The sequence below is a fragment of the Gouania willdenowi genome, chromosome 1, assembly GCF_900634775.1.
Source record: "Gouania willdenowi chromosome 1, fGouWil2.1, whole genome shotgun sequence".
In the NCBI taxonomy this organism is placed as follows: Eukaryota; Metazoa; Chordata; class Actinopteri; order Blenniiformes; family Gobiesocidae; genus Gouania; species Gouania willdenowi.
This window is the reverse complement of record NC_041044.1, coordinates 41,618,547-41,681,378: the sequence shown is the minus strand read 5'-3', so window position 1 is coordinate 41,681,378 and position 62,832 is coordinate 41,618,547. Positions and strand designations below refer to the sequence as shown.

Below are 62,832 nucleotides of genomic sequence, written 5' to 3'. Positions count from 1 at the left end.
AGGACAACCTTCTTTCACCTCCGTAATATCTCTAAAATCAGAAATATCTTGCCCCAGAGTGATGCTGAAAAACAAATCCATGTCTTTGTTACATCTAGATTAGATTGTTCTAACTCTCTACTGTCAGGATGTCCCAGTAAAAAAGAGTCTCCATTTAATTCAGTATTCTGCAGCTAGCATACTAACAGGTCCTAGCAGGAGAGAGCATATTTCTCCAGTGTTGGCTTCCTGTAAAATCTAGAATACAGTTTAAAATCCTCCTGTTAGCCTACAAATCTCTACATGATCAAGCTCCTGTTTATCTTGGAGACCTGTTAGTACCCTATCGTCCAGGCAGAACACTCTGCTCTCAATTTGCTGGTCTTCTGGAAGTTCTTAAAGTGTCTAGAAGTAGAACAGGAGGCAGAGCTTTCAGCTACCAGGCTCCTCGCCTTTGGAACCTGCTCCCAGTCTTAGTACGGGAGGCTGCAACTCTCTCCACCTTTAAGGCTAAACTCAATACCTACCCCTTTGCTGAAGCATATAATAGCATTAACCCTACCGCTAGAGTGGACCAATAAATTTGAATAGATTTGAATTTTGATGTAGCTGGTTTGATGATTTACAGTCGCATAAACAGGACTGAATCATAACATAACCTAACCACTACAGCGGATATGGGATCATCTGTAAACGGTTGTATTTACAGACCTTGGAGTCGCCGTTAATTAAACGGGAAGAGATTTGTTGTCTTTATATTAAGTGCTGACTAGGCCACTGGGAGTGAGGCTCAAGGCCAAGGCAGGCTGACTTGATAATAATGTATCATGTTTTTCTGCAGTCAGTGCCTTCTCCTCGTCCTTCTCTCTCTGCACTGTTGTCATGAAGCTGGAGTTGACAGTTTCTGATCTATGGTTCACGGCTCAACTAGTCTGTAACACTCTGATGTTCTATCTCTCTATCCTGTTCTGTTCTTCCTTCTGTCCACTAACCCCAACCAGTCGACGCAGATGGCTGCCACCTCTGAACCTGGGTCTGCTGGAGACTTCTGCCTGTTAAAAGGACGCTTTGTCTTCCCACTGTCGCTAAATGCTTGTTCATGTGGATTTTGTTGTTTTTTTCACCCTTATTATTGTGGGGTTTTTTTTATTTTGATAGTGCTATGAGATGACCTTTGTTGTAATTTGCACTATATAAATAAAGATTGAGTGTTTGACTTATTTTGTTCAGGGGCATGGGTTGCTGGTAAATAGCTAGGCCTAACTAGGATTAGTTATTTACTCTGGAGAAAATTGAAAGTAAGCACAAAATGGAAAAGGCATTTCAAACCTAGGCTGTGCTTGAAATACCACACTCTGTACTATACTCTACAAACTCAATGAGTATATACTGTCTACTATATACCATAGGTATGATTAGGATGATGAGCGTTCCCACTGAAGTATACTTCCAAGTTTCCCAAGATGCATTTGGAACCTACAACGACAAAAGCCTTGTTCACACTGAGGCTAAATCTCTCTGTTGATTCTCCACCTTTGAAATTTCTGAAAACATTTTAAGTGAGAAAGTGACCAAGTAGAATATTAACATGTGGTCATTTGATCTATAAAACTTACAAAAAACACATTTCATGCCAACATTTCAGAGATTTTCTGAGACTTGTCATTGTGCTACTGATGAAAATACCGGTTAACTTCAAAACAAGAGTTCTATTTACAAAAGTGTTAAAAACTAATGGAAGACAAGAAGAGATGCTTTTATTTTGAAAAGGATGTTGGATTTTTAGCAGGATGATTTTACATTCTGCTCTCAACGCATCATGGGACGGTTGAGTATTACGTACAAATGTTGATGTTAGACTTAGTATATGTATGACATTTACAACACAGCCTTACTGTTGAAAAATGGGCTGCAAAGCATTTAATATTTTTTTAAAAGGAAAAAAAACCGATAAGCTTATATGAAAGTCTTCAGGATCCATTTCTTTACTCTCTTTTAGCATCATACGGAGGCAGGACAACAACACAGCTTGCGAAGCCATTTAATTGTAACTTAAAGGTCAAACACCAAACGTCTTGTTATTTTCCCTTTTTAAGCCTGTCTGGGGCCACGTGCAGTTACACGGATTATTTCCTGCCCCCAAAACCACAAAAGGGACCCTAAAAGTAGCACTCTAAGGCCTATTACCAACTCTATAAAGCCAGAATGTTTTTAAAGGAATCTATGAAAACAAAGGTCTTCAACACTCAAGATTTATCAAATAACAGCAAGGAACTGTCTGACAGGTGTAGCTTTAATTCTTAAAGGATCATTCTATGTCATTTCAACAAAGTTTCAGGACTTCAGTCTTAAAGATTTTTGAAATTTTTACCAATTATTCTGTGATTATTCAATAGGCACACTCTTATTTTTTAGTTTGAACGAATGAACAAATTAATGAGGGGGGTATGTGTTGATTTTTGCACGTCCTTATTTTTCTTCCATTTTCAGCTTCTATTATCTCAAAAATTACACCACATAGGAAACTGAAATTTGGCATAGTAAACTAGCACCACCTACTCTCTCAGAATATGCAGAAACATCTGCTATACATCCTGTCTGGTGGACATGTCAACCCCTCAAAATTGGAAATTTTTTTGTCTGGGTTTGGGTCTGGAACATGTTTGGGCCTTCAGTAAACAACTTAGCAAATGCCTCAGCTCCCTGTAATTTGATCAGCTTTGAGCTATGAACATAGACTGTTCACATCACTAATGATTAGTCACATATATGCTTTTCATTGGCCCATAACTACATGTGGGAATGTTATTAATTTATAGTATAAGGATTATTCTTTCTTGGCATTTTACAAATTTTTGTTATTTTGAAAATATCATTCAGAGTTTTTCTGAGACCAAAGTGCGTGGCTCATTTGTTTGAAGAATGGATTTCAAAGCAAACCCCAGAGTCAGTGTTGATGCACCTGTGTGCAAGCGTGTCTGACTGCGTTTATGTAATGTTTGCATGCATTCATTGACTTGTGTGTGTGTGTGTCTGCACACCCTTGCTCCAAGGCTCTGGTCAGACAGTGCATAACTGTGGTGGGACACAGGCAAAGTGCTTCTAGACTGCAGTGAGTCAACAGCGTCTGCTCTCACTGAGAGGGGACGTGATAGGTCTTGTCTCATTTGGCCCCTGACTTGTGTGGCGGTACGAGTGTGCTTGATTTTTACCAAATTGTACCATGTGGGACAAAAACATCCTTTAGACCACAGGTGTCAAACTTTAAAACATCCATATCGGCCAGAAAGGGGAATGTAAAAATGGCTGAGAAAACAGTGTAAATGTCCAAATAATTTAGTTGTGAATATCTCAGTAGGGTTACAAATATCTGGCAAATTATCACGGAATTTTGGCAGTAATCCAAAAACTTTAACTTTTCATGGGAATTATTTATTGAAATTAAGCAGAAATTGGGAGAAAAGTGAAATCCCTGTATCATATCCAAACATAAATATTGGCACCCATGCAAAAATAATAAACGACATATAACATTACCAGTTATTAACAGTTTTATTTGGAATTAGAACTTTACAATTATTAAAAGGAGATTCATTGAATTTATCACAATTTACATCTATAATATTTGCAGACGTTGGGAGTTTTCCCAGGCTTGCATAAGATGATGGAAGTTATTTTTACTCTTAAATTATTGAATTGTTGAAAAAAAATCCTGCTCAATCATCAAATTATTGGACAAAATCTCCCCATATTAAATAAATATAGTCACTACCTGACACCTGCCTTATATACTACATTAATACATAGAAATGCAAAGTAGCACTAATTTTTACTTGAGATCATACTTATCCATATTTGGCCCCTAAACCAAAATGAGTTAGACACCCCTACTTTACACACTCATTCAAACAAATAGCTGTAATAGCACTCAGTTCAGGTTTAGTGAGACCCTAGATAAACACTGTGAAAGTCAATTTTTCTTACATCTACCTGCAGAATATAGGCAAATAAAAACTTATTTTCATCTTTCCAATCCACTGATCTGGGTTTGGATCCATCATCACCTTTTAAATAAGTCGTCGATGCAACAAAACAAAGAAAAATATTCAAATTAAAGCACAGTTTAAATATGATGTGATTAATGTTTTACATTATTTTGTTTCAAAGTCAGAAAGGCCATCTTTTTAACACAGATGCACACAAATAACACAAAAACTGCAAATAAAAACCATACTAATGCTTAACTCATAAATTATAGATAATACAACATTTTAATAGAATATTAATAAGTGATGCAATTATTTTTAGTTCAATAAGAATAATAATAATGAGTTCCCTATATAAAAGTTCTCTCCAAATCTCTGTGAGGTAACACCTACACTTGTTTTAAATCGTTGGTATTCTTTAGTGGAGACAAACAATTAGTCATCCTAAACTAGGTTAAAGTTATGTAACTTTGTTTTTAGGCCTCCTTTTTAATGGTTTGGTGCTATCCTTCTGGAAAAGGCTTGACATCCCATAAAATAACACCAAAAACGGTTTGTCTAAACCTTAAATTACAGCAAGTCTCCATCAAACTCACCATATAATTTTAAAAAGAATTACAAATAAGGAGATTTCTCTAATATACTCACATTTTTAAACTTTAAAATCCGATGTTATTGTGCAGCCCAGCTAGTGTTCTGGTTAAATCACACTAAATTGTCTGTTTTTGTGGACACTGGAGTGTATTTAGCCTTGTCTGGCACAAGTTAAATAGCCCTTGTCTGTCTGGCTGTGTTCCTCCTCTGATAGGCTTTCACTCCAAATAAAACTCACTGTTTACATCTGTCCTTGATTGCTGGGAAAATTGAAACGCATGCATGCTCAGGCAATCCTCACCAGAAAATTCTGAATGAAGCCTTAACTGTTGTTTACGATGAGTCATTTGCCGCTCAATAAAAACAGTTGAATGGAAGCAGCAAACCCAGACCATGCAACAAGCTGGAACAAAACCAGTAAATTTATCTAAAGAATACATGCTGCTCAGTGTAGGAAATTGACAATTATGATCTGATGTTAAAGTGGTTACAAAATGTTGTAAATTAGAAAGAAACAAAAAGACAAAAGATATTTAAAAGGTTGTCATTAAGGCTGCATATCCAGTTAGCCACAGGATGTGAGTCAGTGCGCTGTGTGATATTGTTTTCCAGAAGTCTCTTGGGTTTGTGCTTATGTGTAAACTATGGATTACCAGCACATGAGAACAATTCTGGAACAAATGGTTCTGTGATAGAAAGCTGAGTAAAGAGAGCTGCTGATTATGCCACTGGTGCTTGAACAAGTTCTGATGAACCACGGCCGGGTCCGCGGAACGTCTCCGCGCCGAATAGCATGTACCGCGTTTCTGAGAATTTAGTGAAATGACTCGGTTCCACCGAGTAAAACAAATGAAATTGTGCAATGTAAAATTATAATCTACATTGAATTGTCTTTGAAACAATATATCACACAACTATGTTCCGATAAATTTAGAAATTACCGGAAAAGGGGGTGGGGCCCCGTCCCCCCACTTTCAAAACTGTCTCAGAGAGGCTCTTGACATCCGCTCATAGAATATCCATGTCAAATTACATCTTGATTCAACCACACACAGACACACAAGTTAACATAAGGACAATGGCACATGGCTGGGTACAGAGGATCTAGGTAAGGAGACATCACAAGGAGCCATGTGCACCAGGACACAGACCGCTGAGACAGAGCCCTCAGTTCAGCAAAATAGCAAAAGCTATTCACCAACACTGAGGGTCACGATGCAGACAGCACCAGTGCAGCCACAGCCCATCATAGCCCCAGTGCAGAGGAAACACTGGGATAGTAAGCCTAAAATATAACAAAACTATAAAAACAACATAAAAGATAACAATCCTAAAATTATAAAAACAACAAAAGATAATACAAATATATATTTGTATTATTATAATTTTTTAATTATTATTATTATTATTATTATTTATCCTACTTTATTTTCTACTACTGTAATGTGTGTGTGTATCTGATCCCTATTTTTAACAGTCTTTTACTTAAGTATACACTTATTTATTGTTTATTCTTTCTTTCGTCTTTGTTAACATTTTTATTCTTTTATTTGTGATTTTTTTTTTTTCTGTGGATGTAACAAAAGCAATTTTCCCCTGGGATTAACAATCTGATTCTGATTCTGACAAAACTATAACTAAAACTATAAAAACAATATAAAAAAATAATAAAAACATGAAAGATAACAATCCTAAAACCATAAAAACAACAAAAGATAACAATGAGCCATGTAGCCGGTTTTGTTATCCCTGGTTTACATGTACATGGATGTTCTGGAGTGAAGAACTGGTTTATCGTAGGGCCAACACACAGTGGGCAGAAACAATCCTGATAGAAACAGCGTCCTCACTCAAAGCAGCAACTGAAAAAATATATAAATAAATGACATACAAATGAGATTACAATCTGTGGCTGAAATCTTTGTAAATTCTGTGTAAATATAATAAAATAACAGGTTGTGGTCAAAATTCCTGCTGGTCATCACTTTGTTATTATTCCACAATAAACTTATTCAATTGTATTCCCATCCACAAAAGTCTGTGTTTTTACAGCACACAGGGAGTGGATGATTCCCTATTAAATGTACAAACGCAGGCCTCCCCCTCAGTCCTCTGCTGTATTTTTAGAAAGCTGTCCACAACACTGGAGTGAGAAGCCCAGGGATTGTTTTTGTTGATGCTCATCTCACCACTTCAGTGCAGTGAGTGGTGATGAGCTGGTGCCACCGTACGTCACAATGAACCAGAGTGAGTGGGAGACAGGCTACGTGCTCTTTACCGAGGAAACCAGTCACCTTGGTTATTGGGCAACTGGTGACGAGGAACAGTCCTGTGGATGTTCATCTGATGTTATTTTAGGAAGGCAAAGGTCTGTTTCTAATTTAGAAAAAATTAAAAAATGGAGAGAAATGGAGTTGGGTTGGCTGGAGGAGGATTAAAGTTAGCCAGTGGAATCTCTGAAGATACTGATGGATGGATAAATGGATGGATGAATACATGGATAAATAGATGGGTGGATGTTTGGATGGATGTATAAATCGATGGATAAATGGATGAGTGAATAGATGGATAAAAAGATGGAGGGATTGATGGATGAATGGATGGATGGATGGGTAAATAAATTATGGATGAATAGATGGATAAATAGACAGATGGATGGATTAATAGATGGATGGATAGATGAGTAGATTAATTAATTGATGGCTGGATGAATAGATTGATGGATAGCTGGAAGGATGGATGAATAATGGATGAATGGATGAATGGATGAATGGATGGATGGATGGATGGATGGATGGATGGATGGATGGATGGATGGATGGATGGATGGATGGATGGATGGATGGATGGATAGATTGATAGATTGATGGACGGCTGGGTGGATAGAAGGATGAATAATTGGATGGATGGATGGATGGATAGCTGGATGGATGAATGAATAGATGAATGGATGGATGGATGGATGGATGGATGGATGGATGGATGGATGGATGGATGGATGGATGGATGGATAGATGAATAGATGTATGTATAGATGGATGAATAGATGGACAAATAGATGGATAGCTGGATGGATTGATAGGTGGATGGATGGATGGATGGATGGATGGATAGCTGGATGGATGAATGAATAGATGAATGGATGGATGGATGAATGGATGGATGGATAGATGAATAGATGTATGTATAGATGGATGAATAGATGGACAAATAGATGGATAGCTGGATGGATTGATGGGTGGATGAATGGATGGATGGATAAATAGATAAATAGCTGGATGGATGGATGGATAATTCAATAGATGGATGAATAAATAGATGGTTGCTGGATAGATGGATGGATAAATAGATGGATAGCTGGATGAATGGATAGATAGATGGATGGATGTTGGATGAATAGATGGATGATGGATGAATAAGTAGATGTATTGATGGATGATAAATAGATGGATGGATGGAGTAGTTGCTAATAAATCTCCTCAGGTTGACTTCATGCTAAATGCTGAGCGATGTTTAAGAGGCAGGAGGACCATGTACAGTAACGTTTACTGTAATAATGATGTTTGGCTGCAGCAGCAGCATCAGGACTTTCAATCAGTCTGTGCTCACTGAGACTCTCTAAGGTCTGAAACCATTCGGACTGTGGCTGACTCAGCTAATTCAGGCCCAGCTAAGCTCACCACTGCTTCAACATAAAGCAAAGTATTGTCCCTGTGGCTCTGGTTGAGCTCCCTGAAAAAAGGGCCTGCCAATTATTCTAAAAGTGTGCACGTTTTAGCCCCATTCATGAAATGAATGATGATGACTTGATGATTACTGCTTTTCTTTTAGACTTTTAAGAATCCCTATGGGGTTAATGTGATGGTTTCATGACATATGTCTCTTTCTATTCCAGACTGAATGCACACATTCATGCTCTCTGTTTTATAAGATGAAATACTGGCATGTCGTTCAAATCTATATTAATTTTTTCTTCGAATTTGAACTATTCTGGTTATCTCAAGGCACAAAGCACAGTACTACAAACTAGACGAATGGCATCTAGCTTGACAAGGTCGCACAAAGAAAACAAAACTGTAACATTGCATTAATAACAATAAAGGTCTGTTGGTCAGCAAAAGGAGGAATAAACACTGTATTTTTGGTTGACCGTACTACGTGCCAGTGGTTTTTATGTACTGCTGCTGTTTTTTGTCATTGCTTTTACTAATTTACTGTATGTATGTCCTACATTTTGCACTATTATCACTATTAGTATTCATTTTTGTTCCTACTCTGCTCTTATACTGTGTTGTTGCAAATGTGAAATTCCCCTCAGGGATCAATAAAGGTGTATTCTATCCTAGATTTGTAGCTCTAAAGTTAAAGCGCATCATAAACCAGCAACTTTCAAAAGTTCAATATGACGGACAAACCGAACCAAACCAAAGTTCTCATTTATCACATTTTCGTGACTCATTTGAGTCCCAGACTATCCTGTTCAGAAAGCTTACACCTCCATCATTCCACTGGTTTGCCTTTAACATGGTTGAGGAGAAGATGGTAACACAGCTTCCGTCTAAGTGGAGAGAAAAAAGACTTTCAGTGTCTGCGGCTGCAAAATCTCAGAACAACATCGGAGTCACAATTACCATCGTAGCTGTAAATTGGTGAGCCAACCAAAGTGTCCTAAAGTCACGACAGACAAAAAAGTTTGAGATTAAAACGAAGGATCAACCACTTTCTGGTCTACCTCTCCCAGACAACCAGTGGTTTGGTCAAAAATGTCTGAAAAACAAGAGTCGGCATCAACCATCAGCTCCAACCACTTAAGTAAGCAAGTGAGCGGAACATCGTATGAGTGAGTGAAAAACATCCCCACCCCACTTTTACAAGGCTAAATATCACTGTGTGTGTGATCACGTAAAGTCACATAATACAAGCCAGCATGTGCTTTTTTTTATGCTTGGATTGGTCAAAAAGTTATCTGCATTCTAACTTTATTTATATGAAGATTATTCCAACTCTCAACCTGAGGAGATGTGATCCTATGACATGAGTAATTCCCACTACATACTGTATAATCTCCTTCTCTCTATTTAAAAATTTGTTTTAAAGATTCCACAAGAAAAATATTTATTTCCACGATTAAATTAATGATACAAGCAAATGGTTTCTATAGAAACCAGTGCACGAAGCTTCTTACTTCTAAATTTCTAGCAAAGAATCTTAGCTGAAAAGTGATTCAGGAACTTTCTGAGAGCAACGAGGGACAGAAACTTTGATCTTATCATCTCACTGAGGAGGTGTGGTTGACCCCGTTGTTACGTATGATGCAGTCAGCTAAAAGCTGTGATTGGTTGTTACAAGAATGGAGAGTAAATTTAACAGATGATACTTGGACTGCATTAAGGAATGTGTAAACATGAAATACATTTATTTCGGCAAAATTAATTGTACACAGTGATTATTATATTGATTTACTTATTATGTATAAATGTATCGCTTTATGTATTTGATGTTAATGATATTAATGATCTTTATATGCTCATTTATTGAACTGTTCAGGGGGCGCAACACTACAAGGCTGTGAAAGCGCTTCAATGGACTGACTGAGCGCTCTGTGTTACGTTACACTGTGTGAGAAAAGTACACGTATCCCTGATAAAGTCAACCACAAACATCTCTGCACAATCAATCCCGTAGTGTGTTAATAAATCACTGTTGTTTAATATACTGAGAATATATGCCCTTAGGACACTTTTAGGATTCCTAAGATGCTTTGTGAATTACTTTTATCTTAGTAAGGGAAAATCTTAAAATTCAAGGAATTCTAAGATTTTTCTAAGAGTGAAGTCACTAAGAGCTACTTTTAGCCTTAGAATGCTGTGTAGATACGGGCACTGGAGTTTGCATGTTCTCCCAGTGCTTGTGTTGGTGTCTTCTGGGTTGTAATATCTCTGTGAAAAATGTGAATTGAACCTCAGTCTATTAACTGTGAGGTGATATTACTAATCTCTGCAACAGTAGCATAAACCCATCAACACTCACTCACTCATAAAAGCCTGTACAGTTAGAAACACGGTGTGGGTTCATGTCTAAACTCTGAGGGAAGCAGTGAAGACAGACTAACATGGCATTGTGGGTAAAAATGGGGATGGAGCTTAACGGAAGCCGGAGCCCAATTCTAATTGCTTGCGTAGGCTGACAGATGTGAATTTACGGGCTGCCCTGGAGCAGAGCCACGCATTTAAAAGTGCTTTAAAAGCTGAAAGAGAGAGAGAGAAAAAAAAAACACGTATAAGAGGTATTTTGTTCACTTGTTTCTTAATCTGTTATAAACCCCTCCCTTTGTGCTGCTGTTGCTAAATTTGACTTCATTGCTCAAACATAAGAGGCCAAAATGACAGCATTATTTGGACTAGACTGTTTTTCCTCCTGGGAGGAGAGGCCAGAGGAAGTGTAGGTGACCTAGACTGGTTAACCACCGCTCAACCGCGGGCTGGCCAAGGCACAGCCACCCTCGGACTCCACCGCCTGCCAGCCCCACATTACAACTACTACACGCCACGACCACAAGTGGACCGGCTCCAGTGCCAATCTCCCTTCAGCTTTCGCTCTCCTCACAATGGTGTAAACAGTCTGGCCGTCGTGGCTCATTTGGGTCGTATTTACAGACCAGACGTGTGCGACTTTGTGTTTGGGCCGTGACCAACAGCATGCACACACTTTGCTCTTCATCACTATGTATGCAGAGGTGAAAGTAACAGATTGAGTTGCTTTTATAAGTACTTTAGTTTTTCTGGCTATATTTCTAAATCAGTTTTTTTACTTGTATTTAAAGCTGATATCTGAAGTTTCTGAGAAATATGTGTTTATGTATCATTCTTTTGAAATGCAATAAAATACCTAACTAGTCTTTTACTATGGTCTACAGTCGCTGGTCATTCATATACATTAATGTAGATAAGTCCCTCCTTCATCCCATAGACCCCTATACAAATCTAAACGATCGCCGATTGTGCCCAGCCAATAGGCTTTGACTTCCTGTTTTTGAGTCTGTCAATCAAAGTGAATGTAGAACTGTGCACAGAAAGAAGGCCGCGCGTCACAACAGCAAACAGGTAAATATGATTTTGGCTCTTACCTGACCCACAGACCTATATCAATGCGACTCGATGCAACATTATGTTCCGCGATGCACGAGCAGAAAAGTAGAGGCGTGGCTTCTGGTAGATTGGGAGAGGCAGTGGGAGGAAGTGAGGCCGTTTAGGGTGGGACATCAAGCTTTAAGTACATTTTAAAAGAATTAAAGCTATTTGTTACAAATCTATTGCCAATCGTTACTGAGTAAATTATTATTTTTTGTGATTACCATCCTTTTTTAATTTCCTTTTTATGGTCAGCAGTTGATGAAGGCACATTGAACATTATCCATATGTTCTAATTGTGCCATTTCGATCAATGCCTAGCTACTTTCTTCGGCTCAGGTTGAGAGTTTTACCTAATATGTTGTTCAATTCAATTCAAAACAGCTTTATTGGCAAGAAAAACACGTTTGTATTGTGCTTTTTAACCTTTACATGGACGATCTTTCCCAAAGATTGAAAAACTGTAATACCAGTTGTATGATAGGGGAAAGACTGTTAAACCATCTACTTTACACTGATGACCTGGTCATCATGTCACCCTACTCTGCAGGCCTACAGCAACTGCTCAAAGTGTGTACTGAATATGTTGAACAATATGACATCAAGTTTAACCCTAAAAAGAGTGTTGTGATGATCGTGAGGACTAAGGAGCAGCGTAAGGCTGTATTTCCCATGTTCTACTTGTCAGAAGGGGAGCTGGCGGTTGTGGAAAAAGTCAAATACCTCGGTCACATCATCAAGACTGACCTTTCTGATAATGATCACATTCAGAGGCAGTACTGTAAATTGTATGCACAAGCTAACATGCTGGCGTGAAAATTTTGTATGTGTACAGTAAATGTAAAAATAGCTTTGTTTAAAGCCTACTGCACACCACTCTACACTGCCCACTTGTGATGCTGCTACACAAAGGCTAAATTCCATTAGCTACAAGTAGCATACAACAATGCTTTCAGGATTCTTTTGAAAGTTCCTCGCTGGGAAAGTGCCAGTCTGCTGTTTGTGCAGAAAAGGTGGCCTAGTGGTTAAGGACGCTGGGCTTGTAATTGGAGGGTTGCCGGTTCAAGCCTCACCTGGGCCGTCACTGTGGGATGTTGAGCAAGTCCCTTTACCCCGAACTGCTCCCCAGGCGTTGCAAAATGGCTGCCCACTGCTCCTCAGGATGGGTTAAATGCAGAGGACAAATTCCATTAATGTAATAACATTACATGGCCAATTAAAGGCGAAAGCCCCGATTTAATCTTTTTAAATCTTTAATAATGTGACCACATTAAATGCTGTAATAAGAAATGTTGTTTATAAATGTATGATATGCAGTGAAGTGCCATCAGGGTAGGCAAGGAAGGTAGGCAGTGCCTACCCAACCCTAGTGGTCACGGCACATCACTGATGATAAAGCTCATGGACTCACATAATAAAATCATAGTTGCTCTTATACAGATGGACCAGAACAGTATCAGGTACAGCTCTGCGCTCTGGAGGCACTGGAGAAAGTGCTTATATGGACTATAATAGTGATATTCTCTGTTACCTTTGTCTGTCTGTCTTTTAAAAATGCTTTTTATGGACCTTTGTGAGTCTGAAATAAAGATTGATTGATTGACATAGAGCAATGTACACACAAAAAGAATAAATATTAAAAAATACCAACATTTGTGTTGTGCAAAACAATGAAACGGAATAAAATAGAATAAACATTGGGTTTCACTATATATATATATATACAGTATATATATATATGGAGAATTATGTTATAAGTGCAGTATGTGCAGGGTTTTACATACATATATCCATATACACACACATATACATCAGGTTATACAAGTACATACAAATAAACATACATGCATGGGCAGACTATTTATATTGTTACCCACATGGCACATTTGGTATGGCACTGTTTTAGAGTTCATAAATGTAATACACTTAAAGCCTGAGAATTTTTCCTAATTTTGAATTTGATTCATTGGCGTTATTTTATTTAAAAAAAAAAAAAAAAACAGAATTGTACATTTTGACAAACCTTTTATTTTATACAGATGCCTTTGTGGAAAAATAAATTGAAGTTCCAATTGTGCAAGATTTGGTCTCTTCCTTTTTAAGTTTATATAAGAGATGTTTACTGTATGCAAGGGAACCGTGGCAAGATTTATTACCAACAATAAACATGGGGGGGTGAAAGTAACTAGTAACGTTTACTTTGAATACTAGGTATGTAATTGAGCTACTTTTCACTTGTACTTGAATATTTTATGTATGACTTACTTGTACTTGAGCAAAATTTCAATCAATTAACACTTCTTCTATTTGAGTAGGATATATTAGTACTCTTTACACCTCTATCTACTCTTAAGTTAGACTTAACACAACACAATTCATGTCAAATCCATTTTATATGCTCTTTGTTCGACCATTCTAACTCCTAATTACAACTACAACCAGACCTGACACTAATATGAGACCTAACAAGCATTTTACAAATTCACATCTAAATAAATTAATGTCTCCTGTTACATAACTTGTATAATTTCCAAGAGAGTTATAAAAAGGACTTTTTTCCCACAGAAGAAAAAAGTGATGAATCACCTACGAGAAAAAAAGTTTGATGTTTGCACATGGGCAGACACTCTTTCCATGTTTCTTCTTTGTGGTGATGATGGTGATGCTGTCGAGACAGTGTCAGACTTTCCTCTGCAGCTGAAGTTTTCCCCTGAGCTGTGACGGGACTGAGGAATATTATTCAATTCTATTCAATTAAACTTGATTTGTATAGCACCAAATACGACAAGTCATCTCATGGCACTAATCGCAAAGTAAAAAAGTTGTGTTTTAATGGGAAAAAACCCAATGCATTAGCATGAACATTATCAACGATGGAGAGGAAAAACTAAAACTCCCTTTAACTGTACGAAAGCTCCGGAAGACCCAAAATCAGAGGTCAGAAGAGCAAGGGGAATGCACATAATATGAAAAAAAACATGTTACAGCCTCAAAATTTACATGTAATTTGAAATTGGCTTTCAAAACTTTGATGACAGAAATTTGATTTTTTTTTTTTTTTTTTAAATATTGAGACTCCACACTCCACACTCAACACACACAGTCTCAAACTTTAAGCCCTACGTCTTAATTTATGTTGCATCATGAGTTAACTATTTCGTTACACCCTTAAGAATCAAGAACACTTCTTCATACGCAAATACATTTGTTTTTTGTAGTAAAAAAAATAAAAAAATAAGTGGTTTTGAGTTTAGTTACTCTTCAACAAATGAAAGGATTAGGTTCATGGTAAGGGAGTCCATGTGTAGTGATAAAGAAACTGTTTTACATTACTCCACTCAGTGATGCTTTTTGACAGGTTTCAATGACTTTTAAGGGTTTTTAATCCCAACGTCGCTCTGCTGTTAATACCAATGATAGTGCATTTTTCACCTGCCTCATTAGTTCATTATTACTGACCATACGCGTGGTTTTCCACTTACATTGCAGTTTCTACGTACACTCACAGTCCAATTCAATGACTGATTAACCAAATCCAGTCTACAACTATTTTTAAACCAAATCTCCATGAGTTCCTGTCTTTCCAGTGCGGTATGCATTATGTCACTAAGATGGAAACTGTACCAAGTAAATTATAATAAAAGCCCGGTCCTGGAGAGCCTTTCGATGCTCCCCTGGTACACCATTGCTGATTATAAAAGCTAGCTCTGTATGCTTGCTTTCTGTATGCTGTAAGATGGAATGGGTGGTATTAATCAATTATTTCATCTTAAAGCTGTCTGTAAGCCCCCCACAAAACGTCCTTTTCCAAATAATGCTCAATAATTGAGCAGAGCACTCAATATCTAGAAGCTTGGAGTTAATTCTGCATCATTACTTAATTCCAGGCGACCCCACATAAGGTCACAACCCCAAGGTTGCAAAACACTGGGTCAGAGTGAGGGTTATGACTGAAGTGATAAATGCCATTTATTCCCTGGAGCATGAAAAGTTACATAAGGTCTTTTTTTGTGGCAGTTTCACGAACTCCATGAGACAGGGCTGTAATAGCTGCTGTTGGTAGCACAATAAGGCTGCATTGTGGAATGAGTTGTTTAGTGATGTGCGGGGGGGATTTTCAACACAAAATGTGTGACATTTGACAGAAACTGACCAACAACTGACTGGCTGCAGTTATGGAAAAGTTGTGACCAAGCCAATGATTAAAAACTCTGTCAAATCTTTCAACGTAGAGGATAGATGGTTCGTCTTCCGTGGAACGAAAGTACTTCCCATTTATCAAGAGTGTTGTTAAAGGGTTAATGTAGTGAACTTTATATTGAAAACTCTATCAAAATGTGTTGCATAATACTTGATGTTCAGCAGGAAAACATTTGTCATAAGCCTTTGTAAAGCAGTCACGAGTAGCAGCATGCTCAGTAAATTGTTGTAGCGTCAGGGAAGGAAGGCCAATGGTGGTGACTTTCAATGACGTTGTGCACTTTGCCATAGAGATTAAATTGGTACGGCAAAGCACAACGTAACGAGGGTCGAGCGTTTTCTTTAAGTGACGAAACCTCACAAAGATAAAGACCAAAACAAAAACAACAAACATAAGATTGTGATGAGCGCCTTACCAAGTTTGATTAATTTGCAAGCCTAAACATGTTACAGAAACACATTTCATACTTTTTCCAGATAATGGAAAGACAGAGCATATAATCAGTGTTTGAAAGCTTTTTGTTTGCAATATACAGGGGGACAGCGACACACTATTTGCATCGCATACTAACAATTTGTGAGGAAATAATCAGAGTCATAATCAGAATAAACTTTATTTATCCCCGAGGGGTAATTAGAATTATACAATCCACTGAGCAGCACAGCAAAGTGCTGCCTCCCTGTATTTGAGCGGGACATGCGGAAATTCTGCTCTTCTTAATTGGAATTTTTTTATTTGATTTATTATTACATTTTATTTGAAGTATTATACATAAGGCTGACATTACACTGTCATTTTTGAAGGCTGTCATTACAGTGTCGTTCGTTACCCAAACCCCTAACCCCGAGCCCTAACCTTAACCCTACCTAACCCCACTAGATCCCTCCACCTAAACCAAAAAACGCCAACATAGCTCCAAAGGTGTCATAATATAGTGAAAGGTGTCGTAATTTAGTGAACAACACTTAATGAAATGCCTTCATGACACCTTATTCATGCTAATGACAGACAATGACAGCCTAATGTCAGCCTTATGTATAAAACTTCAAGTAAAGTGTTATCGCTTCAACTTCACTTGTTGGTGATCAATGTTACGTCAGTGACTACATGTTTAGGAGCTCAATACAACCCAAGAGAAACATGTTCTATGCTTGTGAATGGTCAGCTTTACTTTGTTAACTGGTGTAATATGCACCATCTGATTCTCTGTGGTCAGACTAGTTGTTGAGGAGGGGGGGCTGTGGGGCTGGGACGAGTCTGTCTGAGTGTGGGGCTGTCATCCCATGAAGGGGTGTAGTTGTGGTGTTTTGAATGAAATCCAGTTGATGTGGGAGAGAAGAGAGGGGAGTGAGAGAGAGAGGGAGAGAGAGAGAGAGAGAGAGTGAGAGGGTGAAATATTTCCACCCACCCAGCGAGAACACACACTCATAAACAGCAGACAGACTAAAGTGAGAGTCAGAAAGACGCAGAAACTCTGAGCAGCAGCAGCAGTCGGCCAGACAGAAACAGAGTTCCATTGAGAGAAGGTGTTTTACTGAAGAGGAAGAAAAGTCACACACGCACACACACACACACACACCTAAATACACAGCAAGCCACCCACTCAGACAGGCAGGCAAAAGTCCAAAAACAAAAACATCAGAGCAGGGACACACACAGCATAGTGTTTTTCCTCAGTTACACACAGGAATACACACGTGCTGCTGCTGCTGCATCCAACGAGTGGAGCATCAGCAAGTGGATGGATGCCTTTTGCAGACTTAGTGGCCTGGACCCTCTGTGGGTGAGTTTATGATGTGTTCACTGACCCCCTGGCATCACTTTTTCTGTGCTGATTGACTGTTTACTGCCAAAAAAAACCCGTGGGGCTCCGAACACACGCAACGATAGAGTGCAGAGCATGCTACTTTTTATGTTTTAATTGTGACATTAAGCAAGTAATCAATATAGGTATCACCTTTATGTGTTATGCTAAATGCTAAGCTTTTATTGATTTGTTTCTGTTGGTTTGACTTTGAAGACAAATGTAAATATTGGTTTGCTCTTGCTGTACTCTTGGACTTTATTCAGGTTAGCACTTTTTGCAATTGCCATAAATAGTGTCTCCAGTAATCTCTGTAGCTAATTTTGATGCCAAATACAAAAAACCCTAGAACTTTAGAAACAATTGAAGCCCAATGAGTAAAAACATGAGTTATTTTGCAGTAAATCTCCCTTTGCAGAAAAGATCAGATTATCTACTGCAGCCCTGTGCATTAGCCATTTAAGCTAATACAAGCCAGAATAGGTGACGTTTACCTCTGATGCATGTCAGCAGTTCATTTACTCTGATTCAGCATAATTGAGATCCGGTAAGGTGGGAATGTGTCATCCTGTTACTGTTGAATGCTCTTTTAAACACTCACGTGTTTAAACACAACTTGAACTTGAAGATTTTTGAATTGCTTCAGTTCAGCTTCACAACAGTCACTACAAAGTTTACTCCTTTCCCACTTCGTCCTCCCTCTTTTTCTTTTGTTTTTTTGTTTCTGGTTCTCGTTACAGATTTTTTTTGTTGTTGTTTCTCCTGCATCGTCCAGCCCTCAAAGAAAGTGAAAGTAAATGTTGTTTCTCTTGTGCAGTCCCATTGTCATGCAAAATGTTTTTGTATCATCAGAAAGTGTCATCAGAAAATAAGCTCACTTTACAGATACTCACTGGTCTCAGTATTTGGGTGATGATGTGAATTCAAGTTTGACAAAAAAAAATTTGACCCAAAAACAGGGAAAGTTTTGGAAGTGACTGCTTTAGGTAGAGTAATGTATTAAGTTTCCTTTTCTTTAAATAAACATGAAAAGGTTCTTACTTTCCAGAAAATGAAAACATTTATGTTTTAAAACTCTTGAAAGATAGAGTGCAAAAGTTAATTTATGACCAGTGGGGATACTTTATAACAGAACTGTGATTATCAAGTCAGTAGTGTGTATAAAGGGACATTCCCCAGACTTGCTCTGCAGTAAAATGTGTCCGTTTCACATTGATGTGTTTGTCAGGTAAAAATAGGCAACTGTTGGCATCCAACTTCAACGCAACTGCTTTATACAGAGGTGAGAAACAGAATGAGAACCGAGCAAAAGGCACAAGAAAGTGCACAAAGCAGAGCTGACAGGTTCTTCTAAAAAAAAACTGTTCTGTAGAACTTCCAGCAGCCAACCGCATACAGGTCTAAGAAGGGTCCGTGAAAACTGTGTCCTACTAGAAATATTCATCCTCGAAACCACTTTAGTGAACCACAGAAAACAATGATCAATGGTGCAAAGTACTTATGGCTTCAGTAATGTATTAGAGTCTGGTCCAGAATCCACATCAGTCACCATGACTATGGGTCAGGGCAGACTATGTACAAGTTCAAGGAGTTTACAATCATGCGGTGCTACAGTCTATAGTTTCAATGTTTCACATGATGAACTACATCATGCTCAGTTTCTAATCCTCAACACTTCTGGGACCATTTAACCTTCATTTACTCAAGCTGAGGGAAGGTAGATAAGATAACTTGACTTTTACCATTCCTAGGGAGAAAGAAGAACATGGGTCACAGACCGAGTGTGAGGTGGCCTAGAGCAGCAGATAGGAGAGAGTGGGAAACAGTTATGGGATGCAAGCTCAGGCTTGATAACCCTGTAGCTGGCCACCTTTGATGAGGCTGTCTAGTGTTTAAAAGGCCGAAACACCCTCTGATTCAAAGGAACACTACTGATGATATATATTCTTCCCATATCTGAGACACAGCTCCCATGCCACTCTCAAATGGTAAACCTCATGTTACTACCATTTTTTGGCACAAAGGACTGTTTAACATCACGTCCCGTGTTTAATGATTCTGATTCTAGCTCAGTTCAGTTAGAGTGGAGGGTTGATCTGGAGCAGCTTACCGTTGACCAAGCCTTTGGCATGCATGCTTGTAATCATCGGCCTTGCCTTGGACTGCCTCGTACAATCATTTATTTTAGATTTGAATCCATGTAGAGCCTTTTAATTAAATGCATACATTCATGATGCTGTAAGTGTCCCATGTGTGCACTGCTGTTTGAGGTGATTTAAACCCAAAGCACGCGGAACCCCGTAATTATTGGGAAAACTAGCCCAAAGTTTAGTGCCAGATATAAACACATAAAATAAATCTAGCCTACAGCCTTGTGGAACTGGTGAAACTACAGCACATTAAGGATGGAATTATGCATTTTTCCTGAAAAAAACTAAAATGAGTTTGAAACCACTGGTCATATGTTTGTTTTGGGAGAAGATCAAGAATTTACAGCACATTTACACAATTTTGGCTGGAATGCCTCAAAATCTCATGAAATTTGGCACAAAATCTCACTACATTTTTTATGAAATGTCACAAAATTTAGCTCAGAATCTCACAACAGTTTGCATTAGGTAGTCTAAATGCATATACAGATATATTTATTTATCCCTATAGAGCATTACAGTTTCTAAAGTCCAACATACAGACACATAACGCAGAGTCATCAATAACAGAATGAGTGCAAAAGGTTTCACATGAAAATGTGCAAGAATAAATATATGAATAAAAGCACCAGGGACAAAAACAAAACAATAATACAATAAAACCAATACTACATAAACAAATAGAATAGTATAATGCCAAGGGTATTCCACATAGTGATTTACTGTATATTACACAAAAGTACATAAATGTTAACAGTGGTAACCATTTTTTTTTTTATTGTGCAAAATGGTTTAACTATTAGAATAAATACACTTTTGTTCATTACAACAACTCTGCAAATGAAAATATAGTTATCATTGTTACATCTTGTAAACCTGCGGCATCCCAATGTCATATCAACTGTAGCATCTACTGTATCTGCTCACCAGCCTTGGATCACCTTCAGCTTTGTGGGCAAGCCGTTGTTACATAATGAGCATGCAGCTGCCGCAAATTGTGATGGCTCTGCCTGAACCCAGCTGGGAGTCTACCAGTACAGCCAGACTGCTCCACCATCCAAGGAGGTTTTCACCACTTCCTGCGGTGACTGCACATGTGCAGCCAGACACTATGTCCCTTATTAGGCCAGCGAGGTGATGAACTTGATACTGTAGGCGGGACACCAACAACAACGTGCTGGTTAGCTCAAACAGTGGACCTCCTAGCCTGGCTTAGCTATTCTTACATAACTTGGCAGATTTTGTCTTCCACACCTCGTCTGCATGATTTTTATTGTTTGTATGCTTCATTAGCTACAACCCAATGGCAGTATAGTTTTAATATGTTCACACCTACATTGTTATTCTGGAATTAGGAAGCATATTGTGTTGAGTTACGACTCTGAGTCAGCGTTTTTGGAGTCAGCGGAGCTCTGGCAGTTCACACTCTATTAGCACTGGGCACAGTTTGTGTTGACCAACTGTGGTTTCACTCAGCTCCAGCTCCATGTATGAAAAGCAGTATTTCTACCAAGTGTGAATTCCCTGGACTTATCCCCAGGTCCCATGATGAATAGAACCTGGCAAGTAGACTTCACTTCTTTTGGCAACTCTTGATGTGAACTTTTGGCTTTTCTTTTGTGTGTGTGTGTGTGTGTGTGTGTGTGTGTGTGTGTGTGTGTGTGTGTGTGTGCGTGTGTGTGTGTGTGTGTGTGTGTGTGTGTGTGTGTGTGTGTGTGTGTGTGTGTGTGTGTGTGTGTGTGTGTGTGTTGAAGGACTGGAACCGAACATGGTACACCGCCAACCCAGACCTAACCCAGTGTTTCCAGAACACAGTGCTGGTGTGGGTCCCCTGTATCTACCTGTGGTTGTTGGCGCCCTTCTACTGCCTTCACCTTTACTGCCACGACCGTGGACGCATTCTAATGTCATCCCTCTGCACAACCAAGATGGTAGGACATCACACGCCTCACGTGGCAAAGAAAACCTTAAATTCGTCTTTCTTTGTTACTGTTTTGACAAAAGAGATTGAGAAAATACTACATTCCCTCCTCCTACAGGTGCTTGGATTCCTCCTGGCCTCCTTTGGCTTTGTGGAGTTCTTCTACATTCTGCTGGAGAGGAGCCAGGAGATTGAGCAGCACATGGTCTTTCTACTCAGCCCCATCATACGAAGCATGACTGTGGTAAACACTTTTTATTTTTATCAACCAAAGACAGATCTTTGATTAAAGAAGGAAAAGCTGCAACTTTTAAAAATATGTTTTAGGGAAACTTTACAGTGTAACACTTTACTTGAAGTTTTATACATAAGGCTGACATTATGCACCTGTCATTAGCGTGAACAAGGTGTCATAAAGGCTGTCATTAAATGTCATTAGTTACCCTAACCCAACCCTTTGTTACCCTAACCCAGGGACGTCAAATTCATTTTAGTTCAGGGGCCAAATACTGAGCAGTTTGATCCCATGTGGGCCACAGATTTTATGCAGTAAAACAAGTATTTTTAACATTATTGTGCCCTAATTTGCACTTGTACATGTACATATAGTACAAAATATGTAAGAAACTGATCATTTTGAAACAATAAGTGATAGATATCAATCCTAACAGGATCTTCGCTTTAAATTTCCTAGTTTTTCTGACCAATTTATATTTAATTCAGGGAAATATTATGTAATAATTTGGGGACAATTGTAGGGTTTAGTTAGAATTTTGTTTTTTCAACAATTTAACATTAAAAATCATGTGAGCCCCTGTAAATATTGTTGAGTTTCATCTCCTGCGGGCCGAATTAGATGCTCCAAAGGTCCAGAACCGTTCAGGGTGTTTCATCGAGAGAAAAAAACCACAAACCTAACTCCTAACCCTACCTAACCCCACTAGATCTCTCCACCTAACCCATAAAAATTCCAACATAGCTCCAAGGGTGTCATAATTTAGCAAACAACACTTAATGACAGCTTAGTAACACCTTAGTCATGCTAATGATAGATAATGACAGCGTAATGTCAGCCTTATGTATAAAACTTGAAATAAAGTGTGAATTACAAACAATTGACTATACAATACTACTAGAAAGGAAAATCTAAAATGGAAAATCTAATATCTACTCAAGTAAATGTTGTATTTAAATAATTGTGTGTTAATCAATAGTAGATAAATGTAGTTTTAGTTTATTGTGGTTCAAACAGTTATTCTCACAGCTTTCTGAATGGCTTCTTGTTACAGGAAGGTTTGGGAAACATTTCTGCCGCCAGGCTCACACACACACGTGAAAAACTGTCTGAAATCATATATATGCTCAACAAAGGGTGCGTTGGCCAGGCACTCCGGTGCAAAGCCTCATCACGGGGATCAGGATTCATAGGGTTGCAGCAAACGCAAATATAACAGAGTTCTGTCTACATGGCCTTTATTTGACGGTCACTCAAAAAGAGCGCTGTGCAAAAACGTGAGGGCATCGCTTACCATTAGATGTTCGGTCAGTGTGAAGTACAAAATGTGTATAGCATGAATAAAATTAAATTATATTAGCTGTAGCATTTTTACTTAATTTTTCAACCAAGACACAAGAACCGACATGGCGCAAATATTTATTTATTTATTTATTACCAAGTTATGGGTTTAAAGAGTCTGTATTTGGTTATTTAAGTGGGTGTATATTGTATTTACCAGAAAGCCTTATATTATCTAAGCAACACGTGGCTTCCAATCCACATCAGAGTTGATTTTTTTTACATAGAATTTTTTTTAATAATATTTTCTACAATTGAAAACAAAAAAAAAATTCTGCGACACGAACTCGCTCTTTTTTCCCCATCAACTTTTCTACTTACACCCCACCCCTCCATCTAGGATGCAGAATTATAACGTTATCACATTTTGATGACGTAAACGTCGGATAGAATGCGACCTTGCAGTTCAGACACCAGTCGCATTGCAAAATATTAAATACCTATCGAATTTATATCCACATGTGAAAGTAGCCTGCGTCGAATTTGAAAAAATCGGAATTGTACTGTTCACATTTACATAAGAAAAATCAGATACATGTGGGCGGAATTAACATGCTGTGAGAGCTTAGCATAAATGACAAATACAGTAAATGACTAAATTAATTTTAATAGCAGCGCAACTTTAGATGTTGCATTCTAACTCCTCTCCTCTTTATCGTCACTCTTACGTGATCTGCCAATTTATTATTGTGCTACCTACTGCCCCCTCTGGCCATGAGGTGCATAATTTATTTTTTCCAATTAAATTTAGTTTAAGTACAATTTCCCAAGACACACGATGTGCCGCAGCTTTCAGGAAGAAGACCGCTTTATATTAGAGGGATAAAGCTATTACTAACTAAGCTTAAAGAAAGGCTGTCCAAATCCACCACAGATTCAGTTGGCTTTAGACGTTTCTCTACGTAACCAGGCTTTGTGCTCAGCTGTATGATGATAGCAGGGAAGCGTCTAAAGCCTGCTGCATTTATGGCCTTAAGGGATCAGGTTTGGACAAGCATGGTTCAGATCCTATGATTAGCATGTCTTACTTCCCCAACACAACCAACCAACCAAAGTGTGTGCTTCAGTTCAAGTAAAGTCAGTGTGTGATAGGGCTGGGCGATATATTGACATTCAAGATATATCGAGTTTTCATTTTGAAGACATAGAAAATGACAACTTAGCCTATATTGTATCAAAATACTCATTTTAGGAGTCGTTGTTTTCTTTACTTCTCAGAACAGCATATAAAGCACAGTTAGATTGATTACTGATTGTGTCTTAACATAGATCTACCACTAAACAAGCCACACTACAAAACTCACTCACACATGCTGTCCCTTAGAGGAGAAAAAGCCAAAAGTGGCACATATTCAAAATTAGAAAAGCTTTATTTGACAAGTACAGGTTCAAAACAATACAAGGAATTTCACTATGAACATAAAGGTTAAAGAATGGATATATATTGTACAGTTGTTTGTTAATAAATGTGACCGTGTGACAATTTTTTTATCTGCAAATTTCATCCAGAATTGTCTTTCGTTTGAGACCCTTATTTGAATTAAAACTATTGAGATTTTGGTCCATATCGGCCAGTGTGCGACCTTGTTCCATCACTTTCAATCATCTGTTTGAATATATGTACAGCTGATTTAGTTATTCTGAATTGGACCAAGCTGGCAACATTAAAGGTTCAATATGTAGGAGAACAAGAAGTTTGTGTGCTTGTGTCTTCTTGGGGGTCCTTTAGATCTGAGTTTCCTTGGGACATGGAACTGAAATGTGAGAGATCTGTAATCTTTGTTGTTTGTCTATTTTCCTCCACATTTGAAAGCAAACCATTATGGCCTCTTAGAGACGTAGGGTGTTGGGTGAGTCGCTGTGCTTTATTTATAGAAAACACAGGGTGGGATGTAATCAGAGAGATTATGTTGATGGAAACATGGCTAAATGTTTCCCACAGCATCAGTTTAACTTGTTTCCTCTACTTTTGAGTTGAAACTTAGTGTGTATGAGTATAGGCTCGACAAGAGGCGAGGAGTGGAGAGCAACATGGGTGGCATGGCAAAGTTTAAAATGCTATTCAATGCAAATGTATTTATACAATAAAGGAGTGAAATGAGCCAGTGGGCCAGGTGGAGTTACTCACAAAGCGTCCTCACAGTCCTGCTCAGTCTCAGTCAGTCAGGCTGCTTTACCCACCTGTGGTCTTCTCAGACTCCTGAGTAAATAGCAGCATGCACTTGTGTTAAAATACACTCATATTGAGGGATTTGTCTCAAAAAAGGTCTCTTATTTTAAGATCACATCTTTTTTTTTTAAAGGCCAGACAACAAACAGCTACCAATAGGAGCACATCTCCATCATCTAATCCACTTGGCGGACTTATCTTTATAAAAGGATGTAATTTACTCTATGTTAGCCGTAGCCACATACCACCACCAGTCCATGGGAACACTGGGAACACCAGCTTTGACTCAAGTTTAATGCATAGGAACTCCCAAATCAGTCCGCTGGCAAACGGATCACAGCGGACACTGATGAAAAATACACACAACACCGACTAAATTCAGTAATAGCATGACGTGCAGCTGCTAGTTCTTTCCCATGCACTGCACACTTCCCGTGTAATTACAACGTATGGTTTTCATTCATCCTGTGCGATGGAGCTATAGTTCCACCCACTGACTTGTGCAAACAGATGGGTTGAGGGTTAGCTGTGATATTGAATTTTACAGCATCCTATACATTGAGCCATGAGTGGCTTTGAGTTCAAGTTGGGGCAGACGCAGCCCAGTGTTTAGGAGCAAAAAGTACCAACAATCAGGAACACTGTGTTCCTGCTTAGAGGATCCTACATCTGGGACCTACTGTGGTCAGTTAACTGCAGTCAATATATTTTTAATTACTTTATTTTTTCACTTTAGAATCCTTCAAAACAAATACAGTACAAACAACACACCATAATTAATATACAAAAAGACACACAAAAACACAAAACAAAAACAAAAAAAAACAGTAATGAAATAACAAAGAGGCAAAGGGTTTTAGTTTTAGTCCGTCTTGTGTACAAATGTTCACAACTGCCGTTTTAAAAGGACACAAATGGCCCGAATGTCAATCACAACAATCAGCGCTGACTTTGCAGCACACAATATCAGTTTTTTTGATTGGTACAGTGCATTCCAATGAACACACGTGGGACCCATGAATGCAAACACGCCACGCCGGACTGCAGCCCCGGGACAATCTGCATCAACCGTCCCTCACCCGCACTGCAAAACACACTCCCCCCCCATCCAGTAAACCCCCTTAACAAAAACAGGTCCCGACTCCCAATATACATATAATCAACAGCCGCTGCATAGTCAACGCTGTCAGAATATTCATGTGCTGTCCATTTCTTTTATAAACCATTTTTTGTCAAACTCGTGGTCCATGTTCCTCATTTTGTGCATTTATCTTCTCATTCAGTTTTACTTCTTGTATAATAATAATCGATTTTATAATATCCAATCAAAACCTCTCAAGGTCACCTTACAACAAAAAAATGAGCGAATATCAAATAAATTTACTCCATACAGTATCACGTATCCTATAAATCTAGATCTCTAGATGTTTGATCAACTCGCTCTATAAACATCTTGAACATAAATGATCTTTGAGTCTGCATGTTGTCTTTGTGTTCACATCCTCTCTACATTTATCTTTGGCTTCAACATCCTAAAATCACTTACGTCAGGTGGACAGGAGTCTCTACATTCCCTATAGGTATGAGAACACTCCCCGTCTATTTCTATTTATCATTCCATGGGCATCAAAAGTGTAGAGAAACATATTATATATACACGTAACATCACTGAAAACAGACAGATAAACAACATGTGGCCCGGGTCAAGCAGGAAAATTACGATTTGCAGCCGCTTGACCACCACTGTGTACAATCTGTGCCCATAAGGACGGTTGTTGATCCAAAAAGCCAAATTACCTGACCACTAGTAGTTTATGACAGGACAGCACTGCAGCCAATCCCAGAGCAACCAATGTGGTCTTCATTATGAAACTTAAATCAACTTTTTTCCCTTCATGCCCTTCATGAAAAACGTACATATCACTTGGACAATTTGCTGTGTGAGGACAGACAATGAATCACTCATTTTTTGAGAAAGCACTAGTTTTAACAAAATGTACAAGCCAAGTTATATAAGCGGCGGATGTGGCGTTCTCGTACATGTGTCGTTTTCTTTCATTGAGTCAACCCAACAACATCTGCGCCCACAGCCAGGGAATTCCCACAGTCCCTCAGTCTTTAGTAAAAACCACTTCATCTGTATTTAATCAGATGATGTTGCCTGTGCTTGGTTGAAAACACAGCATGGTTTTACTGTCACGTGAATCCCAGTGGAGTAGCAACAACTGGACAGAAGCTTCAAAAGAGGAAAATCTGTAGCAGCAAAGCAATGCTCCATTAAACACTGAACTAAGGGACGTGCTAGGGCAGTTATTGCCTCATGTACCTCTCAGCATTTATTTCTTATCGCAAGAACCCCTTATGTATAACATGAGCTACGGGCTTTAGCTCATGTTATACATTTATTTGTGTCTGAAGGCTCGTCTAAACTTTTTCTTGTGTCTCGTCCAACATTAACCTTGAATTTAGTCATTTTTATTCATTATGTTTTGCTCGTTTTAGAATTTGAACTTCACCTTTTGGTATAAAGAGTTGTGCCATAAATTATTATTGATGAATGAGAAACCCCAGTTTGGGAACCACTGTGCTAGGATACTTATCAGTTATAAAATGCAGTGGCTGGTGCCACTAAAAGGAGTCCTCGGCCTCATCTCAGGAGAATGAAATTGACCCGTCTTTAACCCTAATAAGTTTAATAATAAATGTCAGATGTAAAAATGAAATAAACCACCATCATAAGCTGTGGCTGGTGTTTTTGAAGCATAAACAAGTTGAAGCAGTTGGACTCCAAAGTCCCGAAGTGTGACGTTAGCTAACAGGTTTTATGGGAATGATTGACAGGTACCCATAATTCAACAGTTCATAGATCAATTGATTGATTAGCAATCTCTGTTTCACAAACTGGGGGCCGATTAAATGCTAGGACCTGCTCTGGATGATGCTTATTTCAGTTTAAATCAGATGCTTAAGGTTTTTGCCCGAACTCATCGGGTTTTGATCATTATACCATGGGCTCAGGCCTGGTTCGGACGCTGTGCTGTAAATAAATGGTCAGGTGATGTGTTTTGTTTAGCACGAGAAAGACACACGTACCATCTGTAGCAACACATGAAGTTTCTTGTCATGTTTATAGTTGTATTCAGAACGAGGGACCAGTAAATAAAGCTGATATTAAAGCAACTTGCATCGGATGAATATGCACGCGCACGGATGTGTCGGGTTGAAACGGTTTCAGGCTTAAAGAAACAATGGCTTCTTTAGGGTCGTGTTCACTCGGGCCACGTCGGATCTTGTTCTTTCGGCCAGATTAAGGCGTGAAGATGCAAGTCTGTTGTGGTGCTGTAATGTCAAATAATATAAGCTCTAGAAATTGTATTTGTATTTGGAAAGAATTAAATTATTCATGTAACCATTTGGGGTTTTTTTCTTCTTCTGTTGCTTTGTGTGTATGGGTTGTGTTTGTGTGTGTGTGTGTGTGTGTGTGTGTGTGTGTGTGTGTGTGTGTGTGTGTGTGTGTGTGTGTGTGTGTGTGTGTGTGTGTGTGTGCAGATCCTGGCCTTATGCATCATCCAGCTGGAACGAATAAGAGGATGTCGCTCCTCCATCTTCCTCTTCCTGTTCTGGGTCTTGGCCGTGATTTGCTCTCTGGTTCCTCTCAGAGCAAAGATCCAACTCGCTATGGACGAGGTGAGTAGATGGACAATCAGTTCATAAGTCATCCAATAAATAATAGCTCATTACTATATATATATATATATATATATATATATATATAGTCCCTCACAGGGCTTAGCAACATACAATCAGACACAGCAAAATAAATAAACTGCATGACGATACAAAAGGTGCACAGGAAGACAACCAGGGTCGGGGTCAATTACATTGCTCAATTACAATTACGTCTTCAATCATCAATGTTGAATTGCAATTACGGTGACCAACATTTTTTCCAATTAAAATCATAATTTTTTTTTCCTCTAAGTCAATTATAATTATGTTCTCAGTTACTAAAGTTAACGTTAAATTTATCACAATTACTGAGCCTTTAATAAATAACCGTAGCCTTCATTTTGTGTTAGATTTCTGTTAGCATCTCTTATGATAACGATCAGTCTTAAATCAGATGTAAAATACACACAAAAAATTGTATCTATCATTTAATTTGTTTCTCATTTCTTTGTTACCTTGTTAGGCTTAACAAAAAAAAAAACATTGGTATTCATATTTTTGTATATTTTGTTATCTGAACTCAATTACGATTACAATGGCACCATATTTTTTTCAATCCCAATTACAATTATGTCATAATTGTCATTAATAATCAGATATGTAATTATAATCGACCCTAACACTGACAGCAACACCTACAAGCCTGGGATAAAAAAAACTCACTGAAATCAATAAAACTGAATTAAAGGACAATTTGCGTTAATAATTTTAACATTTAAGTAGTATATGAAGCAGAACACTTGCATGTAAACAGCTTTGTGGATTACTAAAGATAAGTAAACGATCCACATCAACCGAATCAGTCTTAAGATTGGGTTTATCGCAGCTGTTTGTGTGTCCATGTTGAACTCAGTAACCCTTTGTGTAAAAACACAGTGCAGAGATATCTAATCACACTTCCAGCCCAAAGTCTAGACGGACGACATCAGCACAGCAGCAGATATATCCCTGTGTCAGCACACAGTTTCTATTTTATCCCCAGCTTTAACCAAGGTAACCTAAAGTTAACACTAAGTGTCGGAGGATGACACTACCAATTCTGGTCAAGCCAATGTGTGTTTAGTTGTTTTTCTTCTCCCTGTGTCTGGCCGTCACACATTGGGATCATTGTTTATGGAGTAAAGCTTGGATTTAGTAAGTCACATGCAGCCATTGGGGCCGTCGCATTTGCATTTCTAAAAGAAAAAAAAAAAAAACACACTCACACATTCATATCAGTGTTTTATAGTTCCTACCGTAATGATGGGTCTGGGATAAACGCTGGCGAGCCGTAGCAGCCTAGAGTCAAACCAGAGGAGCAACAGCGTTATGTTTACAGCCGTACATGACTGTAAAACACTGCCAGATGGAAATCTAAGCATCCATCGTACCAACCATAATGCAAAATCATTCACACTTTAGACCACGTGTCAAACTCATGGCCACAGGGGCCAAATCCGGCCCTTTGTAGCGTCCAATTTGGCCAACGGGAGAACGTGAAAATGACGGCGAAATTGTGAATTATTGTGTAAATGAAACTCAACAATATTTGCAGGTGCTCACAGTTTTCCCGGTGATTATGTGGCATGATTGCAGTCATTTTAAATGTTAAATTGTTGGAAAAAAAAAAAAGAAAAATCATAATTTTTACAAAATCCTTCAATATTCCTCAAATTATGACGTAATATTTCCCTTAATTAAATAGAAATTGGACACAAAATTGGACTTTAAAGTTAAGATCCTTTTGGGACTGATATGTATCCCTTATTGCTTGGATATGGTTGGTTTCTTACATATTTTGTATTTTATGCATACATAGCACAATAATGTTGAAATTACTTAAAATGACTTCACAAACAAAACAACAATATAAATATACAGCTTTAGAGAAAAATAGACACAGTTACTCACACAAGATGATTGCAGATATACACAAACATTTTTTTTTTCTAAAAAACATACAAAACAACAACAGAAATACACAAAAATGAGTCCACAAACACAGAAATTTAACAAACAAAAATAAACAATGAAACAAAAATCACTTCACAAACACAAAACAACAATATAAATGCACAAAATGAGAGAAAAATACACAAAAATACCCACACAAGATGACTACAGAATATATACATTTTGAAAGACCATGTGAAAGGACAACAAAAATACACAAAAATGACTTGGAGGCCTTTCCATCCGGTACGAGAACACACGTGCACGTGGCTGCCTCGTATACTACGACCGACCTTTAACTGTTCGGCACTTTAAATGTTTTAGTGCGTTTTAGCCACAGCGTCTGCTCCAAGTTCTTAGAAACTCTCATTGAGTGTCATAAAAAGCTGTGCTGCTGATTTGTTGAAGTGGCGAAGCGACATGTAATGTAAACATCAAGCAAAACGTTTGACTCGATACAGTAAAAAGCTTTATTTTTACACCAGAGTTATATTTGTACCTTGTTTGGAAGGAATATTTTACCTAGAAATGTTTGCGTCTTTGGCAACACGAGGCAGAAATCACTGATAGCTCCCTCATGTGTTTGTTGATATGAAGCTAAAACTGGTTAGCCACAAAGTCAATAAACAGGAGTTACTAGCTTGCCTTGCTCAATGACCACAGCAACAATCACTGACATTATTAATATTTGTTTGTATGATCATCTTTTTAAATCCTACAAAAAATTCAATGATTTATAAAAACTGATCATAATTTCATACATTGATGCATTTCTATAATCACAACCGCTTTTTACGCCAATGCTGTATTCCATCTAAAATGTGGCTATAAAATAAATTGTGATTTTGTGTAAATGCACAAAGCTGCAAAAGCAAATATGTTTATAACAAACCTGAATCAAAGAATAAAATCACCCATTCATTATAAGAGTGTAAGAAAAAGGGGGTCGCCTGAAATAAAAAAAATTAAAACAAACCTACCGATTTGAAATGTTTTTTTAAATTTTTTAAATGTTTATTCTTTTTCAAATGAGCACTTCACACACAATAAATAGCAAACAACTGTATTCTATGCTTAAAAATGCTCGAATATAAATCTAGTTCAAATAAAATGCAGTATAAAAATATCTTACTAATCCTGGCTACTTTATACTTTAATAAACATGATCAAAAGCTAATTCTAGGAGAAAACAAGTTATGATGAACTACAGCCGGGCCCGTGGAACGTCTCCGCGCCAAATAGCATGTACCACGTTCCCGAGAATTCCGTGAAATGACTCGGCAAATAAATGAGAAATCGACCTCATTTTTTTTTTATTCTTTTGGGGGCCCAAATGGAAAATCTGACTCCGAGCGTCGATGCGTACACATCCATAGATTATAACTACCAAATTTCAGCCCCATCTGTTCATGAATAACAGAGGAGTAGAGATGATAACTAATGTACACAACAACAACAAGAACAACAAGAAAAAACTAAATGAGTGGCGTTTTGAGTCCGGTAGCCCGGCCTAATATGGGGCCTCTAAAATGAGGTCAGGACCCAAAAAAGGTCGGGAACCACTGAACTAAACCCTCTCGTGTCCCTTTGGGACCATATAAAGCATCTCCATGTTATGTTTATCATAAAACGGGTGACTGTGTGTCTAGCAGTGGAGCTAACGTACAGTTTTGCGCCGTCATGTGTTTTCAGCATAACCTTTTGGCTTCCATAAGTCATATTAAGCATATATATGTAAAATTACTAACAGTAGTTGACTCTATTAATCCAGTTTAGCATAACTGGTGCCATTTCAGGAAGTTTACCAGCCATCTAAAAAGAAAAGACGATGAAAGGGAAACGAAATGGAGAAGGGTAAACTGACATGGAAATGATGCGTCAGTGGGTATACTATGAAACAAAATTTGGGAACTTTTGAAATGGAACATCAGAGTCCCCACTAACCTTAAACAAAGTAAAAAAAAAAAAAAGACTACTGCTGTTAAGTCCGAGGCACAGAGGAGTTCTTAGAATTCAGTGTTTGGACTTGGCACACCAAATAACCATCAAAATAGTAAAAGTTATTTATTCCTACAGTAAAAGACAAAAAAGAGAATTGCATAACTCACGCAACACTGACATTTCTCAGTGTGTTTTTTTTTTTAGACACTGTAATTCAGAGTGTAGCATTGATGGCTTCAGGTTGACAGAGTTCATGTTTGTGAACCATTTATCCATTCCTACTGGTGTGACCTACATTTGTCCCATCCTGACCCTGTTTTTCACTGTGTGGCCGGACCCTTTTGGCCGATTCATACACTTTTCAGGGAAAAATCCTTGGAGCTTTCGCCATTGCTTTTATGCACACACACACATTTGCACAACAGCCTGGCTGTGGCAGAGGCGATGATCCAAGGGTAAACAATGCCTCTGCCAGAAACCACAATTTCTGTACGTTAAGAATAACATGCGGGTCCTACATTTCACAAAAGTCTGTGAGCTTAATATCGCAGCTGCTGCTTTGATTATAAGTACATTTCCTGCTTTGTGAAGCCAAAATCTCCCTATTTACAGATATGGCCCCCTTGGCGTGGCTGAGAGGGGACTTTAACTATTGCAACTTTTTGTATAATATACACATAGTACACTATTAAAAGCTTCTGGTTTGCACTCTGATTTAGATTAAAGGTCCAAAATACTCTTTACTGTGTCTGTGAGCCTGCTGCCAAACGCCCACCCTACAACGTGTAAGCAAGGACGAAGCCATATAATGAATCTGTTGTGAAACTACACACAAAGCCACAATGAAGATAAATGATGCAGGGCACCACAGGAAGTGGTGGGATATCCAAACTAATTGTGAAAGCCATGAAATAACTCAAGCAAGTGTTGCTCGCGGTGAAAACTTAACACTTTTAAATTCTGTGCATTTTCACGCAATTGAAATGTATTTCAATACAAAGACGTTTGGCTGTTCTTCTGATTTCCCACCATTTGCCTCCATCTACTCCTATTATTGCATCATCAAATATCAGCCATCTCCTTCCCTTATCACATCTAACACCATTTTTACATGGTTTATTCAATATACATTTGTCTTGTACAAACCATGTCAAATACATCTGACCTTTTCTTGCCAAAGTGACCATTCTGGTGTTTTCACAAAATGAAAGTTGTTGAAAAAAACAATGGCGATGTTGATATTGTGGATTCCGAAAATCGGGAATTTGGGAATCCAGTTTCCCGTGATCATTATATCACGGGAAACAGCAAAAGAAAAGCGGGCAAACCAGAACAAAAGTGACATCAAAGCAATAACTTTTTTCCTTGTATGAAATCGTGACGTTATTTCACAGGAAACAGCTAAACAAACGGGTATCAAACCAGAACAAATGTGACAAATCACTTTTTTCCTTGTAAAAACTCTTGATAAGAAAAAAGCAAAAACACTTCTTAAGGAAACTTCAACGCTTCGATGCCATCTTTGCATTCCTCTATGGCACACAATGCACAAAATGTTTTGTAGTTCAAGCCACATGACATTTGTCAACAATTTGTTTGTTATATGAATCAAAAACTAACTTTCAAATGGCAATTTCTTCCTTCAATATTTGTTTGTGAGTAAATCTCTATCAGAGGACTTTTGGATGACATACAGGTACATTCTAAAAGACTAAGTTATGTGCTTAAGCACACTATACATTTTTGGTTCTAATTAGAACGTCTTTTTGATTTGCTTTGTAAAATTTTTTTTTAATGTGAAACACCCTAAAAGCTATAACATCCCACTCGTCTTGACTAAATATTGAGTGTTTCAGTGTTTTTTTGTTCCTCTTTGCAGGGTATTGCCTCCGACATTGTACGGTACCTGGCTTTTTTCTCCTACTTCTCAATACAACTGGCCCAGCTGTTCTTGTGCTGTTTTGCTGACCAACCTCCGGAGGGAAAAACCATCTCGGAAAAGGTAGGCAAAGGAGAATGCCTCCCACTTCCGTTCTGGGCAAGGGAAACGCCTATCATGCGATTTTGTGGTTTCTGGATTTGTTGTCAAGACTTTCTCCATTTGGAGGAAATGACACAAGCCATGCTTTCGCTCCTTCCTCCCTCACTTCCCCATTTATCAGGAACTTGTGAATGAGTGTGTTCACTTGTTTGATGACCCCCCCTTGCATACCTTAAACACAACTCACTCGCCTTTTTAGAGAGCAGTAACAAGTCCATAACAGCTCATTCATCAGAGCAGGTTGACTACAGCTGACAGGGGATCAAAATGAGATCTTAATCAATCAAACAAACAGGCGTATGATGTGATTTTTTTTCCCATGAAAAACCAGCAAAATAGCTGGAAAAGTCCCTCAGAAACTCTTGGCTGACAGGGGGAAATTGAAGAAGCATAAGCCACAATTTGGCGGGATGGACACACCCATTGGTGTCTTCCACCTCCTCCACCTTCCCTTGGTTAGTTACTCATAGGATGAGAGTTAGGGAAGGGGCAAAAAGCGAGTGCTGTAGTGAAGAGAGTAAACACCCTGGTGAGGGGGTGGTAGGGTGGAGGACTAAAGTATGTCTGAGAGGACAAACTGTGTGTGTGAAAGAGTGTATCCACACGTTGGAGAATGTGATGGCACATTTCCGTTCCGTCCGCACACAACCTCAAAACGTCACCATCAACCTTCGCTAACACCAAACTCTATTTACTGTGTGATGTTGGAGTTCATGGCCTTTGCTTCCTTGACGATAGTGTTGTTTATACAAGTGTTTTTTTTTCAGCACAGCCATACCTATAAACTACCAAGCAATGGCCTTGGAAACGTTTTATATATCTTAAAACCCATTAGGTGGTGGAGATTTACCGCAAAACCACAAGTGACGTTGAAAACTAATCTGTTACAGAATCCCTGTCCAGTAAAAGATGCCTCCTTCCTGTCAAAGATCCTCTTCTGGTGGTTCACAGGGTAAGATGGTTCTTTTAAACCTGCTAATTTCTAGACTTCCGCTGACTCACAATCAGCAACTTGTTTACAGATTTTGTATGTTGTTGCCAATCACATGAATGAGTCATCTAATGGTCTCCTTTAGGCTGGTTGTGAAAGGATATCGTACACCACTGGAGGCGGAAGACTTATGGACCCTGAGAGAGGAAGATACCTCACAGAAGATCATCTCTGAGCTGCAGGAGGAATGGACGGCAGAATGTGCAAGAATTCAAAAGTACGAGTTTCATCTATTTATTTTATTTTGTAGACATTTTTGCAGTGCTACTCGCTTTGCATATAACAATCTGCTTCAGATAACTATTAGAGTCTTGACTTTGTAAGAAAAACATATTTTTCATTAACTGGAAGAATAAAAGTTTTGATTATCCTAAATATTTTTTTTGTGGCTTTGGCAATTAGATTACAATGTCTGTTAATTTATATATGAGATACATTGTACAAAAATGCAAGTCAAGACTGTTGAGAATCTCATACTGCCAACATAATACAAACAAAAGCACTTAGAGAATGCAAACCTCCACTAAGTTTAGATCATCTCACCAAATTTCATTTAAATCTGTCCAGAACTTTTTGAAATATCCTTGCTCAAACATTTCTTCTGGGTACAGCATCTCCAGTACAGTACAAGCGCCTTCCTTTTGACATTGTCTATCCGCTCACCAATTTTCATTTAAATCCATCCAGAACTTTTTAAGTTATCCTAACAAACATTAACATCAACTTGACAGAGGTAATGACATTGTCCGGCAAAAGATCAACCAAGCCACCGGTCCGCATGATGACCCGCTTGGTATCGTTAAGAAGTGAAAACTAAAGCGGTACAAACACGTCATCAGGCAAAAGCCATCCTGCAAGGCACTGTACAAGAGGGCAGGAGATGGACAATGGACTCATTAGGGAATATGAACCGTTAAAAACAAAAAAAGGACGAGAGAGATAGTCAACAGATTATCTGTGAGGCACCAAGAACCCTCCAGGGTTATGGGATAGGATAGAATAGGGACCAAATATCTAGGAGGGGCACAAAGCTATACACACCTTTAACCATACTCCATTAAAGCATCATTAAAGAGATCTCTCCCTGAAAGCCATGAGTTTTTTTGGCGTGGAAGAACAAAGTTTATGGCAGGCATATTGAATCAAATCACATTAGAATGTTGATGTTTACCAAAGAAATTGGCTGCTACGTAAATAAATGCTTATTTGGTTTAACCAACAATGACTGGCCAATCCAAATCGAAAAATTAAAAACCCAAATTGAAGTCACCGGTTGACCTCAGCCCTCTGGAAAGATCAATTTAGAAGAAAAGAGAACACCCAAGCTCTTGCTGGTTCTAAACGACCCAAAAACTGAACTGGTGCCTGAACCAGAACTGTGGTGATCTTAAGAGCCAGAGAAAGAGAACCAGAAGAAAAAGTATTTTCCCATTGAGATCCAATCACTAACCTTTGCTCCACTTAATTCATGCAAACAATCTGTTCTAACAGTTTTGCTCAATTCCAAAGAAACTCAGTTAACACCAATACAAACCATCTAGAAAAGTTCATCTCTTTGACTAATCTTTGATGTGTCTTAGCCGGCAGCTTTTGCTTGAAATCACAACAAAGAAACCCTGACACGCACATGTGGCAGTGTTTTATCTTTACTTTGGCTCAGGTCGCTGGCTCTTTTGACACATGCCTGTGATTCACTGTTCTGTATTTATCCTTGTCGTAGCTGGAAAGAATCATCTGATTTTTTTTTATTGCAAACATCAACACGGTGACCGTCCAGTAAATGGTAAAAGCAGTGCATGACTATTCCATGACAGATGGATATTGAAATTAAAAGTGTCTCATCACCACAGGCATTCTGGGCTGAAAATAGGCTTCAGTGAGTGTCTTGGGCATTTACCAGTCAGGCTGGAGCTTAGTGCAATTTTCTGTTTAAAAGAAGACATTGTCAAATCTAATATTCCCTGTGGTGCTGTATTGTGAACAACAACATTTTATTATTATTCAAACAATCCCAATAAACGTCGCCTGCCATTGGTTGATGCATCTCGGCCACAGCTGTGGTTGCTGAAACTGGGTCTGTTTTTCTCTGGCAGGCAAGAGAAAGCTCTGGCATCGGGGGTTGCACTGGGTAGTCGACTCCAGGACCAGGCCCAGCTCCTCAGGAAGCTGCAGAAGGAGCAAAGCTCTGGTTTCTTCCTGCTTAGGACACTGGCACGCAATTTTGGTCCATACTTCCTGACCGGCACACTCTGTATCATATTCCATGATGCCTTCATGTTCGCCATCCCTCAGGTCCTAAGGTAAGACCAAATGTAGGGTAATAAGGCAATCTTACATAAATGTTCTGATAACTGGTTTGTAGTCTCTCAACTCAACTACCTACAGTAAAGTTCACTGGTATTGCTTTGATTGCAAATGTCTTCAAAATGATGTTACACAGAGGTTTCTGTGAAAGATTTGTTAACCTCTAACAAAATTCTTTCGCAATGAAGTTTTCAGGCTACGGTTAGGGTTAAATATAACTAAATATAGCTTTTTCACAACCCTCTGGCGTAAGTATGTTGTTTCAAGGCAAACTGCAGCCAAACTCTCTCAAGCAGCAGCTCACACTGAAAATGTCAGAAAGTACAGCTATGCAAGGTGCAATAAAACTGCTTTCTTGGAATTTGTTAAAAAAGTAGATAAATAGGGGGAAAAAGAGCCAGTTTTTGTTTTAATGACAGAAATAAAATAGAAAGTGATTAGGTGACTTGGGTCTTGGTGGATACGATCAAGGTGAAGTTATCTGGATTAGTGATCCTGATCATAGTACCATGATCATTCACATTTTATAGGCATGGAAGAAATGTCTATCCCCATTAATAATGATACAGTAGGTCAAAATGTATGGACACCCTCGTTTTTTTTTAGAAAAATTGCAATAACATTCGCAGCCCAGATGCAATCTGGATGAAACTTGGTGGAGTAATTGAGGAACTACCCCGACATACAGTAACTGAGTTGAATTTCATATACATTGGTCAATTACAAGATCCTAGTTCATCTCCAAAGTTTAATAGGATCTTCCAAGGTCTATATTTGGTCAAATTTGGTCAATATTGGTTAAGTACAACTTGTTTATTACTTCCACCAAGGAAGAAGTAACACAAGTAGCTTGATAGCTTTGCACAGGTGTCAAACTTGAATCCTTGAGGACCTGGATGTACGGCAGAACAGGTAGACATACAAGTGTTTGTGGTTTATGACCATCATACATCAATTGAACCAAGTAGAGTAACACTAAAAATGGCTGATTCACCACCCACCCTTCCATCCCATCAGTCAGACAGGAATGTTGTTGTTGTCTCACAAAATGACGGGATGTGTTAATTACGGTCAAGAAGTTTGTGAGTAAGAAATGCTTGGGGAGACCACAGCCTGCTGTGCTTCTTGGAGAGAGACAGGCTGCAGGAGAGCGCAGCCTACGAATGGCAGAAATGTTGTCGTACCACAATAAGCAAGCCACTGGCCAAGTGTGAGGGCAGACTGGCCACAAACTGAGAGCTCTGTTGTGCAAAGATGGAGCTACTATGTGTGAACCTGTCAGATAGCAGCCACAGTAGCCGTCAGCGGCTTTGGTAAACGCATCATAAGTGTCAGATAATTGTAGCTCCGAAGGAAGGTGTTGACAGGGCGAAGGCATTTTGCCCGCATTGTTTTATATTTTTCACCTCTTTCGAAGAAAAGCATTGAAAATATGTGCTGATGTCCTGGATACTGTATTTTGGTAACACTTTACTTGAAGTTTTACACATAAACGCTGATGTTACGCTGTCATTATTATGACATGACACCTGTTTTCAGCATAAATAAGGTGTCATGAAGGCTGTCATTAAGAGACGTTCATTCCCTTAACCCTTTGTTCAGAGTTGGGGTCAATTTTGATTGTAATCGTGTAACTGATCATTACCCTTATGGCGTAATTATAATTGTAATTTTTAAAATGTGTTGCTGTTGTAATCGTTATTAAATTGTAATTGTGTTTCGATAATTGACTTTGTAATTGTAATGAACATTCTATAAAAATTGTCAAATACAATTTCACGCAAAATTGGGGAACAATGTTACTGTTTTATGTACAGTTCTACACATATGTAGTTAATTATTAAAATATGTTGCATATCAAGCTTTCCAACATTTTAGCATTAAATGAAGGGCTGAACTGACACAAAAAATGCTCACATGCCCACACCAAAAATATTAGAACCTATATTTTCATTGATTAGGAAGCCTAACAAGGTTACCAATAGATAGAAAATAAATTATATGATAGATATTTGTTTTTAGTGTATTTTACAGCTGATTTAAGACCCATTATCATTAGAAATGCTAACACAAGAGGAAGGTTAACTTGTATTAGTTTATTTCTTTCAGGCTCAGTAGTAATTTTGTAATTGAGTGCATAATAGTAATGACTTTCTGAGGATAAAAAAATAATTGTAATTTAATTGTAATTGGAAAAATGCTGGTCACTGTAATCATAATTAAATTGTAATTGAACATGGGTAATTGAAAACATAATTGTAACAGAAAAATGTAATTGACCTCAAACGTGCCTTCGTTTCCTAAACCCCAAACCCTAACCTTTACCCTAACCCTACCAGATCTCTCCACCTAACTCAAAAATGCCAACATAGCTCCAAAGGTTTCATAATTTAGCTAAATGAGTCATAATTTAGCTAAATGAGTCATAATTTAGCGAACAACACTTAATGACAGATGATAACATAATGTCAGCCTTATGTACAAAACTTTAGGTAAAGTGTTACCCTGTATTATATGTGTGTGAGTCATTGAGCTGCGGGTAATAACGCTCTGTTCTCTTTCTCTATAGTCTTCTTTTGAGTTTCATGAGGGATGAGGACGCTCCGCTGTGGAAGGGTTACTTCTATGCCACTCTTATGTTCCTGCTCTCTTGCCTCCAGTCTCTCTTCAACCATCAGTACATGTACACCTGCTTCACAGTGGGAATGCGGGTGAAGACCGCTGTTATGGGCTTGGTTTATAGAAAGGTGGGTACAAGTAACCACTAACCACCAGACACAACATTCATCATGTCTCAAACTGGGTCAAAAAAAAAATACTTTCCCTGCTTTCAGAGTGGAAAACTGGTCACCGTGAACCTTTTACAGCTTTTACCAACAACAAAAGAGTCTTTATGATTCTGTAGGAGATGAACTAAGGTTTTGTGTTATTGTCTCTCTTCTTGCCATCCAGTCTTTGGTTATAAACAGCGCTGCCAGAAGGACTTGCACTGTGGGCGAGATTGTGAATTTGGTGTCAGCCGACACTCAGAAGCTGATGGACTTCGTGGTTTACTTTAATGCCGTCTGGTTGGCTCCGATTGAGATTGCACTTTGTCTCTTCTTCCTCTGGCAGGTAAGTCAAAATGTGGTCATGTCATATTCATACAGTTTCAACCCATGACACTGTATCCACGCTTTCTTTCTCAGCACCTTGGCCCATCAGCTCTTGCAGGAATTGCCACAGTGATTCTAATTTTTCCACTGAATGGATTCATTGCAAAGAAAAGAAGCAAGCTGCAGGTAATGTTGGTTAGATTTCCTACTTTAACTCCAGTTGCTCAGACATCTGGCGTCTCAGGTCAGGGATGCCACAGCTGTTTCACACAGAAATATGTAGGCGTTTGGCCTGGATGCTACATTCTCACTTGTCCTTTTGAAGTCTTACCATTAAACTGCTTGAAAACAATGACAGAAAATGGTGGGCAGCAGGAAAACATTATTTTTCATTTCTTTGGAAAAACAAGAGACGGATCTGTAAATTTCAGTTGCCATATTAATAAAACTGAACACCAAGTACAGTGACCACATTAATGGTCCTGAGTTAAAACTCACCAGCACTTAAGAAGCAATAAATTCTCTGTAAAGATGTTTACAGACAAACCCTACAAGCTGTAAAGTGACCGGACAAACCCATGTTGACTAATTCATGTATTTACTTGGCTGCTTTAATGTGACACCATTCATGCAACATCAAAACTGTCTTGTGAACAGGAGATTCAAATGAAGTTCATGGACGGGCGCATCAAACTGATGAACGAGATTCTGAATGGAATAAAGATCTTGAAGTTTTATGCCTGGGAGAAGGCCTTTCTGGAGCAGGTGTTGGGCTACAGAGAAAAGGAACTCAAGGCCCTGAAGAAGTCCCAGATTCTTTATTCCATCTCCATCGCTTCCTTTAACTCTTCTTCCTTTTTGGTAAGAGCAATGACTACAATAGTTAATGCACATATACGGTATACTTTTGTCCTCATAGTTTAAGGTCCTTGTTGACTGACAAAAATCCCTTTAAACATTGTCAACTTTGATGTTTGTTGGCAGTGGGATTAAAGTGACTGATACATGCTTCAGGAAAACATAGAGCTTTGGCTTGAAAATGTATGCCAAGGTCTCTTAACCTTTACTTAGGGCTGGTGTTTATAACTATCAACACATCTGTGGGAGCCACAAAAATGCGATTGTCTGGTCCGAGGGCCACATTTTGTGTATTTTCCTATCAGTTCTGTGTATGTTTTGTTGTCTTTTTGTGCATTTTTGACATTTTGTGTATTTGTTGTACTCTTGTGTATCATTGTTCTCCTCTTGCATATTTTAGTTGTCCTTTTGAGCATTTTTCTGTGTATTTTTTTGAAATTTTGATGTTCTTTTGTGTATTTTTCTGTAATTTTGATGTTCTTTTGTGTATTTTTCTGTAATTTTGATGTTCTTTAGGGTATTTTTCAGTGTATTTTTGTAATATTGATTTTGGTATTTTAGTTGTGTATTGTTATTCTTTTGTGTATTTTCTCTTTTTTAGCCATTTTGTGTATTTTTGATGTTGCTTTGTGTACTTGTTTTCATCTTGTGTATTTCCTTTGGGGGCCACACAAAATTAGACCAGGGGCTGTATGTGGCCCCTGGGTCACCAGTTACCCATGTTTGCTGTTGACACAGGGATGGGTTCAGAGGAGTTTTCTGACACAACACAACCAATAACAAAAAAACGAGAGTTACTCACAATATGTCTAAGGCTTGAGGGGCGTAATGGCTGACTCAGCAGATTCCCATCCAATGAAGTCTGTGTCTTGATCCCATTTCTTCCCACAAAGGTAACATTCAGTCATTATTTCTTCCAGATTGCTTTTGCCATGTTTGGAGTTTATGTGATGCTGGACGACAGGAACGTCCTTGATGCACAGAAGGTGTTCGTCTCCATGGCTTTAATAAACATCCTGAAGACCCCCTTAAGTCAGCTCCCATTCGCAATAAGCACAACCATGCAGGTTTGTGTCCGTCCACTCTTCAATAGAATCATGTTCTCTTTTTGTGCCTAATTATGTATTTTTATTGATGAATAAAGGCTAACCATCTCTCCGTGAACTGTTTCAGGCCCTAGTTTCTCTGAGACGTCTGGGAAAGTACCTGTGCTCAGAGGAGCTGAAAGTGGACAACATTTCAAAGCCTCCATTGAGCTCTGGTTAGTGCTCCACATAGATATAAAGTGAACGTTTAATTTCTCCCATCGCAACAGTTTGGGTTCCGTACTACCTCAAATCATAGGCTGTCATAATCAATAACAGCAGCCCACAAAATGTTGCTGTTTATAAGTCCGTGCCCCCACAAAGTTGTATGGATCTGTCACTTCCTGGGTCCCGAGCTGACTGCTAGACTGGGAAATTATAGGATGTTCCTGTTTAGCGGTCGAGCGTAAATCACAGCATGAATTCAGACATATGAATCACAGAGAAATAAGGCACATAATGCACTGTCTGTAATCTTTCAACACTTTCTTAGACAGTTTGTAAAAAAGCAAGCACTCTGTAATTAGCATGATTAAGCAAATTCACTTGTAATTATGCCCAGACTGTGCTCCGACGATTGACTTCAAGAGAAACATTTTTTGAATGTTTGTTTGCAATCAATTGTTGTATGAATGCATTTTTAAATGCCTGAGTTTGTTTTCTGTGATCTTGTTTAGATGGCGACGATGTAATCATAGACAACGGCACCTTCAGCTGGTCTGCTGAGGGCCCGCCGTGCCTCAAACGGTACGAGTTTCATGAACTAAAGTTTTAAAACATTTGGGAAAAAACACTGAACTTACTGGATGGTCCCTCGATCCCTTTGTTGACAGGATGAGCGTATGCGTGCCGCGAGGCTCCCTTGTTGCTGTGGTTGGCCACGTGGGCAGTGGAAAGTCCTCTTTGTTGTCAGCCATGCTTGGAGAAACGGAGAAAAGAAGTGGTCAAGTCACAGTCAAGGTACTGAGTTTGTTTTCCAAACAAAAGAGCTTTTATTAGTCTGTGGTTTTCATTTAATGAATATTGTGGGTTTCTTTTTTTCTTACATGTTTCAACAGGGCTCTGTAGCGTATGTGCCTCAGCAGGCCTGGATCCAGAACGCCACTGTGCAAGACAACATCGTATTCGGCCGGGAAAAACTGAAAACATGGTACCATCGGGTGCTGGAAGCCTGTGCTCTGCTGCCAGACCTGGACATCCTACCTGCTGGAGATGCTACTGAAATAGGAGAAAAGGTGGAACATCACTTTATTAGAAAATTGTTAAGTCTGCTGCATTATTTCAAGAACACCAACTTTTTTGGTTCAAGTACCCCCTTTCTCTTATTTCTGAATCCATGTCCTCCTTTGTCCGACTGCAACATTTTGCGTAGAAAACTATTTAAAAACCACTATAGAGCATAATGATGGAATGAACAAGTGATGACACACATGTAAATAACTGGAAAGAAACAAGATTTAGTGCAGTCATTCCCAACTTTTTTTGGATCGTGACCCCACTTTGAAGTCAAACATTTCTCGTGACCCCAAAGACATTTTTTTTTTCAGAATTAGTTTTTCTTCATGTTTGAGCTCAGATATTTATATTTTTTTTTACTGTATTTTAGTTGAACTAGATTTTTATTTCACCTAGTGAATTAAAGCCCAGTTTAATTTAATATAGAATTGCAGTTGTTTAAATTGTTTTAATTAAAAAAGAGTAATAATGAGAAACTATTTTAATATTAAAATACTTAAAATATAAATCTCAGGCGATGCCATTTAAACTCCAGGCAACCCCACATGGGGCCCCAACTCCAAGGTTGAAAAACACTGATTTAGTGGCTCCTGAATCGATTTATTTGTATTGTTTTTATCATTTCCGTCATCTCACGCCTGGGGTGGGACCAAGACAGACACTTTTTGTTAATTTTCTACTCTCTCTCTCAAGTACCCACTGTAGTGCCATTGCGTACCCCTAGGGGTACACGTACTCCCATTTGAGAAAAACTGGACTAGAGCATGCCCTTATTCTTTTTCAGGATGTTGGGCTAGGTATGTAAATGTACAAAATCAACTTCAGATTTCTGAACAATCCCCAGAGATTTCTCGCACAGTCTTACCAAACAATGTTCTGCTCCTAAGACGAAGTGAGAACAATCACTGAGGAATCCCAAACGAAAAAAAGTTATTCATTCTTGTGAACTATGCAGAAGGCTTTTATTTGTCAAAGTTTGGAACCACATATTTTAAACATTTTTTTCATGCAGGGACTGAATCTCTCAGGCGGGCAGAAACAGAGGGTGAGTTTAGCCAGAGCTGTCTACAGAAAAGCCGACGTTTACCTTCTGGATGATCCGCTGTCTGCTGTTGATGCCCACGTTGGCCAGCACATCTTTGACAAGGTCATTGGACCAAAGGGAGTCCTCGGTGACAAGGTACTTTCCAAAGCACATACCATCTGGATCTGGTTAAGCTCAGCGTCAAAGAGCAAAAACATTAGGAGAACATGTTGTAGTTTAGTGTCGGATTGTGCCGGTATGTTATTTTTCTTTTCACTTTACTTTTCAGACTCGTATCCTGGTGACCCACGGGATGAGTTTCCTCCCACAGGCTGACCTCATACTCGTTCTGGTGGATGGAGAAATCACTGAAAGTGGCTCCTATCAGGAGCTCCTCGGGCGTCACGGGGCCTTCGCTGAATTCATCCACACCTTTGCCAACACAGAGCGAAAGGAGAGCTCCATGCAGAGAGGTACAAACACAATTACACAAGTGCTTTACTATGTTTTAATAGCCTGAATAGTACAAAAACGACTCCCTTACTCTTTGTTAAATATAATTTCTTTTTCTTATATAGCTGGTTCGAGAAGGTCCAACGCTCGTCTCAGCATGGTCGACTTCATGCCATTCTCCAGAGACCTTTCCCAGGAGCAGCTTATTGGGTACATAAATATGTGTTTAAACTGTCAGAGAAAACTTTTGGAATTCCAAGCATCTTATCTCTGAATCTCTCCTCGGTCCTCTAGGGGTGACACCACTAATACCAACCTTCAGAACATGGAGCCTGTGTCTGAAACAGACCAGGAACAAGTACCCGAGGACTTGGGCAAGCTGACTGAGGTTGACAAAGCACGTACTGGGAGGGTAAGTCTGAAAAAAAGTTAAACCAAGCACTGCATTTAGCAAAGCAGACTCCCACATTTATCTCAAAACTTTGGGAATACCAAACCTTTCTCAGCTCACACATCACAGGAACAGGTTTTCCCCTAGTCCTTTAGATAACGGCTTAATCTCTGTGGTGTTCTCCATCAGGTGAGGTTGGAGATGTACAAGAAGTACTTCAAGACCATAGGCTTGGCCATCATCATTCCCATTGTCTTCCTGTACGCCTTTCAGCAGGGGGCTTCCCTGGCCTACAACTACTGGCTCAGCATGTGGGCTGATGATCCAATAGTGAATGGCACCCAGATCGATACTGACCTGAAACTGACAGTCTTTGGAGCTCTGGGCTTCGTGCAAGGTCCGTCAGTTGCTCCAGTGTAACACAGAGGATTAGAAAGATGGTTTTAAAGTTCATAGTCAATTTTTGCTCTCTTTAGGTGTTGCTATCTTTGGTACAACTGTGGCCATCTCCATCTGTGGCATCATCGCGTCCCGCCACTTGCACATGGATCTGCTCATCAACGTCCTACGCTCTCCGATGTCCTTTTTTGAGCGCACGCCAAGCGGGAACCTCCTGAACCGCTTTGCCAAGGAGATCGACGCTATCGACTGCATGGTTCCCGACGGCTTGAAGATGATGCTTAGCTACGTTTTTAAACTCATGGAGGTCTGCATCATCGTGCTCATGGCAACGCCATTTGCTGCAGTGATCATCCTGCCTCTCGCTTTCCTCTACGCCTTTGTCCAGGTAGGTTTTTCATTCTCTTTGATTTTTCTCACTTAACTGAGATGTCAAACAAGCTGGTTTCCATGACTGTGTTGAAAGGCTTTGGGCGGCAGACTCATTTTCCTTGATCGCTGACATGACTGTTGGACACACTCGCTGTAAATTGGGAAAGCCATCTGTGCTCTCTCTTGTTTCACTTGTTTAAACAAGCGTTTTACTTTTCCACTGTGGACCACAGAGCTTCTACGTCGCCACATCCTGTCAACTTCGCCGGTTAGAAGCTGTGAGTCGCTCGCCCATCTACACTCATTTCAACGAGACGGTGCAGGGCGCCAGCGTCATTCGGGCCTTTGGGGACCAGTCCAGGTTCATTCTGCAGGCTAATAAGAGAGTCGACTTCAATCAGACCTCCTACTTTCCCCGATTTGTGGCCACCCGGTAGGAAATTTAACCAAAAATTACACTGTCCCCACACTTATTTGCACTCATTTGCCCATGTCACAATTAACATGTAGGGAGGACGCAGTAAAGCTGTAATTGTTGTATATTTAGATAAATTACTTCTAAATGATCAGGAAAACTTTTAGAAAAGAGCTCATTAGCCACAGACTTACAGTCTTTCAGTCATAAAGCCCCATTTTGCAAATTAGAGTAAATTCCTCAGCACATCTTTCCACGGCTAAGACATTGTTACCTTTCCAGGTGGCTCGCAGTCAATCTGGAGTTTGTTGGGAACGGTGTGGTGTTAGCTGCTGCTATTCTCTCTGTGATGGGCAGAAGCACTCTGAGCCCAGGAATTGTTGGCTTGGCAGTGTCACACTCCCTGCAGGTGAGACTTTCTACACACACACGGGTTAGCTTAAAGTGTCCAATAACATAAAATAAATATACTTACTTCACAACTCCGTAATTGGAAATATTGAATGGTCACAATGGTTTGAGGTTGGGGGTTTGATGTCAATCAGTCTTGGTATTAACTAGTTTATTACTGCTATTCACTAAATCTGTGGCTTATTTAGTGTAGTAAAATACCTTTGATCTATATTAATAAAATAAATTATAATTAATTAATATTATACTGGTGTAAAATGTATTGCTTAATTTACTATTATGCACATGCCCCCACCTGAAAATTTGCCACTGATTCAAATTATTTCTAATAAAACGTTTTCTTTATATCATTATAGATTTTAGTCAGAGTTGTAGTCATGCTTCTTTCTAGTTTTAGTTAGGTACATTATATTAAAAAAACTAAACTATGACACAAATTAAGAGTAAGTTAATCGCATACTGTATATGGTACATTTGCTAAATTGTACCTTGCAGGTAACTGGAATCTTGAGCTGGATCGTCCGATCTTGGACCGACGTGGAAAACAACATTGTGTCGGTGGAGAGAGTCAATGAGTACGCAGAGACTGTTAAAGAGGTCAGTATTTTTGTGTGTATTTTTGCACAATCCCAGTGAAGGACACTGCAGCGGAAAACATTCTCAACCTTTGTTTCGGTGTGGCACAGGCCAGCTGGACCATAGACGGCAGCTCCTTGCCCTCAGCGTGGCCTCACAAAGGCGCCATCGAGTTCCAGGACTACGGGCTGCAGTACCGTAAAGGTCTGGAGTTGGCTCTGAAAGGCATTTCCTTGCAAATTCACGAACGAGAGAAGGTGTGCATTTATACTAAGTCTTTTATTTATACATTTTCTGAAGATGCACTTAAATTCTGAACAAGTCTCTCTCTTTAGGTTGGGATTGTTGGTAGAACTGGTGCTGGGAAGTCCTCTCTTGCGTTGGGAATCTTCAGGATTTTAGAGGCAGCAAAGGGAAATATCTTCATCGATGGCATCAACATTGCTGACATTGGACTTCATGACCTCAGATCTCGCATCACTATCATCCCACAGGTACAACAGTCCATCTCTAGCTGCTTCTAACTTTCCTTCTGGAGAGCTAAAGCTGATTGCATGTTTGCACACACTGCGGCAGCTGCAAACTCCACACAGGAAGAGCAAAAAAACCACACAGTATTATCGGCCCCTGAGTTCAAGAATGTTCTCTTTATTCCTCTCCTCAGGATCCCGTACTTTTCTCAGGCTCCCTGAGGATGAATCTGGACCCTTTTGACACCTACACAGACGAGGAAGTTTGGAGTTCCCTGGAGCTCGCTCACCTGAAAAACTTTGTTTCCAACCTGCCTGACAAACTCAACCACGAATGCTCAGAGGGAGGAGAAAACCTCAGGTGCACAAAAGAGCGATAAAGCCCAACAAAAAATCATGCTGCGAAAATGAAAGGCTGTCTTTGCTGAGTGTGTAACTTTTCTTTCTTCCTCCATGGCTTTTGTCCATCTGTGTAGCCTGGGGCAGAGGCAGCTTGTGTGCCTTGCCAGAGCCTTGCTGAGAAAAACCAAAATCCTGGTTTTGGACGAAGCCACAGCTGCTGTGGACCTGGAAACCGACACGCTCATCCAATCCACGATCCGTACTCAGTTTGAGGATTGCACAGTTCTGACTATCGCTCATCGGCTCAACACTATCATGGACTATACAAGGTGCGACACCAGCAGTGTCTTATTTTAAAAAAACAAATGAAAGAAAACAGATTGAAACAGCATTTTTAAGGCAGGGTTTTTCAAATAAATTTCACCTAATTTGTCTGAAAAACATTTTTGAAAACAAATGAACTATTGTCTGCAAATATGCCATTGTGCTGCCGTTAGCTTTACAGCAGTTCCCGACTTCTGCTGCAGGTCAGAGCAGAGAAGAGACCCCCACCACTGTGGATGTGTGCACATAAAGCTCCCATAACTCGAGATATTCATAAAATACACAATAAAAAACACCATGTGATTTATGCTCGCTATAAGCGCCACATGTGTAATTTGCTGAGCTTTAGGGTTGCTCTGACTTTGAGGAGGAACAGATGAGGAGCTTGTGTGAAACAGCCTCTGTGTGAAACAGTGATTAAAAAAAGAAAATAATTTTAAAAAAAGAACGGCAGACACACAACTGCTTCTCAGTTCTCATCATTTATGTTAATGAACTAGGTTGAGTTCATTCTTGAACTTCGCATCCCTCAATAGCAGCCTTTTGATCAAATCTGACACTTACCGTTTACCAATACAGAACAAATTTGTATTATATATTTATTTATTAATATAAGATAAAGATTGTTAATTGCACTTTTTATTTGAAAAAGAAATGTGAAAAATCCTAATTGTTTTTTGTTGTTTATTGTATTCCTCTTAAAAACACTTTTTTATAAAAATGACTGCACAATGTTAATGTTGAAATTCAATTCAACTATACTTGTATATATACTTGTATATAAATTACAACAAAGGTCATATCGGAGCGCTATCAAAATATAAAATTTGTAAGAAAAATGTCTATTTCCGACGGTGGCTGAGAAGCAGCATCTCCACGGTCTGTAGATGTGGCCATCTTGTTCACCAATTGCCGATCACAGAGGATTCAAAGATCATAAAAATGTGTTACTTTGTGTTTATTTGATCCATATTTAAGACACTTTGATAAGAATGACTGTATATATTAGGGCTGGGACGATACCCTTTTGTCACGATTCGATTTTAATCTCGATTCTTGGGTGCGGATTCGATTTAAATTGCGATTCTGATTTTACAAGTATTGCGATTTTACAGTGACAGTTATCACTATTTTTTCATCAACCAAACACACAAGTTGATTCCTAAACTTCTAGAAATGTCACAGTTCCAAAAAACAATGCACCTCACATCACATTCAGTCATTCACTGATGTATCATTATTTATTCAGCGATTTATTATTATTTAGATTGAAATAAGTCAAATAAAACCTCCATCAGAAAGGAGGTAAACAACATGTACAAAAAGACTACTTCGTACATAAGTTTTTGTAGTTAGCCAACTGAAACTTTTAATGATCATCAAGTTAGTGCTTTGGAGTGTCAAGGTTTTTGTGTAGGAACAGATGCTGGTCAACATGTTGGTCATTAGGCTGCTCCATAAGAGAAGTCACAATGTAATGAAGTGAGAAGATCGGCCTCATTTGTCAGCCTGAACCACAGTTAAATTATATCTTTTCCCCCTCATACTAACAACAGAATAATGTTTGTTTGTGTGGAAAGAAACTTCTCACATTCAGAAATGATCAGCGCACAATAGTCGTTATCATCATCATCTGTCATCAATGTTGAATAGGGATGTAACGATTCACTCAACTCCCGATACGATTCGATTCACAATACTGGGTCCACGATACGATTCTCTCACGATTTATTTTACAAATTGGGACTGTAGACAAATGATTATTGAAAAGTATGCCTTTTTTGGGGGGGAAAAAAAAATACTGTACTATTTTCCTTTTATTTTTTATTGTCAAAAGAATCCCTTGATAAACTATTCAAAAGAATGCAATTTAACTAAAAATAAATCTTGAAATAAATAAATAAAGGAATAATGCAAATGAAGAAGAAGCCTATTAATTTAAATTCTGATTCTATAGTAAACAATGCAAAACCGCATCATACTTGTTTTTCTTTTTAAAAGTGCAAGAAAATGTATTTTGTGCCTTAACAATTGGACTTTAAAAAAAAACAGCCTGCACTATATTTACATCAGATATTTGTTTGGACCAACAGTAGGCGCTGGTAACCCAGTGTTCGGTTGGGATGCAGCTATTCTGTGCAGTGAAGAAGAGATGCTATGCTAGCAGACAGAGCTAAGGGAAAACGTGACTTTTACAGATATTCACGTAATATTACAGATATTCTTTCGGTGCTAAATGGGTAAGGAATCATTTATGAACATGTTTAAGAGTAGAAGGCGGCCAGAAAGAAAGTAGTAGCAGATTCCACCCGCCGCCTCAGCATTTGGACAAGAGAAGGATAAATATATAGCGCCCTCTGCTGTTTAAATTCAATTTTCAGAAAATTTATATGAACCGTGATATCTATGAATTGATTTTTAGCTGCCTTACGATTAATCGTTACATTCCTAATGTTGAAAGTCACTGCCATCAATGTTACACCATCCTTCCAAAAAAAGGAGTAGACAGCAAGAATAAAATATAATTAAATGTAATACAGTTGGTCCCGTCTAAAACTGATAAATTTGAAGTTATTAGAACTGCTGATGGTCAATCCTTTGGCGTGCGTGTAGCAGGGCTCTGATGGACAAGGTTGGATCCGCTTCATATGACATAACGCTCATAGCCACTTCAACTGGCTTCATTACCTGGATAAGTTTATTCAACATCCCATCCAGGGTCCGTCGGTCTGCTTCCGGGTGTCTTATCTTATCTTGCTCTAGCTAGTAATGTTTGTTGTGTTACACAAAGTGCTACTTGTCCGGAGCAGAGTTTAATACAGTTTTGGTTATGTCTAAATACGTTTGCCATGGAATCGATCAAAAGCATATTCATACTTTTGATTTAAATTGTGCAGGTTTAATCACGGTGGTTGGTTTGTTTGCTATTCCAGCTACAGCAACTCTTCTTTGTGCTGCAAGTCTTCCTCTGTTTGCACTCACTTGTTGGTGCATTACTGCCATCTAGTGGTCACCCACGAAAATGTGAAAAATACAATTAAAAGCAAATCAATACTGGGAAGCAGAATCGATTATTAAAATTGGCGCCGAAAAGGTTGCGATAAATCGTAAAATTTATTTATTTTTTTTCCCCCACCAATAGTATTTATTAATATGGACTAAAAATGTTATTTTTTTTAACATTTTCGGTTGGCGGTGTGCCTTGGGATTCTTTTGGCCAAAAAAAGGTTGAAAAGCACTGTTTAAAAGGATGTTGGATCCTTTTTTTTATGATTTTGTTGCTTTATTCCAGTGTTTTTGTTCCTAACTCATATATTTCCCTTCCTGTCGCTTACAGAGTGATCGTCATGGACAAAGGTCACATTTCAGAGACGGACTCTCCATCTAACCTCCTCTCACAGCGGGGACAGTTCTACAGAATGTGCCGGGAGGCCGGCTTGGCTTAGGTCTTCGTCAGAATCCCTTAACCAACAAAACTGAAACCCCTTTGTGTGGCTTCCTGACTCGTATTTATGTCAGGCCACGCACAGGCTTTTTGGGGCAGCTCGTTGAGTTTTCCACGATGGCATTAATGATGACCTTCGGGAGCAGCTGCCAAAGCAGTCCATGAAGTATTGGCGTTTGCATGGAAGGATGAACGCTCAGGAGAAAGCTAGAAATATTGGATGACACTTGAAGTTCTATACACAAGGCTGACATTACGCTGTCATTAGCATGAATAAGGTGTCATAAAGGCTGTCATTAAGTGTCGTTTGCTAATCTATGACACCTTTGGAGCTATGTTGGCATTTTTTGGGTAAGGTGGAGGGATCTAGTGGGGTTGGGGTTAGGAGTAAGGGAACATGTTTCAAACTCAGGGCCTTTGCAGCATCCTGCTTGGCTCAAAGGAGAAAGTGAAAACAACAGATTAAACGTGAATCATTGCGTAAACGAAACTCAACAATATCTGCAGGTGCTCAGAGTTTTTCTGGTGCTTATATGACATGATTGCAGATCAATTTTAATGTTAAATTGTTGAAAAAACTCAAAATTCTTGCAAAATCTGTACTTTTTTTTCAAATTATAACAATATTTTTCCCTTAATTAAACAGAAATTGGTCACAAAATCTTGGAAATTTAAAGTGAAGATCGTGTTGGGACTGATATTTATGACTTATTGCCTGGATATGGTCGGATTCTTACATTTGTATATGTAGATATAATGTTGAAATTACTAATTTTTTCACATAAAATCTGTGACCCAATTGAGATCCGTATTTGGCCCCTGAACTTAAATGAGTTTGACTCTCCTGGGTTTGGGTAACGAAGGGTTGGAGTAATGAAAAACACCTTATTCATGCTAATGACAAGTGTCATGTCATAATAATGACAGCGTAATGTCAGCCTTATGTATAAAACGTCAAGTAAAGTGTTACCAAATATTGTACATAGAGTAGTGGAGTCACTTTACTTCACAGTTCTTATTCTCAGTTTATTGGGAGCTCTTCTTTTAAGTTTATTAAGTGTTTATAAAGCACATGGCATTTATTTTCTATAATTGTCTCAGGCTTAAACATGGTGCGTTTTATAAAAAAAATCCCGTTATACCAAAAAGAGGCGATTTCTAAATGTAATTTAATAGAGATGTAAAGTCTCTTTCTTGACCCAGAAACTGGGACAAGGAAAACTCTGACACACTAACCTTCAAAAGGTTCATGCTGGCAATGGTGAGGGAAGCGAGGTTTTTACAGGCTTCAAAATACGTGCTGGAAGCTGTTAATTTTGATTTTTTTTTTTTTTTTTTTTTTTTTTTCGTCGGGGAAAAAAGGAAAACATTGGAGTGAGCCAACTATGTTGTGGCTGTTGTGTATTTCTGTCAAAGTAAACACATAAAGAAGTCAACAGAGACCTTGATGGTGGGATTTAACCAAACACCGGCAGTGGAAACCGCCGTGAATGAGAAGAATTCCTCTTCAAAACAATGGTGGAAAAGCCTTTGGTGGACCTTTACCACACACTCATGCACACATTAGCAGAAGACAGTGTGCTGTATTGTTGTCTTTGTGCTGACATAGTCGACTGTAAATAGTTAGGATTGACCTTTACTCTCCAGCTCATAAAAAACAATCCTATGAACTTTTTGAAAAGAAAGCAGCACTCACTGTGTTTGTCTGACTGGTTTAGACAAACATCAGCAGGAGAGACCAAATGTTTATTATTTATGTCATATAATGAATCTACCAAGTGTCCTGAAAGGAGATAGAAATATAATATTTAAGATTATTTTTTTTATATAACAAGTTTTCTCAGTTTTCACTGATATTTTCATGTTCATGTTTTGTATTAATATGCTGGATAATAAAGATTATTTGAATCTATGGAAGTTTTTTTTTTTTTCCTACACTATTTATATTCACATTTTTCAGTAACAACAATATCAAATGTTTCTCTGGTATCATTTGAGGAGAAATATTCTTTATAATTCTTGCACGTGTCACAATGATGCGTTATAAATCAGTGGTTTTCATCCTTTTCAGCCCGCGACCCTGAAAATAAAGTTTCCAGAAACCAAGGACCCCCACCCCACTGTACTTGGAGGTGGTTGAACACAATTCACCGCGGCCTGGTTGAAATGAACATTTCAGATAAAGGTCATTCCATATCGACAAAAATGTAATTTGAGATATTAATGACATGAATGGGCACTCTTGCGTACACACAAGCACTCGTGCGCGCACACACAAACACTAGTGCACATACAAACATGCACACACAAACACTTGCGCTCACACACAGTCGTGCGTGCGCCCACACATCAACACTCTTGCGCACACACGCATCAACACTCTTGCGCACACACGCATCAACACTCTTGCGCGCACACGCATCAACACTCTTGCGCACACACGCATCAACACTCTTGCGCGCACACACAAACACTCTTGTGCGCCCACACATCAACACTCTTGCGCACGCACACATCAACACTCTTGCACGCACACGCAAACACTCTAGCGAGCACAGACAAACACACACAAACACTCTTGTGCGCACACCCCACTCTTGCATGCACACACAAACACTCTTGCACGCACACCCCAACACTCGTGCACCCACACAAACACTCGTTAGCGCACACTCTTGCGCGATACACCAACATTCGTGCCCATCTATAAGGGGGATTAAAGGGGTCCATCCACATAGTCAGCAAAATGATGGTCCATTGTTCTATGAATCTGTGATAACCACATTTATTTATTCACCTGAATAATATCCACTGTTATCCCGGATGTTTAGTATTATTTGCATCATAGTATATAGTATCTTAAAGTTATGAATCCTTGTTTTAATCAGAAATAAAATGGGTTAAAAGTGACCAAAAATCGTGGAAAAGGTGGTGAAATAGGATTTTTTTAAAAAGTTGCATCATACAGTGGTCAAAAATAGGCAGAAAAAGTGGTTCACCACCGGGTCCAAAGTGTCAATATTGGAACAATTAGGTTAAACTGGCAAAAACAAGCATGAAATGTGGTGAAGAGGTTAAAAGTGACAATAATGGGTCAACATACAGTATGCTACATTATGTGGAAAAGTACAGAAAGTGCAGAAAATATCAAAAATTCATTAAAAGAGCAAAAATATGGGAAAAAAAAGTTGTGAAAATAGGCTAATTTATGGGAATGTTGGTGTAGTTGCAGAAAAATGGTAAAAATAAATAAATAAAGCAAAAATAGGATCAAATTGTTAAAAAAATAAATAAAAAAATAGTTTCTGAAAAGCATCTGGTGACCTCCTCCCAGTGACCCCAAGGTTGTGAACCCCTGTTATAAACAATAATCATACATTGCTTGGAGACATTTGTCTAATAAACTTGTGCACAAGCTTTTAATGAGGTGAAAAATTTATTTAAATATTTACACTAAACAATTCCTAACATATACCCTCACTAACAGTAAATATATTCAATCATATTCAACTTAAATCACATTCACTAATTATTTTCTTTATAGAATAATTAAGTTAATTTAAGAAATTAAAAAAAGAAATTCCCCTGTTCCCAGTTCCTACCTGGAACTAGTAAAAAGGTGTCCAAAGCCCCCAAGACACTCCATGACAGGAGAAGCACAGTTTAGTTTGGTAAAGACTCAAACATTACATTTAACCCAGTCGTAGAAAATGTTGGGGCTTTTTTCTCGCCCAATTATTTAAAATAAGATTATTATCTAAACTAATAATTAAATAAGCTATTTATCAGCTAAAGGAAATGTGTATTTTATTTAGTTTTATTTCTCAGATTAAACAAGCAGAAGAAGAAACCGTAATTATTATTTTTGGGCCGGGCTACCCGACTTCTTCTTCTTCTTCTTCTTCTTCTTCTTCTTCTTCTTCTTCTTCTTCTTCTTCTTCTTCTTCTTCTTCTTCTTCTTCTTCTTCTTCTTCTTCTTCTTCTTCTTCTTCTTCTTCTTCTTCTTCTTCTTCTTCTTCTTCTTGCATACACTAGGTAAAATCGCTACTCCTCTGTTATTAGTGAACGGATCTGGATTTATTCATTTATTTATTTACCTACATTTATTATAATCATTTATTCTACCTAATGTTGATAAAGACTTTGGCCCTAAGCATTTACATTGTCTGTCTTTAACCAGAAACACCTATGGAGATAAGACACAGCATTAACAATAAATTAACACAGCATTAAATGCAAAATCCATCAGGAACAAAGGTGAGATTGTCAAGTAATTTTGCGTTGAGTTAATAAATATTAGGAATAATTAATTTTATTTATATAATAAAAATCAGTGGAGGCCAAGCTTGACTGTGAGTTATACATTCTACTAAGTAAAGTAAAGACAATAATTATCATCAACACACATATGCACACAATACAACAGATACTATTATTTAGTTTACATTAGTGGTCATTAAATTAACGCTATTGTTTTAGTTTGTACAGTATAATAGTTAATCCAGTAGGTGGCGGTATGCACCTTGTTTGTAATCCGCCATTAAACTAAAAGAAGAAGAAGAAGAAGAAGAAGAAGAAGAAGAAGAAGAAGAAGAGGTTTCTACAGTTGGACGCTAGGTGGCAGTAGTCAGTGGAAGCTTCTTTGTTTATACTTGTTGCAATGGCGACCATGACTGAGCTCAAATGTGGTAAGTTTGCTTACTTATCAGTTATTATTATCACCCATTGTCGTTACTGTCATTACAAAGTGCTTTGCTTTGATTAGAAAACAATTTGATAACATTCTAATCAAGAAAAATGTAACTAAAGCTACAAATTCGGTTTTTCTTCCTCTGTACAAAACTCCCTTCAAATATCTGACATTTACTAGAAAACTCGTTAAAAAGTCCTTATTAATCATTGATTCATGTGATGAATATAACTTTGTTTTAATGCGGTGTGGTTAAATATTGATTTTATTTTAGTGGCAATGTGTTTCAAACTGAATCAGTTTTCGTAACGATCATTTGCAATGAATTTTAGCACGTTTGCACTGGTATTAATGTCTTTAACTCGGACATTTTAGTGTTTGGGTAACTGAACACAAGACGAATTGACGACAATTCTCTGACAATATTATCAAAAAATTTAACAAAAGCCTAAAATAGGAAAAAGTTGGGGGAAAATGCTAAATGTTGTAAAAAGTCAACGGAGTTCGTTGCAGTAATCCACAACTGAAGTGCTCCCATAATAGAAAAGCTTTTCTAATGTTTGATATTCTTTTTTTTTTTTTTTTTTTTTTTTTTAAAGATATGCAATATATTTAATATGTAATACCTATTTTATAACAAAGAAATGCATTTATATAGTGCATTTAACACATAAGGCAAATCAATGTGCGTTATGTGATTAAAAAGGGCAACAGAAAATATTTAACAGTTTTAAAATCAATAAGAATAGTGTGGTAAAAGAGTACATTAAAGTTTAAATATTGTATCTTAAATCAAACAATTGAAAAAAAAAATACAAATTCTGCATAAAAATTTGTAAATTATAGAGAAAGTAGAACAAGGTTATTGTGTATTTGTTTTATTTATTTATTCATTTTTGAATGATTAAAAATAGATGAAAATGAATAAACAAATGGGGAAAAAGAAACAACAGAAATCTCTAAAAAATAAAAGTAAATTTCAATATGATACACATTTGACTCATTCAACACGGGATAGAAAGAAGCGTAGGCCTCTATTCTTCATTATTAACAAATAAATAACCAATAAAATACATAGACAATACAAATAAATACTCAAATCGAGCTATTAAGAAAAACGGAACAAAAAAACCAACAAACAAAACAAAAAAAGAACAAAATTAACAGCAACTGTGAGATTTACATTCTCATTGTTTATATATTTAGCTTTTTTAAAATACTTGTTCTAGGAGTCGCTGCTTTCACTACTTCTCAGAACAGCATAAAAAAGCTCAGTTAGATGAATTACTGAATGCGTCCTAACCCAGACCTTCACCTAAACAAGCCACACTACAGAACTCACTCACACGTGCTGTCCCTGAGAGCAGAAAAATCCAAAAATGCCACATTTTGTGCAGGTGTTTGTTAATAAATGTGCGTGTGTGGCATTTTGCATCAGCACATTTAACCTAGAATAGTTTTTTTTTTTGGTCAGACTTTATTTGAAATGAAATTATCAAGATTTATATCGTCATTTTGTGTGTGTGTGTTTAAGCTGTGAGGGACACCCTGGAGTCCCGTGGTGTTCTGGCTCAGCTAAAGGCTCGTATCAGGGCCGAGGTGTTCAGTGCTCTGAACGAGCAGCGAGAACCACGACCACCGCTTTCCCACGAAAACCTGCTGATCAACGAACTGATCCGAGAATATCTGGAGTTCAACCAGTACCGGAACACAGCGTCAGTGCTGACAGCAGGTTGGTGGAAATACATTGTTCACTTCAATTATCCATGTTCAATTACAACTTAATGATGATTGTGGTGACTCACATTTTTTCCATTTACAGTAAAAACTACAGTTATTACATGTTGACGTTACTGGCTCTTTTCAAACATTTTTTGATGCATTTTTTTTTCTGTCTTTTTTTTTAAATGTTTATATTTGTATCTAATCATTTCTTCTGCTTTGCTGCTGTAACACTGTAAATGTCTCCATTGCGAGATGAATAAAGGATTATCTTATCATATCTTAATTACTAATGCTCAAAATCAATTAATCATAATTACAGAATGTTTAATAATAAAAACATGAAACATAACCAGTCAGTTTTGACCCATGTCTTAAATCAGTTGTAAAATACACTAAAAAATACGATCTATCATTTGATTAGTTTTTTTTATCTCTTGGCTATCTTGTTAGGCTTCCTAATCAATGAAAATATTGAGCCTCTTTTCTGTCATTATACCCCTCAATTACAATTTTTTAAAAAAGTCCTGGGTTCAAGCCCCGTGGTGGACACTTGGGTCCTTTCTGTGTGGAGTTTGCATGTTCTCCCCGTGCTACGTGGCTTTCCTCCGGGTACTCCGGCTTCCTCCCACAATCCAAAAACCACGACTGTTCGGTTGAGTGGAGTCTCTACATTGCCTGTAGGAGTGAATGTGAGTGTGTATGTTTCGCCTTGTGATGGACTGGCGCCCTGTCCAGGGTGTACCCCCACTTAGCGCCCAGTGTGAGCCAGAGATAGGCACCGGCAGACCCCCGCAACCCTGAAAAACAGGAATAAGTGGGTCTGAAGATGGATGGATGGATGGATGAATGGATGGATGGATGGATGCTCAAGAGAACTGAAATGTAGTGGGAATATTATAAAAATAACATGAAACATATTTGAATAATTGTCAACCACATGTGTGTACGCCATAGAACTGTATCGTGGTTTGCGTTTAATTAAATTGTGGTTTTTATAGAATTCCCATGCCAATTACAATTACAAAGTCAATTATCTGAACTCACAACTCAATTATGATTACAACAGATGTTTTCAATTACGGTTATAATTACACCATAATTGTAATGAATATCACTTACACGTTTACAATTGTAAATGACCCCAATCCTGATTAGAATTATACAATCGTATCTTTAATAATGGATCTTTATTCATAATGTTTTTGAGAGAAAATTTGTAGACTGCACATTTTTTGTGTATTATGTTTCAGAATGACTGGAAACGTACATTTATTCAGGTTTTATTATTCACATTATACGTTTCTGCCTTTGTCCTGTTGATAAAACATTATTGTTTCCTTTTATCAGAGTCGGGACAACCTGAGGTTCCTCTGAGTCGACACTTCCTGTCAGAGGAGCTGAAAGTAGCCGAGGATGCAAATTCAAAGTCTGTGTAAGTTTGGGAACAAAGGAGGTGTGTTTGTATTTAATAAATATTAATTTGATTAATAATAATAGAGGAATTTGTTAGCATGTGCATGTAAAAGCATAACAGCTCACTTATATGGAGATGGTTTGGATTTTAGTTTCTCCAGCATCTAAAACAGCGACATAATGTACAATAATAAGAGTGTTAAGCTCTGAGCTCCTGCCCCAAAACAAGCCATCCACATAGAACTCACTCACACGTGCTGTCCCTTATGAGGGGAAAAGCCAAAAGTCATGTCACGTTGCTATTGTGAAGCTAGTTGTTATTTGTTTATTTGATTATTTATTTGACAGGGACAGCTTCTTGATTCTTGTATAAATCTGCATTATATATATATTGGTACAATTTATATATTTGTATTTATTTTATTTTTATTTTTTTTTACTGTACTGTGTGCACTTGTATTTAATCCTTTTTTTTTTTTATTTAATTATGTATGTTTTCTTTTGCTGCAATATTTCTCAGGCCACTGAAAAATAAATAAATAAATAAAAAATGGGATTCATTAATCCCTGGGATTAATAAAGTTAATCTGATTTTAATTCAGATGAACATCCATGAATTTTAGCAACAATGCAAATTAGCATCAGCGTTCCCCAGGTAGGTAACAAAAAACATGTAAATAAGACAAAGAATAGGACATTAAATCACAATAAAACACAATAAATCGCAGTAAAACACGCTACAAAACTGTACATAAAGAGTTGATTAAAGTGCCTTTGCGTGACATTTTTAGCCACTTTCACCCAGAATGATCTTTGTGGTTAAACGTTAAGAAAAATGATTCTTTTTGTGTCTTTTCTGCACAGCCCTATACACTGACGAATCAGTCATTTGAAGGAAATCTTAAAACAAATACAACCAATAATGTAATGGATCACATGATGAAATGACATTTTATTTTTATAATAACTTTGTGAACTTATTGTGTTGTTCTCTGCAGACCTCTTCTCTACGGCTTGGTTTCTCATTTCGTGCATAGCGCTGATGATGGAAAGGTTTTTCTGAGAGGTGTCGCTACAGGACCTGATCCCTAAAATCTGCTGATTTAAAGACGTGGTTGTTTAGTTTTATTAGTGCTGACCTTTACAGGATGAAATGCTGTTGTTGTTCTCAGAACTCTCTGAAATGTGCTTAATGTTGTGTTCTGTATTCTCACCCAGACCACTAAATTTTATTTATTTATTAAACCTTTTATAACAATTTTAGATTTGTCTTACACTTTGCCTAAAGTTGTCATTCCTATTGGTGGCCACGTGGTGGCAGTGTGACGTCATGGAGACTTAAGAGCTGCTACCACAGCTCACAAAAATGTCAAAAATATGAATTAATGTTCCTGTGGAAAAAGCAGCATCAGGGTGTGATTTTTCCATAGGAGTATGTAAAAACATTTGAGAATGCATTTTTAATCATTGATATCAACCATAGTAAAGCTCTATTAATATTCAAATATAGAGTAAATGTACTAAATTACAGTTTATTAGTGCACAAGTACACTTTATAAATAAAGCAAAAAACATGTCACTAGTTCTACGAGCAGAGGTCTAAAGAGTACTGATATATTAAGTAGTTACTTGATTGAATTTGTACTCAAGTACAAGTAA

General features: G+C 38.2%; 2 protein-coding genes across 2 annotated transcripts; both read left to right on the top strand.

Moving 5' to 3' along the window:
• Positions 1-17,337: 17,337 nt before the first annotated feature.
• On the top strand, positions 17,338-55,143 carry abcc6a (ATP-binding cassette, sub-family C (CFTR/MRP), member 6a). Its single transcript, XM_028443785.1, has 31 exons — positions 17,338-17,673; positions 21,599-21,775; positions 21,884-22,009; positions 29,061-29,198; positions 34,993-35,115; positions 36,045-36,106; positions 36,231-36,362; positions 38,239-38,445; positions 41,019-41,196; positions 41,402-41,563; positions 41,638-41,730; positions 42,202-42,405; positions 43,323-43,469; positions 43,576-43,663; positions 44,165-44,234; positions 44,321-44,447; positions 44,546-44,722; positions 45,736-45,903; positions 46,037-46,220; positions 46,326-46,410; positions 46,495-46,612; positions 46,781-46,988; positions 47,068-47,378; positions 47,596-47,795; positions 48,060-48,186; positions 48,684-48,785; positions 48,875-49,021; positions 49,100-49,258; positions 49,429-49,595; positions 49,711-49,905; positions 53,238-55,143. The coding sequence occupies exons 1-31, from the start codon at positions 17,632-17,634 to the stop codon at positions 53,344-53,346; spliced, it is 4,533 nt and encodes a 1,510-aa protein (XP_028299586.1). The 5' UTR covers positions 17,338-17,631; the 3' UTR covers positions 53,347-55,143.
• Positions 55,144-57,935: 2,792 nt separating this feature from the next.
• cep20 (centrosomal protein 20) lies at positions 57,936-62,436 on the top strand. Its single transcript, XM_028443799.1, has 4 exons — positions 57,936-58,033; positions 59,570-59,767; positions 61,108-61,192; positions 62,172-62,436. Exons 1-4 carry the CDS (start codon positions 58,006-58,008, stop codon positions 62,263-62,265), a joined length of 405 nt encoding a protein of 134 aa, XP_028299600.1. The 5' UTR covers positions 57,936-58,005; the 3' UTR covers positions 62,266-62,436.
• Positions 62,437-62,832: the final 396 nt, after the last annotated feature.

What these genes read in the sequence shown, in the direction of transcription:
- abcc6a (XM_028443785.1), top strand. Translation starts at nt 17,632, where the DNA reads ATGGATGCCTTTTGCAGACTTAGTGGCCTGGACCCTCTGTGG. An exon ending in GTCTCTTCTTCCTCTGGCAG is followed by an intron (nt 41,564 to 41,637) that starts GTAAGTCAAAAT and finishes TTTCTTTCTCAG; the next exon opens with CACCTTGGCCCATCAGCTCT. An exon ending in CAGTGTCACACTCCCTGCAG is followed by an intron (nt 48,187 to 48,683) that starts GTGAGACTTTCT and finishes TGTACCTTGCAG; the next exon opens with GTAACTGGAATCTTGAGCTG.
- cep20 (XM_028443799.1), top strand. Translation starts at nt 58,006, where the DNA reads ATGGCGACCATGACTGAGCTCAAATGTG. An exon ending in AGCGTCAGTGCTGACAGCAG is followed by an intron (nt 59,768 to 61,107) that starts GTTGGTGGAAAT and finishes TCCTTTTATCAG; the next exon opens with AGTCGGGACAACCTGAGGTT. An exon ending in GATGCAAATTCAAAGTCTGT is followed by an intron (nt 61,193 to 62,171) that starts GTAAGTTTGGGA and finishes TGTTCTCTGCAG; the next exon opens with ACCTCTTCTCTACGGCTTGG.